Source organism: Pleurodeles waltl, chromosome 12, assembly GCF_031143425.1.
Source record: "Pleurodeles waltl isolate 20211129_DDA chromosome 12, aPleWal1.hap1.20221129, whole genome shotgun sequence".
In the NCBI taxonomy this organism is placed as follows: Eukaryota; Metazoa; Chordata; class Amphibia; order Caudata; family Salamandridae; genus Pleurodeles; species Pleurodeles waltl.
In genome coordinates, this window is record NC_090451.1 from 97,726,942 (window position 1) to 97,799,030 (window position 72,089).

The window sequence follows — 72,089 nt, forward strand, 5'->3', positions numbered from 1 at the left end:
GGGGGCACTTTGGGAAGTAGCATGCCGAAAGCGGTCACTACTAATAAAGTGGTAAAGCAGACACCATGAATGCAGTGTAATCAATCAGAACCAAAACAGTCACATTCACTATTAGAGGTCAGTTGGTTAAATTGATTATGAACATCAAGCACATTATTAGTCCAAGTCACTTGGAAATTCATACACAGACTCGTCACTAGCATTTATGACATTTGTTGAAGGAAAACTGGGAGGAATAAAACAGTTTTACAACAGAAAATATTTCTAAAAAGGCTTGGTGAGTACTGTAGCAGAGTGTAATAGTCTGCGTGGTGATTTACAAAGGCAAAAACACACTGGCAAAGCGTGGTTATCCGTAGAATATTAAGGGATTACCCCGACCTAAGTCTGTTAATACTTTGAGAGATGTCATTAGTTGAGCTCAATATACGTCCCCAGAGTAAATAAGTAACCGAAAAAAGCGATAAACACACAAACGCGAGGTCACTTACTTTGTGGATGACGGCAGTCTGCAGGGGAACCTACCCTGACGTGCTCTCCCGAAAAGACATCTTCCCGACTCAGTGCGAGTCTTTTAAAGATAAGTTTTCCCGGCAAAAATGGGAGAGGGTGGTCAAAACTGTAGAAGGGCTACACTCCGCGAACAGGTCTCAGAAATAAAAGAAGGACTCAAGCAAAATTACGGCGGCCATCTTTGTGAACAGAGATATAATAGACTAGAACGAGCATTACTCCAATAGCCTCGTGGGTGGTAGTCAAAACAAACAATGGACTAAAAACATCGTCGGCCATCTTGGAATGGCTGGAACTGGATAGTGAGTTATGTCAGTTAATACAATGAGTGGTTTGGAGTGGGAAGCCGGAAATAACCGCCCTAGTAGACAAAAGAAAGGTATGGGCCACAGAGTAGTACATAAAATGGGGCTCCCTCAAACCATAGTCTTTCACAGTCAGTCCAATTAGGAAGGAAATAAAAAGTGAAAAACAGAACAAATATAGATTGAAGATACTGAATACTCGGTGGTAAATCCTTAAAAGGGGTTGATTAGGCGGACAATGTAGTCCAGGGAATGGCATCATTCAACCCATCTGTATCAGTATGAAGCTTGAAAACCCACCGTTGTTCCAGTCTGAACAAGGAGTGTGGAGAGTCAGTAGTGATTCTAGGGGCGTCAAGTACGACCCAACTTAAATCATCGGGACTGTGGGGGGCATCTAGGAAGTGTGCGCATAATTTTGTTGTAATGCGTCCACACCTGATGTTGCTCCTATGCTCGTTAATTCGTATTTTAACTGGTCTAGAAGTCATGCCCACATAACGTAGCCCGCATGGACACATAATCATGTAAATGCAGTTTTTAGTGTTGCAATTCGTGTGTTTTGTTAGGTGCCATTGGCCTATAGGTGCCAAATCTAAAGTTTTGTTGGGGCTAGTCAATTGACAGACATTACAGTGTCCACAGGGATAATGTCCAGTTACAGGTGGAAGGTTCCAGAGTGTAGTTTGTGTCTGTGTTCGCAATGTGTCTTTTGGACGGGTATGGACTATCAGATCTTTAATATTTTTAGATTGTTTAAATGCAAATAGGGGCCTAGGAATGGTATTGCCCCCACTGTTGAGGATAGGCCACCTTTGATTAATCAGTTTTTTTATCTGGTTAGATAGTGGGGTGAAAGTAGACACACAAGTCAACCGTCTATTCGTGACTCTAGTATTAGTTTGAAGTTTCAGGAGACCCAGCGCCTGCAGGAGGACCAGTATTTGGGGTTCAGGGAGGAGCTCAGGACCATCAGCTCCACCTTGGGCACCACTGTAGGGGTGCTGAAGGACATACAGCAGACCATGAGGGACACCGTGGCACTCCAAGGGGCCCGACACTAGCCAGGTTGATGAACTGCCCACCACCTATGCCGGCGCTAGTGGACAGGACGCCCCGCCACAGGACCATCACACCAGCACCCCACCCTCTGCAGACGGACAACCACCACCCAAGCGGTCCCTGAGATCCAGGAACAGGACAGAGCAAGATGGCAAGACCCCGCCAGGAAATGAGACCACCCTGATTGTCACCCCACTGTCCCACTTTGTTACCCTGTCCATACTTAACCTGCCCCAGCTCCACTTCCTATGCCCATATGGGCAGTGCACCTGTGAGACTAATAGACTGGACTCTGCCATGGACATTCCTCCACCATCACCCATCACCATTTTGCCACCCCCTCCATTTTTGAGCACTTAAATAAACACCCTTGAACCACAAAACTATGTTGAGTCAGTCTATGATTTGGTAAAATGTATTATCAATGACAGTGTCAAAATGCGTTTCTAGTTGTAAAGGCAACATACCTATGTCACACATCACAAGTCCTTGAAGGATGCATGCAGATGACACACGTTGGTAAGCACACCTGTGAAACCGTAATGTAAAGGAACAACTCAATTACCAAATAATGCTATGAAATTACACACAGGAGAGAGGAAGATGTGTGAGAGTGAATGTAATGGTAAAAAGGAAAATGTTCTCACCTGTGTGTCACTGGAAATATTGCTGTATGACTGACTCCCTGTTGTCGTTGTCTTCTTCATCAGCTTCCTCCTCATCACTGTCCACAGGCTCCACAGGCTCCACAGGTGCCATAACACCGTCATCTGGACCATCCTCCTGCAGAAAAGGCACCTGGCGTCGCAAAGCAAGATTGTGAAGCATCGAGCAGGCGATGATGATCTGGCACACCTTCTTCGGTGAGTAGAATAGGGAACCACCTGTCATATGGAGGCACCTGAACCTGGCCTTCAGGAGGCCGAAGGTGCGTTCGATCACCCTCCTTCTCCGCCCATGGGCCTCATTGTAGCGTTCCTCTGCCCTGGTCCTCGGATTCCTCACTGGGGTCAATAGCCAGGACAGATTGGGGTAACCAGAGTCTCCTAATAGCCACACACGGTGCCTCTGGAGTTGTCCCATCATATCAGGGATGCTACTATTCCGCAGGATGTAGGCGTCATGCACTGAGCCAGGGAACATAGCATTAACCTGGGAGATGTACTGGTCTGCCAAACAGATCATCTGTACATTCATGGAATGACAACTCTTCCGGTTCCTGTACACCTGTTCACCCCTGTGGGGGGGGGGACCAGAGCTACATGGGTGCCATCAATAGCACCTATGATGTTGGGGATATGTCCAAGGGCATAGAAGTCACCTTTCACTGTAGCCAAATCTTCCACCTCAGGAAAAATTATGTATCTCCTTACGTGTTTCAGCAGGACAGACAACACTCTGGACAGCACGTTGGAAAACATGGGCTGGGACATCCCTTTTGCCATGGCTACTGTTGTCTGAAAAGATCCACTTGCAAGGAAATGGAGCACTGACAGCACCTGCACGTCAGGGGGGATTCCAGTGGGATGGGGGATTGGTGACATCAAGTAAGGCTCCAACTGGGTACATAGTTCCTGGATATTGGCACGGTCAAACCTGTAGGTGACGATTACATGTCGTTCCTCCATTGTCAACAGGTCCACCAGCGGTCGGTACACCGGAGGATTCCGCCATCTTCTCAATTGTCCCAAATGACGGTGCCTAGGAAGGACAACAGCGACCACAGAGTCAACTTTTTTCCTGGTATGTACCCACAGTTACACAGAACACGACACCAAACACAAAAACCTTCCTGTATGTGTGTTGAGTGTAGGCCTAGCTATGTGTGACGCAGAAGTAAATGAAGCCATGTGGGCCCCTGAAATGGCGGCTGCCTGACCTCTAAACTGGGACAATGGGATTGTGGGGTAACTGCGTTACCGTTGCACACTGCCGCGGTAGGCGGTCGTAGACCGCAGCGCAATGCTGCATTGGTTAACATTGGACCCTATGGGTCCCAGGAGCCAATGAGGAAGTGCGCCGGCGGTGATGATACGCACCGCCACGGACGTCACCGCCATTTTCTATCAGTTCAATCACTAGATACCTGATCTTCGACAGGAGAGGACCTACACTGCAAGTGCTGCTGTGACCTCGGTCTGGAAGCGACAATGGCTGCTGCGTCTGGGGAAAGGGCCCCTGCCTTCACTGCTCAGGAGTTGGAGAAACTAGTAGACGGGGTCCTCCCCCAGTACACGCTACTCTACGGTCCTCCAGACCAACAGGTTAGTACACAGGGAGCAAGTTGTATGGGCTAGGCCTGGGTGGAGAGGGCTGGTTGTAAGAGGGAAGGGGGCAGAGTTCCGGGAACATTAATGCTTGTGAATGAATGTGCCACATGGCTAGGTTAGGGAGGGGGGACACTCACATAGACGGTGCAGTTGGTAATGACTCCTCTTCTTCCCTTGTGCATGTCATGTAGGTCAGCGCCCACCAGAAGAAGGACATTTGGCGTGCCATCGCCAAGGACGTCCGGACCCTGGGGGTCCAACCAGAGACGGGGCACCCACTGCTGTAAAAGATGGGACGACATTCGCCGCTGGAGCAAGAAGACGGCAGAGGCTCAGCTGGGGATGGCCTCCCAACGTGGGAGGGGTGCCCATCGCACCATGACCCCCCTGATGTTCCGGATCCTGGCGGTGGCCTACCCTGAGTTGGATGGGCACTTGAGGGCATCACAGCAGACACAAGGGGGTGAGTACAACATCATTCTGCGGACTTTGCGCGCAGTGGAGGGGTCTGGGTGGGGGAGGAGGCCTGTGGGTGTACCTAGGCCAGGCAGAAATACGTAGGCTAGGCCCCTCCGTAATGCAGGCCATGTGGCATTCTACCCCACCGCAGTAGAGTGCCAAGTACAGGTATACATGCCCCTTTGGCATCCATGTGTGCAGAAGTCCATCATAGCCATGTAGGCCAGATCCCAGGAATTGCATCTGTAGAGGCCAGGAGCACGGCGAAGTGCAGGGGGCTGCTGTGTCTGTATTGTCCGCCAACGGTAGCGGTATGCCATGCACTCAACCTGTCTTTCTTCTGTCTTCCCCCCACCCCCTTTTTTGTGCTCCTCCTGTTCTTTTGTGCATCAGCATCATCAGGCGGAGGTACAGTGGCACCGGAGCACGAGGGAGCTGCATCCCACATGGCCATGGAGGGCCACACCACGGACTCAGAATGCACCAGTGGGACGGAGGGCGAGGGGAGCTTCACGTCGGCCACTGGATCACCAACCAGCGACACGGACTCGTCTGCCGTTGGGAGCTCCATTGTGGTGGCGGCACCATCTGTGCGCCCCACTTCTACAGGTACAGCCGCCACCTCCCCTACCAGCACTGACCTCCCAGCAGCCCCTCAGCGTTCGCCCCGCGCCCGCTCACCCAGGAGGGTGGGCATCACCTTCCCCCCAGGCACCTCAGGCCCTGCCCCAGTCACCCCTGCTGCCCTCAGTGAGGAGGCCATTGACCTCCTCAGGTCACTCACTGTTGGGCAGTCTACCATTGTGAATGCCATCCAGGGTGTAGAAAGGGAGTTGCAACACGGTAATGCATTCCTGGAGAGCATTAATTCTGGTCAGGCTGGCCTTCAGCGAACCCTGCAATCTCTGGCCTCAGCACTGATGGCAGCCATTGTACCTGTCTCTAGCCTCCCCCCTCCAACCTCCTCCACCCAGACCCAATCCCATGTACCCCAGCCTATCCCAAGCACACCATCAGACCAGCATGCACACACCTCAACACACAAAAGTAGCTCAGGCAAACATAGGCACCACACAACCCACAGGCACACACACAAGCATCACCCACGTGCAGACACAGCAACATCCACTGCCTCCACTGTGTCCCCCTCGTCGTTGTCTCCCTCCTCCCTCCCAGTCTCGTCTACACTCTCACCTGCATGCACTACATCTACAGGCACCAGGACTAGCACCAGAACACCCAGCACCACACCCCGCTCACCTGCACTCACCACCTCCACTCCCATTTACACTTCCCCTGTGTCCTCTCCCAGTGTGTCTGTGACGCCCCCTCCCAAAGTACACAAACGCGGGCACCCACACACCCAACATCCACCCACCTCACGACACCCTCCAGTACCTGCACCTGCACCCCAAACACCTAAAGTGACACCTCCTACAACCACCTCCTCTTCCTCCACTCCCAGACCTCCTCCAACTACCCATCCCAGTGTTCGTCAGAAACTGTCCCTCTGCAAAGTTGACCTTTTTGCCCCCCCCCTCCAATTCAACAGTCCCGTCGTAGCGCCTCAGCCAAAAAGCCTCCAGTACCAGTGGTGCCTGTTCAAGGTATGTGGAGTGCACAGGCCACCAGGGCAGGCAGTGTGACACGGAGCCAAGGCACTGCCAGTCCACCCCCTGTAAAGGCTCTGAAGTTGGAAAGTGGCCGACGGGACCGTGTGAAGAGTCCTGGAGGCAAAACAACTCACAAGGGTCCCAGGGGGATTGCAGAGTCAGCTGTGACTCCTCCAAAGGTGGGGAAGGGCCAGAAGAAATCTGCACAGCCTGGTGTGAGCATCACGGCGGAGAAGGGTGGCATCCTTCCCGGCGGCCGGGACGCCACCGCCAGCACCGTCGTCACTGGTCAGGAGACCACCGCCAGAGTCATTGCCCAGGAGGGCCCAAGTATCGTCACTGGTCAGGAGACCACCGCCACTGCCGGAGTCAGTGCCCAGTAGGGCCCAAGTATCGTCACTGGTCAGGAGGCCACCGCCGGAGTCAGTGCCCAGGAGGGCCCAAGTATCATCACTGGTCAGGAGACCACCGCCAGAGTCATTGCCCAGGAGGGCCCCGGCAGCCACAGTCCCGCTGGGCAATGAGGGACCGTCATGCCACACACCAGTGCCCAGTCCAGAGACTGCCATGGCAAAGCACTGCTGAACAGTCCAGAGACCGCCATGGCAAAGCACCGCTGAACAGTCCAGAGACCGCCATGGCAAAGCACCGCTGAATAGTACAGAGCCCGCCATGGCAAAGCACCGCTGAACAGTCCAGAGACCGCCATGGCAAAGCACCGCTGAACAGTCCAGAGACCGCCATGGCAAAGCACCGCTGAACAGTTCAGAGCCCGCCATTGCAAAGCACCGCTGAACAGTCCAGAGACCGCCATGGCAAAGCACCGCTGAACAGTCCAGAGACCGCCACGGCAAAGCACCGCTGAACAGTCCAGAGACCGCCATGGCAAAGCACCGCTGAACAGGACATGCACCGCTGAACAGGGCAAGCACCGCTGAACAGGGCATGCACCGCTGAAGAAGGAAAAGACCGCCACATCAAGCATCGTTATCCCATGTGCAGCTGGGACAGTGACGGGACAGGAACTGTCACGGGGAGACTAATCCAGTCGGGGCACCAGTCCCCATCCAGAACCAGTGGTGGCTGTTATCTACTTGAGAGACTGTGTCTTTGCACTCCCCAGGATGGTACAGTGGGCAAACCACCCACTGTAAAGACTTGAGAGACTGTGGCTTTGCACTCCCCAGGATGGTACAGTGGGCAAACCACCCACTGTAAAGACTTGAGAGACTGTGGCTTTGGACTCCCCTGGATGGTACAGTGGGCAACCCACCCACTGTAGAGACTTGAGAGACTGTGGCTTTGCACTCCCCAGGATAATGCAGTGGGCAAACCACCCACTGTAGAGACTTGAGAGACTGTGGCTTTGCACTCCCCAGGATATTGCAGTGGCCAAACCACCCACTGTAGAGACTTGAGAGACTGTGGCTTTGCACTCCCCAGGATAATGCAGTGGGCAAACCAACCACTGTAGAGACTTGAGAGACTGTGGCTTTGCACTCCCCAGGATACATCAATGGGCATGGAGCCCCGTCGTGGATCTGGCTTTGCACTCATCCGGCTGAGGTGCCCCCCCTTCCCTTCCCCCTGAGGTGCCTGTTGTATTTCTCTCTGATGCCCGGCAGTGTTCTCTCCGTTTGTGGACAGGTATCTTGTGTGGGCCTCGCCCATGAATTTTTGGACTAGTGGTGCACGGACATTGATATGTGCTTATCTGCAATACTTCTCGTAATGTATATACTTTTGAATGATTTTATAATATATCTGTATATATTTGAGACATATATATTGAAACATTACAATGTTTGAACTGATTTTGTTTTGTCTTTGTATTCTTCCGGGGTGGTTGTGGGTTGTTACTGTGATGTTTGTGAATGCATTGGGGTGTGTGTTGTAATATGCGAGGGTGGGGGTGGGGGTGTTGCGTGTGTGTCCCCCTGACTTTTGCCTCCCCCTCCCCTATGTCGTAGGTGCAGTACTCACTGCTGTCTTCGCCGGCGCCGGCGTTGCTCTTCGTAGATGAGTAGGAATACAAGGGCCGGTAGGATTTGTAATTCCGGATCCATGGAGTCCTCCTTCCTCGTGGGATGTGTTCAGGTGAGCGTTTTCCCATTGCAGAAACTGTTTCCGCCGTGTTTTTATTCACGGTGAATCCGCTCCGGAAAAGGTGGCGGATTGGTGGGTTGTGATACTATGGGCGGTACATTGTCTCCTGCCTGTCTGTTGGCGGTGACCGCTGCGCTGCTTGTCTGTACCGCCGTGGCGGGCGGTGTGTTAAAGTGGCTGTCTTTGTTGGCAGTTTCCGCCACAGTCATAATTCCCTTTTTTTGTCCGCCGGCCTGTTTGCGGTATTACCGCAGCTTTAACACCGTCCGCCAGGGTTGTAATGACCCCCTATGTCTAGCATTGGGCATATTGCAACATTATCTTTATATGAGTAAAGTTGGGTGCAGGGGGTGCCCAAGGTAGGTATCTTAGGGGTAGATGGACCCCTGTACGAAAGCCCCCGGGAGCAGGAAGGTGGGATCTCCCATATGGAGGCTCCTACCCTCTGGCCTGGGGGTTGGAAAGGAAGGGTCACTGAGACAGTCATTATTTCACTCAGGTACTGTTTTTCCTCTTCAATTTCACAGGAACAAAGTAGTTATGGTTAAGAGACTCCAATGTATGAGAGCAGTGGTTCCCAACCTTTTAACTTCTGTGGACCCCCACTTTATTATTATTAGAACCCAGGGACCCCACTGAATCATTATTGGAATACAGGGACCCCCCACTAAGTCAACACTGAAAGCTGGGGACCTAATCTATTATTATCATTTAATTTTCTAAGCAGTCGCAGACCCCCCAAGGAATTTTTCAGCAGGTGCTTTTAAATCACAAGTTTCTAAGTTATTGCTAAACACACCGACCCCCTGAGGTCAGCCCCCCCCCAATTCAGGTCAGCACCCGGTGCGGCCGCACCGCTCGCACTGCCCTAAAGCCGGGCCTGCTCAGCACCTCCCTGGCCATATATCAGGAAACTGTCTGGATCATCTGGAGCCTCAATCTTGGATTTTTTGTAAGACCTAGACAGATTGAATTCCCTTAGTCCAGATAACATGTCATTGCCCTTGCACCAACATGTGTTTCCGACAATAAGGAAGAAAAAAGGTAAATCTTCTTCAAGCCTCCTAGCATCAGAATATAGTCCTTTGCCAGTTTGTGCCTGTGGGAAACCGAGGCCAGGAAAACGTTGAATGCAGCACCAGGCTGATGCTAAATTAAAAGGTGGACTACATAGGACAAGAACTTCAGTTTTGCAGCAGTTTATTTCTTCAGTGTTAACTGCCATCAAAGAGGCAACTGAGACAATACATCTATGAAAAGTAGACATGTTATGGGTTATATCTCCATCAGGACAGTTGTGCAGTTCTGTGTCATGTGCATAAATTAAATAAATTAATCCCTATGATCTGGTGACTGCTGGTAATAACATACAATATGAAAAAAATCAGTTCAAACGAGAGCCCAGGAAATCTGCATTCTAAAAAATGGAAGATGATTCAAATCAGTAGAAGGATCTACCTTCATCCAGCCAGACAGGAATAACAAAAAGCAGTCATGACCTTAAGCGCATTCTAGGGAGCCTGTGCATTAGTGAGGGCCAAAGGAAGGTGACAAAGCCTCCAGGAAGATCTTGAAATGTTGAGGCTGCAACACCACTGCCATCTGTGGTAATCTGTAAATTCATCAAGGGTAGTCATGAGAAGGGCTTCTACATGCTATGGATTAGACAAAAGCCTAATTGGGATGGTAAATGCTAACATAGACTTCAGAATAACAGCTAATTGGCAGCGAATCTGTCTTTCCTGAATTTTTATTATGGAGAGTAGTGAAAAAACTTGGCTGAGAAGTGGGCAAGTCCTCAGCATCCATGGTTGGATTTAGGCAAGGTAAGTAAAATGATGGTTGGATAGTAGATATAACTAATGCAGAGATAATGTTATAAGATCACTGTCATGCCTGAGAGACTATCTAGAGATGGGACTGAGGCATTGGAACCCATGTCATTAAATATTTCCTCCACAGATGACAGACTGAAGCTACTTAATAGAGTCAAAGGGGCAGAGGAGAGCTTGTCCTGGAACAGTGGAGTCAAAAAAGTAAGAGTGGCCATAGCCAAGGATAGTCTCAATTGTACTGTGGAAAAAAGAAATTTGACTTGAGGTTTTGACAGATCAATTCACAACAATTTAAGCTGCAAATCTGAAAGAAAATCTTATAAATTTGCAGATGAGAAAAGTTTTTTATTTCAAGTTCAGGGTCTATGTGTTGTTGCCAGTGTTGTTCTGCCCGCATTTGTATTGTTTTAAATTCAACAAGAGAGACTGAAAACCATAACACTGAAGCCCAATATCTGTTAAATGTAGAACATTTTCACAGCAACAGAGCAGTGACTGCTATTAGATAATTTGATTTCATCAATTGAATCTGGAGGAGGCGGCATATAAGTGTTCAGAGGTTTCACTTGGTACCAGGAAAATTCTTAGATCAGGGATTGGTTCCTGTCTTTGTGGCATACTTGAAATTGTAGTGTTTCAAAGAGATATTTCATCTAATACTTACTTGAAATAACTCTAACTATAACAGCTGAATTTCTGTGGTTTTGTGCGTGTAAGATCCGAACCTAAATATAACGTCTCTGTACCTTTGGTTTTTAGTGAATTTCTAAGGTTTTTTAATTCTATACCCTAACTATAATGTCCCTGTAACCTTTCTTTTTTTTCAGGGAATTTCTATGGATTTTTTACTTTAAGTAAAATGTCCATTGCAATGCAGAATGAGGGGAAGTTGGACCCAGGGCCTGGCATTGTGCTGCCCCCACACAAGCTTGCTCCTCCTGTCCCCCTCCTTGCCATCCATTGTCCAAGTCCATGCCCCTGTCTCTCATTACAGCCACGTGTGGCCATTGCTCATCCACTGCCCTTTTCACCTGCCCTGACCAGTTACCATGCTGCCCCATCCGCTTCCTCCGTACTCTCTGTTATCTGAGTCCATGCACCAGCCCCCCCCTTCTGCCCTGCCCAGTGTGCTGCCACTGCCCCCTCCCTCCTGCCCTTCATGGTCTGTTATGCTGCAGTTGTCACTCCTGTGTGGCCGGTGTGGCCAGCTTGCTGTCCTTGCCTCTTTCCCCTCTGCTCTCTGTTGTCCATGCACATGGCCCTGTCCCCTCCCTATTGCTTTCCCTGGTCCAGTGTGCTGCACTGCCGTCCTGCTTGCTCTGTGTGGTGTATGGTGCTGCTGCAGCCCTTAAGCTTGGCCTGTAAGGTCAGTCTGTTGCCCCAGTCTATCTCTCTCCTGCATTCTGTTATTTGAATCCATGTCCCTACCCCCATTCCTCCTGTCCTCCGTAATCCAATGTACAATACTCGCAAACATTTTGAACTTGGTAAGAGGGGGATTTTGAAAAAAAACCTGGGTAATTGATTTTCCCCATTGCATACACTGAAAAAGAAGAGATTTTAGGCAGGCGGCAGCTAAAATAAAGCCCTTTTGGGCTTAAAAACTTCAGGAATCTCCTGCCTGAATCGAGTCTTCATCTGTGTGTGGTGGAGGTTGACCGCAGGGCCTGCCCTGCGGCAGACCCTGAAACCATCCCTCGCCCCACATGCACACAATCCCACACACATCCTTTGGCCATGTGCAGCAGGGGTATGATGTGTGAGCTTTTTTTCCCATTGGACTTCGGATCCATGTGCGTCCCTTGATATCTATATTTTATTCCCCTTAATTACCCCGAAGCTACTGAACAGATTTACACCAAATATCAAAAAGAGATCTTTCAGGATCAACATCTAGCTTTCTGGCAAACGTGGTGTAAATCCATTCATAGGTTTGGACTGTAGTTGTGTTAAAAAATTGGAAAATCCCCAGTGACTTCACATTGAGAAAATGTGTTTTGGGTCCCCCCTTTTTCTCGGCCCCTGCTTGATGAATCACTCTGAAACTTTCCAGACAGTAGCTAAACTAATTACTGTAGGAGTTTTGTACATTTCATAAAGATTTCTCCAACACCCCCAAAGTTATTAGCAAAACAAAAAACGCTTTGTCTATGGGAAAAGTATATGTATATATATATATATATATATATATATATATATATATATATATATATATGCAAACAGTTCCTACAAAGTAATAGACGAATGCCCGGACAACAAGTTGAAGTCATATACACATTTAATACCAAAATGTTTCCTCTCAAAACAACGCGTTTCAGCCGTTGCCTTGCTCAGGTATAGAGTGGGAACTGACTGCACACATTAAATAACCTTATCTTCCATAAACATAAATAAAGGACTAACATCAACTTATATTTACAAATAGCAAAACATGTAGGCGACATATTCGAATGACCAAATATGCAACAACAAACAAATTGAGTTTTACAGTAATATTTATGTCTTATTGCTTTATTCTATTTTATTAAGTGTTTTATTTCAATGAAAAATTAAATCAACATTAATTAAAGAAACATAATATCATAAGTATTTATTAAAACTAACATAAACATATTTATGATATATTTATGAGGAATAGCTATATGGCATATGAACTGTGTGTGTTTGAAGATTTGTTTCATGCATATTTAGTCATTCCAATATGGCGCCTACATGTTTTGCTATTTGTAAATTGTTAGAAATGGGGTTTTTGGTTGGCAGTCAGGTTACCCTCTGTCCAAGCAAGAACCCTCACTCTATTCAGGGTAAGTCACACACAATCCAAAAGTAGCCTGTGCCCACCCTCTGGTAGCTTGGCACGAGCAGTCAGGCTTAACTTAGAAGGCAATGTGTAAAGTATTTGTGCAATAAATCATACAATACCACCATATAGCACCACAAAAATACACCACACAGTGTTTAGAAAAATATATATTTATCAGGATAATTGTAGGTCAAAACGAATAAAGTTGCAATGTGAATTTGTAGAGATATCACTGAAAAGTGATATAAAGTGTCTTAAGTCTTTAAAAAGCAAACAAAGTCTCTTTCAAGCACAAAGTACCTGGTTTGGAGTGGAAAATCTCCTCAGAGGGCCACAGAAGAAGAGATACGTGGAAAAAGGGTGTGTGTGTCGATTTCTCCCCAGCACACACGGACTTGCGTCGTTATTTTTCACGCGGGGAAGTCGTGTGTCCTTTTCCGGCGTGTGGACAGTCTCTTTCTGTGGATCGCGGGGATTACCAGATGTCCCGGGTCTGTGCATGGATTTTCCTGCTTGCTTTCCGGCTGCGTGTCGTTCTGCGGGGCTGCGCGTCGAAGTTTCGCTCTCACGGCAGGCGTCGCGTCGATTTCTCCTCTGGAGGTCGGGCGGTGTTGTCCTTGCGAGGCCGTGCGTCGAAGTTCCGGTCGTCCCGAAGGCATCGCGTCGATCAGCGTCGGTGTGCAGCGTTTTTCTCGCCGCGGAACAAGCTGTGCGTCGAAAATTTCGGCACACGGAGCGTCCAAGTGAAAAAGAGAAGTCTTTTTGGTCCTGAGACTTCAGGGAACAGGAGGCAAGCTCTATCCAAGCCCTTGGAGAGCACTTTCACAGCCAGACAAGAGTTCAGCAAGGCAGCAGGCCAACAGCACGGCAGCAGTCCTTTGTAGAAAGCAGACAGGTGAGTCCTTTGAGCAGCCAGGCAGTTCTTCTTGGCAGGATGTAGTTTCTGGTTCAGGTTTCTTCTCCAGCAAGTGTCTGATGAGGTAGGGCAGAGGCCCTGTTTTATACCCAAATGTGCCTTTGAAGTGGGGGAGACTTCAAAGAGTGGCTAAGAAGTGCACCAGGTCCCCTTTCAGTTCAATCCTGTCTGCCAGGGTCCCAGTAGGGGGTGTGGCAGTCCTTTGTGTGAGAGCAGGCCCTCCACCCTCCCAGCCCAGGAAGACCCATTCAAAATGCAGATGTATGCAAGTGAGGCTGAGTACCCTGTGTTTGGGGTGTGTCTGAGTGAATGCACAAGGAGCTGTCAACTAAGCCTAGCCAGACGTGGATTGTAAGGCACAGAAAGATTTAAGTGCAAAGAAATGCTCACTTTCTAAAAGTGGCATTTCTAGAATAGTAATATTAAATCCAACTTCACCAGTCAGCAGGATTTGATATTACCATTCTGGCCATACTAAATATGACCTTCCTACTCCTTTCAGATCAGCTGCTACCACTCCAATACTGTATGAGGACAGCCCCAATGTTAGCCTATGAAGGCAGCAGGCCTCAAAGTAGTGCAAAAACGAATTTAGGAGTTTTACACTACCAGGACATGTAAACTACACAGGTACATGTCCTGCCTTTCCCCCACACAGCACCCTGCTCTAGGGGTTACCTAGAGCACACATTAGAGGTGACTTATATGTGGAGAAAGGGGAGGTTTAGGCTTGGCAAGTACTTTTAAATGGCAAGTCGAGGTGACAGTGAAACTGCACCCACAGGCCTTGCAATGGCAGGCCTGAGACAAGGTAAAGGGGCTACTTAGGTGGGTGGCACAACCAGTGCTGCAGGCCCACTAGTAGCATTTAATCTACAGGCCCTAGGCACATATAGTGCACATTACTAGGGACTTATAAGTAAATTAAATAGTCCAATCAGGTATGATCCAAGGTTACCATGTTTAAAGGGGAGAGCATATGCACTTTAGCACCGGTTAGCAGTGATAAAGTGCGCAGAGTCTAAAAGCCAGCAAAAACAGTGTCCAAAAAGTGGAGGGAGGCAGGCAAAAAGTTAGGGGTGACCACCCTAAGGCTGTCAGGTCTAACATAAATATAAGTTGATGTTAGTCCTTTATTTATGCTTATGGAAGATAAGGTTATTTAATGTGTGCAGTCAATTCCCACTCTATACACTTAAGCAAGGCTACGGCTGAAACGCGTTGTTTTGAGAGGAAACATTTTGGTATTAAATGTGTATATGACTTCAACTTGTTGTCCGGGCATTCGTCTATTACTTTGGAGGAACTGTTTGCATATGGGTGGAGAGCTGGATCCACGCCTGGACCGTCATTGTGAAAGTAGCCTCGGGTTTCGGGAAAATTATAGTTTGGCTTAATTTTAAACGTACAAAACCATAGAAATTCACCTGTTATAATTCTATTTCCTAACTATTACGTCCATGTAACCTTTGTTTTTTCAATTAATGTCTATATTTTTTTAACATGAAGTAATTTCCATTACTATACGTTAATCCAACTGCCTAACCACCCAACCAACTGTACAACAACCCAACCATGTGCCACGCATGACCTTCAGCTATGTGCAGCGGGGTTGGGCGTAGGGGCACTCATGTGGTGCTTCTTTGTTGGAGATGTGATCATATTCCTGTTCATCAAAAACCTGTCTCCAAAATCGGTGGGGAACATGCTCGTGGGGGTCCTGTTAGTAACTGTCCATCTTCTTTGGAAAAGGGATAACACAATATCTGGTCTCAGAAGCAGATGACAAGAGAGAACCTACTCATCATAATCACCACATGAGATATTGTGCTAAAAAAAGTGAGGATGAAAACACTTCCTTCAAAGTTTACTGATAACTTTACACAGTGGAAATGCAGAGAAAACACACTTGTTTTGCCTTGGCCATGCACACGAAGATAGGATGATTAGTTCTTTACAGAAGTGGAGTTTCAACTTGGGCATCTGCTTTGTTTATATCTGTAAATGCTTCCAGTTGAGGTTTATTTTTTGTGAAATGAACATTGTGCCAGAATGAATCCTGCCCTGCAGATTTATCCAAGACAAGGCCAGCATTTTCTGCAGAATGTGTAGCTAACTGGAGTACTTTCTACTGGCTACTTAGTAAGTGCTATCTTGTTGGGTAAATGTATATTTGTTGGGTAAATGTATATTGCATCTCCTAAACTACAGCTACATAAAGGATGCCAAGGTAATGTCCCCAGTTTCCTTGTATTTGTCTATACCCTTGCCAATATGATTGTTCCTTGAGCATCTCCATCAGATAACTGAGCAAGGTGGAACTACAAATAACACAGACTTGGACAATCTGTAATTTACAGAAGTGAGCTCTTCTTTGTGGTGGTGATGGAAGGGACCGTGGGGGGGCCTCAAGGCCTCCACGGTCCCAGCAAGCTACCCGCCTCCTGCAGGAGCTGGCATTGCTTATGCATGCAGGGAGTGGCTGAAAATGCAGCTCCCTACGTGCAGGAGCAATCTTTTCAAAGATGAAAACTCAGGAGCAGTTTTAACGCTCCCAATTGCTGCTCCCACCAAGCAAAAGCAAACAGCTACCTCCTGAGTGTGCGCACCTCAGGAGGTAGCAGGAGCCCGCCATGGGAGGTGGTGGTCCCCAGGGCCATCATTGGCCAGGGCCATATATGACTCTTGGAGGGGGTCCGCATGGCCCCCCTCCTTGTTTCTGCATGGCTTGCCCCGGAGAGGTGGTGGTACCCAGAGCCGTATATGGCCCAGGAGAGGGGCTGTCAGCCCCCTTCATATTATTAAAAATGTCTATGGCCCCCGGAGAGGTGGTGATCCCTGGACCACCTCTTTAAATGTGATTAATACCCCAGGGAGGTAGTGGTCCCTGGGGCCTGAGGGGATCTGCGTGGCCCACCCAACAATAATTAGAATGTAGCCACAGGGAGGAGCCTGCGACTTCCCCGTATACTTAAAAAAAATTGCCCTGGGAAGGTGCTGGTCCCCAGGGCCTGGGGTAGTCCACAGGGGCCCCCACTGTTGTTTTTCATAATGTGGCCCCAAAGATGTGGTGGTCCCGGGGCTGGGGAGTCTAGGTGGACCCCCTCTTTAAATATGATTATAGCTCTAAGGAGGTGGCGGTCCCCGGGGCCTTTGGGGGGATCCATGCACCCCCCCAACAATAAATTGAAGGTAGCACCAGGGAGGTGGCGGCCCCCGGTATACTTCTAAAATGTAGCCCTTGGAAGGTGGTAGTCCACAGGGCCCCTCCGATTGTTTTTCATTATGTGGCGAGGTGGTGGTCCCCAGGGCCTTGGGGGAGTCTGCACGCCCTTGCATATTTATAAAATATTGGCCCAGGAGACGGCAGTCCGCACGGCCCCCACTATTCATTTTAATATGTAGCCTCGGGGAGGTGGTGGTGCTCAGGGCCCAGGGGCGCCACAGGCCCCCATATATTTAGCAAACATTTTAGCTCTTGGTCCAGAAAGAGTGCTTTTTTGTTAACTGGTGTAAATCCTTTCAGTAGTTTTTGAGATATTAAACGAAAAAGAAAGATAGATATCTAGAGGTGCAAAGATTTGTGAATAATAATGCGCTTGTGCAAGAAAATGCAGAGCTCTGATTGGTTGAGGTGTTGGCAGCCTCTTGGAACTTGGCTTCAGCCGAGTCCCACTAAAAATGTGAAAAAGAAGAAAAGGGCCAAGGGTAGGGATGGTCTGACCCCTTACCTCAGGTGCTTGGGTCCCAGAGAATCATTTAAAAAAAAAAAGTTTGGCTGTGATTGACATTGGATTTGCCAAAAATTCTAAAGAAAAAAAGCCAAGCACGTCTCTTGTGCTTGTTTTTATGAAGCCTCCAGGTGGTCCCGGTCCCGGAGGCATATGAAAATGAATGCCCTTCCAGGGGCTTTATTCATAATGAGTGCAGGGGGGCCACATGCCCCCCCTTCCCACACCACCTCCTGAGGGGCTTTGACCAAATAGAATCGAAGGGGGGTGCACCCGGCAGCCCAGGGGACCACCACCTCCTCAAAGGCTGTGCACAGCATTAGTTGGATTAACGTATAGTAATGAAAATTACTTTATGTTACAAAAACATAGAAATTCTTTTTTTTTAAAACAAAGGTTACAGGGACGTTATAGTTAGCTTTTGAATTTACTTGTACAAAACCTTAGAAATTCACCAGTTATAGTTATAGTTATTTCAAGTAACTATAACTCGTGCCCTAAGGTAACTATAACTCGCGCCCTCACCATGCACTGCTAATTACCCAAGATATTACAGCAATCATGACATCTTTTATAACATCATTGATAATATCACTGTAACATTTGTTGTAAAATTATTCATTAGAAAATGCATGGCAAGGGCGCAAGTTCTACCTATCTTAGGGAAGAAGTTCTAGTTACTTGAAATAACTATAGCTGGTGGATTTTTAATTCTATTTCCTAACTATAACATCCATGTAACCTTTGTTTTGTTCAGTGGCGTATAATATAGATTTAATTATTTATTTTTGACTGGAAAACCAAATGTTACAGGGACATTATAGTTAAGAAATCGAATTAATTCACAAAAACCTTAGAAATTAACAAAAAAAAAAAGGTTAAGGGACGTCATAGTTAGGTTTGGATTTTACACACATAAAAATATAGAAATTCAGCAGGTATAGTTATATCAACATACTATAACTAGTGCCCTAAGGTAACTATAACCCGCACCCCCGCCATGCACAGTTTTCTCATCAATAATTTTAGAGCAAATGTTGCAGTGATATTATCAGTGATGTCATAGAAGATGTCATTACAGATGCAATATGTGGGGTAATTAGCAGTGCGTGGTGAGGGCACAACTCATAGTTTCTTGGGATAACTATAACTATATTACTGCTGAATTTCTATGGTTACATGCAGGAGCGGCTCATGGAGCTTGGAGGGATGGGACGGCACTCAGGGGGGGTGCGAGAAATAAACATTAAAATAAATTAAACAAATAAAACACTTATTGCGTGCCCGCGCCGCCCCTCTCTCATCTTGCTGCAGGCACAAGCTCCCAGCCTGCCCTGCAGCCAATCCTGATGCTGCTCAGAGCAGCTTCAGGACTGTCTGGGAGCGCCCACCCAGGGCGCTCCCAGGCAGAGTGGGAGCTTGTGCAGGCTCTGGCTGGAGACTGCGCATGTATGTCCGAGACGGCCAGCCAAACATACATGCGCTGTGAGGGGGAGCACTCCTCCTCTCTGCTCAACACCCCCGTGGCCCCGCTCCTTCAAAAGAAAAGGATAATAAACAAAGTTTATTATCCTTTTCTGTCAAAGGTTTGCAACTGCCTCTGCTGGTGGGGAAGGCGACGCTCCTCCGCCCTAATGGAGTGGCCACACCTGGTTATATGTGTGTCAAATATGGGGCCAGACCCTGCGACAAATCCCCCTCATGCAGCCGACCCCACAGTTTTCAGGGTCTCTAAATGGGTATGCAAATGGATGTGTCAGTGTCTTGTGGGTTGGTGTATGAGTGGATATGTAAGTGGCTGTGTGGATCTCAGTTGTGTGTCAGTGGCTGTATGGGTGTGTGAGTGGCATGTCAGTGGTTTTTCTGTATGTGTGTGAGTGGGTGTGTAAGTGGTGGATGATTCTGTGAGTAGATGTGTAAATGGCTGTAAGGGTGTGTATATGTCTGTGTGAGTGGCTGTGTGGGTCTGTGAGTGGCTATATAGGTGTGTGAGTATGTGGTGTGTGTGTGTGTGTGAGTGGCTGTGTGGGTCTGTAAGTGGGTGTGTGAGTGACTGTGTGGGTCTGTAAGTGAGTGGCTATGTGGGTGTGAGTGGCTATAAGAGTGTGTATATGGGTGTGTTAGTGGTTTTCTGGGTCTCTGACTAGGTGTGTGAGTGGTTTTATGGATATGTTAGTGGTTGTGTGGGTGTGTAACTGGGTGTGTAAGTAGGTGTGAGGAAGAGTCTCTGAGTGGGTCTGTGAGTGCGTTATTTGTCTTTAAATTGGGGTCTTGATCTGCAAATCCTCAGTGGATTCATACGAGTGCTGCACTATGTGCCGTGGTGGGTCCACTGATCTTTGTGCACCCCCAGAAATTTTTTTTGGCAACTTCTTGCCCATGAAGGTTCCCTCACAGACCCCTCCATCAGTCCCATGGGGTCAGGGTAGCTCTACCCTGGCTCCTTCTATCACTTTTGAGTTTTTTTTTCCATCTGGGACAGAGTCCCGAGACACAAAATGGCAGCCGCAACTTTCCTCTCAGGTTTGGGCAGCTGATCACGCCATTGCTGTTGGTGTGTGGATCCACTGCGGTGGATCTGTGTCTCTAGATATACATAAATCCTTTTTGCTTAATGACTCCAAAACTACTGAACAGATTTCACCAAAATAATAAAAACTCTCTTTCTTGTCTAAGATCTAGCTTTCTGTCAAATTTGGTGCAATTCGGTCCAGCAGTTTGTCTTTAGTCCTGTCTAAAATCCTTATGGAAATTGCATGGGGAAAACACATTTTAGGACTCCCCTTTTTCTCATCCCCCGCTTGACGAATCAACCCGAAACTTTCCAGACACCAACTGAACTGAGTAGCAAACTAGGTTTGAAAAATTTGTGAACATTTGTCAAACAGCGCTAGAGTTCTTGGCACAACAATTTTTTTTTTTAAACTAGGTCCTAACTATAACTACTTTCAGTAGGTATAGGTATACTTTTAGTTATACGTATCTGAAGAAACTATAACTCATGCGGGAAAGTAACTTTGGCCAATGAGTTATAGTTTCTTCAGATAAGTATAAGTATAACTATACCTGCTGAATTTCTATGGTTTTGCGTGGGTGAAACATCAACCTAACTATAACGTCCCTGTAACTTTTTTTCCAGCAAATATCTATCTATCTAAATATACAGATATATACACTTATATAGGCATACACTCACACTGTGGTTCTTCAGTTGATAAGACTGAAAATCTTGGCCATGCATAAAGAGAACCAGACACCCTCCATTGTTCACGTGCCTGAGCAGGCTACTGATCTGATATGCTGTTTGACACATAATCTGTGAGTTATTTGTGCTGCATTACGCTTCTACGTGTTGATGTGAATGTCCTCCGCACAGTACAAGTGAACTGGCCACTCTTCACTGTGTATTAAGTAAAAGCATAATGCGTCTTCGTTATGGATTGGTCATATCAGGCCTGTCACCTCAGTTCTTTATTTATGACTTTGAGGGTCACTGAAGTGGATCAATTGTGTACGTTCTGCAAATCTGCGCCCAGTACATCCGGCAAGACAGACTAACCGCCCGCGATCAACTATTCATTGGTAAACACGATATGAAGATTATAAATGACCGCTTGGATTCCGTGATGTTTTTCTTTTTAGTGTTGGAATTCATTCTGGTTATCAGTCCTTCCTTAAAAATACAGAGCCCAAAGCTGTTCGATGCTGGCACTTTCGAATGCTGAGCGTGACGAATGCTAAGGGTGCCTAGTTTTGAGCCCACCTTATACCTCATTCTGTGACCACCGCCACACTTTTCATGCCTCTCTAGCTCTCTTTTGTAGGTTCTTTTTCATCCCTACTTTTTCCCTTAATCATTATTTCATTTCTCTCCTTCCTTCTGACTCCTTTTTGTCCCTGTCTTCCTCTGGGTTAAGTCTGATGATGAGATGTGAGTCCAGGTCTTCAAAAGATCAGTGCTGGTGCCCCCCACCTGCAACCACCAGCACAAATTACGCATTGGGGTTAAATAGAAAATGTAAATCTACTACCTTAGTTTCTAAGCATTAGTAAACCTGCATAATGGCATATTATTGAATCGTAAAAAGCAGAAAAGTGTCAGACTTGTCATTGTTGCGCATTTAGCATCACATCCAACCACAGACGCTATCCCTTATTTAGAGAGGGTTGGAGTTGTGATAGTTACTGTAGAGTGTGTAGTAATGTGAGAAGTGCACAGTTACCAGGTTTTGCTACATAAAGGGACTCGGTTTTGAACCATTATAATGTGGAAAATCCACATCTGTAAGTGGTAATACCACTTTGCTGGAAAAAGCTGGTGGTAATTTAACCACTGTAACTAGAGAAAAACGTGCTAAAACACTGGTTATTAAAGTTATTTCCTATTTAAAAATACATTGGCAATAGCATGATCAATGGTTTCACTAATTCAGTTACCGATTTATTTGCAGTGTTAGTTCAAATTTACCGGAAGTTACCAAATCAGAACCACCTATGGAGCTTCTCTGCGAAAGATTATCAGTCACATGCATTCTTGAATTACTGATTGACCACTGGAAGTATGTAGGAGAATTGGACTAAGACACAGAAGAATGTCTGGGCAAATGTTTACTTCAGTAGTACCGGTTTAAGCGTGAATACCTTAAAGAGCAACTTACACAGCTGACCAGTTACTCTTTGCAATGGCTCCCACTGCACATCACCGCTATGGCACTTTTTTAAAATAACTTTTGACCTGTTTGAGCTAGAAATGATTTTTTCTCTCGAAATCTACACGTTATGCATCAGGTGCTGGATTGTGTTGAAAATGTGGTAAATCAATACTCTTGAGGAAATCGCCACAGCTACAGAATCGCATAATTCCAGTGGCCATGATTATTGATTGCATAGTCAATCAATCAATCAATCAATCAAAGAGACTTATAGAGCGCGCTACTCACCCGTGAGGGTCTCAAGGCGCTGGGTGGTGGGGGGAGGGGACGGGAGATCACAGTTCGAAAAGCCAGTTTTTAAGGCCCTTCCTGAAGAGTAGGAGGTCCTGGGTCTTGCGGAGGTGGGTGGGGAGGGAGTTCCAGACTTTGGGGGCCAGATAGGAGAAAGATCTGCCTCCAGTGGTGGTGTGTTTGATGCGGGGAACTGTGGCGAGAGAGAGGTCGGCGGAGCGGAGGTGGCGTGTGGGAGTGTGGAAGGTCACTCTTTCGTTAAGGTAGGTTGGGCCGGTGTTGTGGAGGGATTTGTGTGCGTGGATGAGGATCTTAAAGGTGATCCTTTTGTCTATGGGGAGCCAGTGGAGGGATTTGAGGTGTGGTGAGGTGTGTTCATGGCGGGGGACGTCGAGGATGAGGCGTGCTGCTGAGTTCTGGATTCGCTGTAATTTGCGCTTGAGTTTGGTGCCGGCGTAGAGGGCGTTGCCGTAGTCTAGCCTGCTGCTGATGAGTGCGTGAGTGACTGTCTTTCTGGTCTCTGTGGGGATCCATATGAATGTTTTTTTCAGTGTGCGGAGTGTGTTAAAACATGAGGAGGTGACGGCGTTGATTTGTTGGGCCATTGAGAGGGAGAGATCCAGGATGATGCTGAGGTTGCGTGCGTGGTTTGCGGGGGTGGGTGCGGGGCCTAACGTGGTGGGCCACCAGGAGGAGTTCCAAGTGTTTTTGTGTGGCCAAAAATGATTATCTCGGTTTTGTTGGAGTTGAGTTTGAGGTGGCTGGCTGTCATCCAGGCAGCGGTGTCAAGGAGTGCAGCGTGTAGGTTGGTTTTTGCGGTGGTGGGGTTGCGGGTGAGGGAGAAGATGAGTTGTGTGTCGTCAGCGTATGAGAGGATGGTGATACCGTGAGGTTTTTGAGGATGTTGGCTAATGGGGTCATGTAAATGTTGAAGAGTGTGGGTCTGAGGGAGGAGTCTTGTGGGTCTCCGCAGGTGATTTTGGTGGCGGAGGATTGGAAGGGTGGGAGACGGACTTTTTGGGTTCTGTCGGTGAGGAAGGAGGTGAGCCCGTCTAGGGCTTTGTGGCGGATCCCAGCGTTGTGAAGGCGTGTGCGGAGTGTATGGTGGCAGACAGTGTCAAAGGCTGCTGAGAGGTCCAGGAGTATGAGTGCAACGGTCTCGCTCATGTCGACTCTGGATCTGATTTCGTCGGTGCATTCGACGAGAGCGGTTTCTGTGCTGTGGTTCTTGCGGAACCCAGATTGGGAGGGGTCGAGTGTGTGGTTTGCCTCGAGGAAGTGGGATAGGCGGGAGTTGACTAGTTTCTCCGTGACCTTGGCTGGGAAAGGGAGGAGGGAGATGGGACGGTAGTTGGAGAGGTCGTCTGGGTCGGCTTTGGGCTTTTTTAGGAGAGCAGTGACTTCCACGTGTTTCCAGGGGTCTGGGAAGGTGGCGGTTTCGAAAGAGCTGTTGATTATGGCTCGGAGTTTGGGGGCGATGGTGGGGCTGGCCTTGTTATATATTCGATGGGGGCAGGGGGCAGAGGGGGAGCCAGAGTGAATGGAGTTCATTGTCTTTTCAGTTTCTTCGTCGGTGGTGGGGGCCCAGGTGGTGAGTAGGTTGGGGGGTGTGTGTGGTGGGTTTGTGTTGGGCGGGTGGAGGTTGCATGTGGAGAGCGTGTGTGGTATGAAGCAGTTGTGTATGTCCTGGATTTTGCGGTGAAAATGATTTGAGAGGGAGTTGCAGAGGGTTTGTGTGCGTGTGGGGTCTAGGTTGCTGGCTTTGGGTTTGGAGAGCTCTTGGATGATGGTAAAGAGTTCTTTGCTGTTTTGGGAGTTGTTGTCAATACGTTCCTTGTAGTGTGCTCTTTTGGTGGTGCGTATGGGTTGGTGGTGGTTGCGTGTGGTGGTTTTGAGGGCGGAGAAGTTTGTGGTGGAGGGTTCTTGTCTCCAAGTTTTCTCTGCTTTGCGGCATTTGCGTTTGTACTCTTGGAGTTCAGTGGTGAACCATGGGGCGTTCTTGATGTTGCGGGTGGTGATGTTTTTTCTGAGGGGCGTGAGAGAGTCTGCACAGGTGGTGATCCATTTGTTGAGGTTGTGTGCGGCGGTGTTGGGGTCGGTAGTGTTGGGGGGTTTTGTGTCAGTTGGGAGTTCAGGCGCTCTGTGGGGATCTTGTCCCACATGCGGTAGGGGGTGGTGTGTTGGCGGTGGTGTGTGGGTAGTTTGTTGTAGGAGAAGTGGACGCAATGGTGGTCCGTCCATTGGAGTTTGGTGGTGTGGGTGTAGGTGACGTGTTGGCTTGAGGTGAAAATTGCGTTGAGTGTGTATCCAGCCGAGTGGGTGGGGGCTGTGACCAGTTGTTTGAGTCCAAGGTTGGTGAGGTTGTCTAGGAGGGAGGAGGAGTTGTGGTCGTGAGGGTTTTCCAGGTGAAAGTTGAAGTCGCCAAGGAGTATGTAGTCTGTGGAGATGAGAGCGTGCGTGCTGATGGTGTCAGCGATGGTGTCACAGAAGGGGGGGCGTGGTCCTGGGGGTCTGTATACGAGTGTGCCTCTGAGGGTGGTGGTGTTGTTGATGTGGATAAGGAAGTGCATGTATTCTGCGTTGTTGAGGGTGTCGAGGGTGTTGGGGGTGACCTTGATAGTGTCTCTGTGAAGGATGGCGATGCCGCCTCCTGGTTTGTTAAGGCGGTCTTTGCGTTGGAGTTTGTAGCCCTCCGGGGTGGCTGTGCTATATCTGGCTCGGATGAGAGGTTTGTCCAGGTTTCTGTGAGGAAGACGATGTCAGGTGAGTGTGGTGTGATGAGGTCCCAGACTTCTATGGCATGTTTGTGTAGGGACCGGGTGTTTAGTAGCAGGCAACTGAGATGGTTGCGAGTGGCATAGTTGTTGTGATGTGTGATTGTGTTGGCGGGGGTGCTTGTGGTGTTGCTGTGGGTTGAGGTGGTATTGGCGTGGGGCGTGTGCAGGTTGTGGGGTTTTTTGGTGGGTGCGGATGTTGTAGTATGGAGGCTGTTGCGTTTGGTGTTGGTGTGGGGTGCGTGGGAGGTGGAGCAGGAACATGGGCAGGTGCGGCAAGAGAAGGGGCCTTGTGTGTGTGTGTGGGCTGGTTTGAATGCAGGTGGGGCGAGCTCCGGGGTTGAGGAAGTGGAGGGAGTGGGGGTAGTAGTGTTGTCTGGGGGAAGTTTGGCTAGGTGGGCCAGGGGGACTGGAGCTGGGCGCGGTCCAGGAGCGGACGGGCGCAGACGGGCTTGCCTCTGGCGCGCCAGCGGCGCGGCTGCACAGCGACCGCCATTAAGAGGGGGAGGTGGGAGGGAGGAGCAGCTGGGAGATGGGCTGGAACGGGAGAGCGAATGGGGGCGGGAGGGGGGCGGGCCGCAGGGACGCAGTGGCGGGGAAAAGCAAAAGCCGGGGGAGCGCACAAGGGTCAAAATGGCTCAAAAAACGGCAAACAAATGGGAATAGCTACGGTGAAAAAAACAGTGGAAGACGTACAGATACAATAGAATGCACAGTCTAGTTACGCTTTCGGTAAACATATGGGAATAGCTACGGGGCAAAATAGTGGAAGATGCACAGATACAATACAATGCACAGTCTAGTTACGCTTACGGTAAACAGATGGGAATAGCTACGGGGCAAAACAGTGGAAGACGCACAGATACAATACAATGCACAGTCTAGTAACGCTTACCAGCGCCCACTAGACACCAGAGATGAGGCGCAGGTGGGTGTCTGCGGGTGGAGGAGGGCCTCGAACAAGCGATCGGTCGCGTGGGCGGGGGTCGGGGGAAACGGCACAGCAAGGTGGTGCTGCCGGCGCAGGGGGGCGAGCTCCGGCCAAAAAGGTCAGGGGTCTCTCACCTGCGTCGCACAGCGACCCCCATTAAGGGGGGGAGGTGGGAGGGAGGAGCAGCTGGAAGGCGGGAGGTGAGCGCGAATGGGGGCAGGAGGGGGGCGTGGCCGCAGGGACGCAGCGGTGGGGAAAAGCAAAAGCCGGGGGAGCGCACAAAATGGCCCAAAAAACGACAAACAAATGGGAATAGCTACGGTGAAAAAAACAGTGGAAGACGCACAGATACAATACAATACACAGTCTAGTTAAGCTTTCAGTAAACAGATGGGAATAGCTACGGGGCAAAACAGTGGAAGACGCACAGATACAATACAATGCACAGTCTAGTAACGCTTACCAGCGCCCACTAGACACCAGGGATGAGGCGCAGGCGGGTGCCTGTGGGTGGAGGAGGGCCTCGAACACGCGATCGGTCACGTGGGCGGGGGTCGGGGGAAATGGCACAGCAAGGTGGTGCTGCCGGCACAGGGGAGCGACCTCCGGCCAAAAAGGTCAGGGGTCTTAGAGAAGGTTACAATGAGCCTGTATCTCTGTTGTAACACAAATGTACAATCTAGCAGATGATGAGTTTTGAAAAGCCACAGGGAGCTGTCGAGATATCCCTTGAAAACTACTGCAATTCTTGCAAGAACACTGCATCCTCATTAGGCATGTCCTCCATAATTCCCTCTTTGCTCTTTGCTCCCCTGCAAGGCCCTTCCTCCTCTGAAAACCTGGCAGAGTTATACGTTTCACAACAAAGATATCTCATGACAGCAATTCCTCAGGAAAAGTCTCAGGTACTCCAACCTAATGATCACAGTTTCCTGAGCTCATGGTGACATGAGCGCTCTTATATAGCAAAGCATTATCCACTGCACTTAGGGCCACTATTCGTCACAGGCAGAAACTGCCCAATTTGGGTTGGATGGTGTAAAAACTATTTTTCCAGTCCATCACTACCAGGAAAAAACTAGTGGTATGGGAAAGGGTAAAAAAAACAATAATGAGCCACATGCTCTTGGAGACAACTCTCAGGATGTGGGATCCATTAGCTTTTTTGATTTTTCAGAAACAAACTCTTGCTTTGAGAATTTGTTCTTGAAATACGAAAAACAGTTGAAAAGTTTGATGCCTGGCCTTCTTGGCTGATGGTACCATAAATCAAAGTTTTCCTACATTGACAAATCTAAATTTAGTGGGCAGAGATCCCCTAGGGTTGTCCTCAGTGTCAGGGACATTGAGGTCCAGGGCAGCAAATATTTTGGGGACCCCTGTTGAGAACAACTTTGAATTTTGTTTACCTACCTTCTGATGATTCAAGCTCCATGATGCTAAATAATATTGAATTATATGGTCAAGGATGAGCTAGAGAAACAGAGATAAGTATGAAAATCCAAAACTTTACTTTCCCAATGGCCCGTTGAAGGTAGTGGCCCTGGACAATGGCCCAATGTGCCGGCTTTGCCCTTGTTTTAAAACGTCCCTTTGTCCTTTGCCATCTGTACGGACTAAACTCAATCTACCAAACCCTAAATCGGGCCCACAGTTACTTAAATCCTGAGTCAGCATTTTTCACTTGCTGAAATCTTTTCACAGCATGCAGGGAGCTGGGAGACAATGAGCTGTGACTTGAGGTAGAGACCTGCTCTTTCATGAGCGAATGACTGGGTGCCTGGCAGGAATCAGAAGCCAGGGAAGCAGCCAGGACACTTGTGCTGCATGCAGGCTCCGCTCTCAATGTTATCCTACTGCGGCAGAGCGCATCCACCATTCCTGGACCTTGTATCCTATCCTGCCCATTTAGTGTCTGTGCTACATGTGAGCGGTGAGTTCAGGGCTGTCTCGAGTGATGTGGAGGGGGTGGCAGTTGGAGGCGGCCTGAGGTTGGGGTTGAAGAGCTGTTGGCCTCAGTGGTTGTGCCCAATAGAAGGGGGCATAAGGAAGAGACGAGGCAAGCCAAGTTAGGTCCCGTGTCCGCTGACTCCAGGCCCAGCCTTGGTGCAGCTTGTATCTATCCCAGCTTAGGTACTAGCTCGGGCAACTCCCAACCTCAGCCACTGTCACCAGTACGCAGGCAAAACAAGTAACAATCCTGACCTTCATTATCAACGAAGTTAAAATCTCAAAAATTTCAAAATTAATTAAACCTATCAATCCATACCATTCCACATTTATGGTGTTACCCTATGGGGTGCCCATCCACCATTAGGATTTCTCAGAGATTTTTTTATGGCATAATGCCTTGACAGCAAAAACAGGAAACATTGAATTAAGAAGCAAACAGGATGCCTAAAATTTAACTCTAAATTTAATCTTAAAGCAGCATCTTTTAAGAGTTTTGGGAAACCAAACAAAAGTGAATTCTCAGATGAACTTCTTGATACACTCTCCTCTCTAGTATCCTTCGTCAACATTTAAGGCCTTTTTAGGCCATACCTAGCCATGCTTACTGATCTCAATAATGGTAGCTCCAACTACTTGGGGCCACTCTACACATTTTTTAAACCACCAGCACTTCAGTAGACCATGAGAACCCGCAGCTCGCTAATGCTCCAGGCTCACACGCGGGTACACAACCAAGTAAGAAAGCAGAGTGGAAGCAGTAAGCCCACCAGCCAGCCACAAAAAGAGGAGCAAATAGTAAGGCAAACAGCAAAACACTGTGCTGCAGATCGAAGGACACACCAAATGATTCGGCCCTGCAAGGCAACCCCTTTTTATCCAAAATCACGAGCAAAAAAGCAAATAAAGGGATCTGTCAATACTTCATGTCCACGATGTCTACAATGCCAATGAAGTCTGAGAGACTAATGGCCTCTGCTCAAGGTGGCTGCCCTGCAGGATCACTGAACAACAGCACAATAAGAATCACTGAGGATCACCCAAATGGCACAGCCCTGGTCCATCAATCCAGACAGGACAAAACTCACAAAGCCTCCAGCAAATATGCAACAAAAATACAAGATGCAAATAATGTTCAAAAGAAACCATTGAAGACCAAAATATTTATCTCTGGACAGAAGCTAATCAAAAAGGGCTCTGTATTTCTAAAGAAATAAAAATTGGAGAAGGCTTTATTATACAAATATCTGGAGGCTTGGCTGGATGAAAGAGGTTGAAAGTCCACCCACACTAGGGCCTTAACCAGCTTAGCACAACCTTTAACGGGGACCTATCAAAGACTGTCTAAAGATTTGTCTTGCTCATACATAAGCGCCCTAATGAAGGTAGTCAATAGTGAATGAATGCCCTCATTGTCCCATGGTGCCATTGCGTTTCCAGATACATTCAATGTTTGGCTTGACAAGGAGCAGTGCAAATGTCATTGCCACATTTGTTGCCTTCCCAAGTGTACCAGCGTGACACAAATCTGCTTAGAATTTAAATTCCTGAAGCAACAACTAATATCACAGAGTATATTCCATTCATACTGTGGCAAGGCTAAGGGGCACCTTTTGGCTCTCTCAAGCATTACATATGGCAGGTAATAATGCTGGAGGGCTCAGTCTGGCATTATCGTTTTAAGCAGACTATAAGATCTTAGAGGCCGAGGGGTGTGGGGGGGGCACCCTTTCACCTAAACAGTTTGCAGCACTACTGTTAAACCAAGTAAAACTTATTTCTGCTCATCTGGATGTAGGTGACTTGGCAAAAAAGTGCACGGTAACCGGGCTGCTAATCTTTATGATTTCTTAAAATTGCCATTTTACCTAACTCAACCACTCCACAAGGCTAAAAAATGAGGCTGAAATTTGGACTGATGCCCCTTAAGGACTGCGGTACATTAGGCTGAATGACCCCCTGAAACGCACCTGTTGACTCTGCAGTGATGCCGCAGTGTGTTGCTCAACCATGGCGTCTGCCTGAAGTTAACTTCTAGTAGTATATTTTTGATGTGTCCAGTATTGTAAGAAATTGGGTTACTAGTTGATGGGAGTGAAATCCTACTCAAGCGGCAACCACAATCCTTGCCCGGGCAAAGTCACCAGCAAACCCCAAATTAACCTGAGCTTCACCCTCAAGTAGCTTGGCACAGGCAGTCAGGCTTAACATAGAGGCAATGTGTAAAGTATTTATGGAGCAAGAAAGTGAAAACACAGCACCACAAAAATCCCAGACCAATTTAGAAAAATAGAGCAAAATTTAATAAAGAAACCAAGTACAAAAGATCAAGAATCCAATGAATAGAACTAAAGATATGCAATTTTAAATGTTTAAGTGAAAATAGCTTCAAGTAACCCAAAGTACCATTCGCGGCTATCTGGTTGTACGAGAGCAGGATGAAGTTGAAAGTTCAGGTCGACTGCAACGGAGTGCAGTCGGATGCAAGGCCCAGGTTAGTCCTGCTAAAAAGTTACCTTCTGAGTCCAGGGCAAAGAGACCCATTGGTGGTGATAAAGGCTTCAAGGAGCAGGGAAACTTTGTGGACGGTTGTCACTGTAGCACAAAAATCCTGTTGTCGCAAATGGTTGGGCCAGAGCTTTACGGTGGTGCTTCCGGTGAGCGACCGATACTGTAGTGTGAAGGATCAGGTTACCGGAACTTCACATTGGTGGGCAGCCCAAGTGACAAGGTTTTGGTGCCAACTGGCCCGTTCGCAGTCACGAAGAGCCCAAAAATTTCAATTCAGTTCTATAGAGGCCACATCAATGGTCCAGGACCCAAGGGGCATCACTTTCGAGGCAGGGGCTTATTCTAGCTGGATCTGGTTCAAGTGGTTGGGAGCCTGTTATATCCCGTGGCTCTGAACAGGAGCCCAGCAGACTAGCCCTTGGAATCACTCAGGGAGTCCTGGGTTCAGGTGCAGGTTTAAACCTTCTGACTAAGGCCGGAGGGCGGCAGAGCAGCAGTCCAGCGGGGCAGCAGTCCAGCGGGGCAGCAGGCCATCACAGTGGCAGTCCTGCCAGCAGCAGAGCAGTCCTTGTTCCTGACAGAGTCTCCACAGGACCAGAAGTTTATTGAAGAGTTGGTGTCTGAGTTCCAATATTTATAACAGGTACCTCCTTTGAAGTGGGAGAAGCTTCTAGAGGTTTCCCTTTGAAGTGCATAGGTTTCCTGTCTCCCGCCCTGCCCTGGCTCCAGACTAATTATAGGGTGTGTGCAGCCCTTTGTGTCGAGGCAGGATATAGCCTATTCAAGTGTAAGCAATGAAGTGGCCAGCATCGTCCTTCCATCCAGCCAGTGATGGCCGATCCAGGCACACCTAAGCATTCTGTTGTTTGGGGCTGTCTAAAAGGAATACACAAAGTTCAACGGTCAGCTGCACCCAGTCATGTGACCCAGAGTCCAGCTGTAGGCATTAAATGGCTAGGGGAGGAAAATGCCAACTTTCTAAAAGTAGCATTTTCAAAATTGTAATGTAAAATCCAGCTTTTCCCCAAGAGAGGATTTGTCATTACAATTCTAAAGACACCAAACATGAACAGGTACCTGTTTCCATCTGGAGGTTTTAGCTTATTAATTGTAATATAGTGTGTCCAATGTTATCCTATGGGATAGGTAGACCTTGGAGCATTATCAAATAGAGGAAATCAAACACTTCTGCTTCATCTAACCTTCCACATAAATGGTCATATGAAAAATAAACAATCTAACAATTTTGTGAATCTAATCCAAAATATTAATGGTTTGATTTGCAATATCAATTTTATCCAAGGTGGGGAGTACTCCCAGTTAGTTATGCACTAGTGTGAAGTAACGCCCAGGTGAACGCCACCTGGGTCACTAATTACTTTGGAGTTTCCAAACCACTATGATACTATTGCTTAATGCTTGTTTGCAATATTGAAATCTCAATTAAAGATAATGGAGTTACTGAAAGCCAACAACGGATGGTACAGAACTTTTGCTCCAACATTCAACTGTTTCTCGATTTTTTAACTCTGCTTCAGCCATAATGGTTGTTAAATGCCCTAATCCTGAGTTATAGGATTTTTAAAATGACTTGCAGTGAACTGGTTCTATTATCTTTTTGAAACAAATTACTGACTGCTTTGTGGTGTGTTTAACTTCGCACTACAGATTCTACATTCTTCATGTCCTTAAAAATATTGGGCCTCATTACGATTTCGGCAGGTGGAAAAGCCCGTCTGCTGAAATTCCGAGGAGGAGGTTGCCGCCATTGTGGCTACCTCTCCGCCGGGCCCATTACGAGTTTCCTGCTGGGTCAACGGATGGAACCTCAGTTTCCGCCTGCTGGCCTAGCAGGAAAAGGCCAACAGCATTGCCTCTGGGTTGTAATAGAGCCGGCGGCAATGCTGTAGTGCGTAGGGTGCACCGGCAGACAGTAAACATTGCGACGGTGCTGGCCCGGAGGCCCCTGCACTGCCCATGCCATGCACCCTGCACCCCTTCTTCACCAGCCTTTTCATGGCGGTGTTACCACCATGAAATCGCTGGCAGAGAAGGGGGTTGTGATCCCCAGGGCAGAGCTGCTTGACCACCAGACCCCCAGGACGACTAATCCTCGTGGTGCTGGCGGTCCGACCACCGCGGTCATAATGTGGTGCTTGGACCGCCGCATTGGAGGTGGTCTGACCGCCACCACGAGTCTGCAGTCATTAGACCGCTAGATTAGTAGCGAGGCCTATTAACTTTTTCATATAAATGAGCAAACAACAAGGATTTACGTGATTTGTGGAAAGGATGTTGATGTTACCATGAATTGTAAGGAATAAAATACCTTCAGTGATCGATTCACAGACCTTTTAAAATGACAGCATCCCCTAACCCAAATCAGTTTGAATCAATTAAGTAATCTTAGATATCCACCTCAATTTGCAAAAAATTGTCTTTGAAAACTACATGACTCAGTTGGTCTGAAAGTGAATGCGATTTTGACCAATATATATTACCCAGTTTACCTGATATATGAAACAAAGCAGCCACTCTGCTTTTGATAGACTGAAAGTAGGTGGGCGTATATACAGACCATCTTTTAAGGTGGTGTTAACATGGTTATTAAGGTTGGTGGTCCTCACATATTTTATACTAGTTCTCACTGATCTTGGAGCTTGTCATATCTAGAATTCTAAATTCACCCAGGAAGGTTGCTTAATAGATTTGAGCACATTATGTAGCACTAATTTGTGCTCTATAGGGAAAATTCACTTTTTTGACAATTGGTAACCCACAAAAATTGATATGTGTATCTCTCAAGGAATGATGGAAGGCTTCAACCACCTTTACGTGGATAAGAACTGCCATCCCTCAGAATTACAGTCGATCGATAACCGGTTAATGCCTCTTGATCATCATCATCACAGATCCTTCTCACTCCATAAAGAGCGACCTGTCTCTGCCAGAAATGTGCTGCTGACATAGCCGCTTGCCGATGCATTATTTAGTTGTTTTGAACCTGAAAGCTGTTGTTTCAATTGCCCATGGCATGGATCCCCAGCTGCAAGAGCTTCTGACTGACAGCTCAAGCTAAGCATAGATGCCGCTCCTTTGGCCAAGCCTTCCAGTTCCTTATAAGGCAGAAGCTGGCCCTGGAGCACCTTCACAAGCGGCCAAGGTTCTGAGTGTATCTGAAGTGTGTGCGCTCCACTGGTCGGACAACAGATCATAAGGCACACAGTCTCTAGTCCTCACCTGTAGGAGTCAGGACCTGCCCCAGCAGTGGACAAGAGGTAGGAAAAAGCTTCAGTTTCTGGTGCTCCCCAATTGAATGGTTTCTGGTGCTATCTGAAATCCTGGGAATGGAAGTAGGCGCTCGGTTGATGTAATTTAATTATATTTTTGCTTCACATTGTAATTGCTTTGTTCTGTAAAGCAGGTTGTTAATTCACCTCCCGTGTCTACAGAATTTAAATTTATTGTTGATTAATTAATTATGATGATGTATAAATATGGTACAAATCTCCTACGTTGACTATCACTCCATACACATCCCTGGGCAGATTGCAAACAGCAGGTTTCTTTATTCATTTAATTTCACATTGTCTCGCAGGCAGCGATTTAACTGTTCCAGCTGTTGCAAGTTTTCCTTACTGAGGAACATATTTCGAGTGCACTCATCGAAGATACAATAGGGGCTGCAGCCTTAAATTTTTGATTTTTCAGAAAGTTTTATAAATAAGGGAGGCTTATAGGAACAGAGTCCGTAAAAGGAAAATCTGAGCTGTTTGAGAAAAACTAAAAGCAAAATAAATTTAAAGCCAATAGCAACTCTTGCCAACAGGATCTAAATCCGTGAAACTATTCACAGTTCTATGAAACATTACTTTGATAATGAAGGAAAAATTGGCAAGTGTATGAGCCACACAATGGCTTCTCCCAGCCTGACATGCACCACTGAGCCCCTGGCGCGATGCCGCGCGCGCCCGCGCCTTCAGGTTCCGCACACGTAAGATCTGAATATTATCCAGATTCTAAGATCACCCTTTTCAAATTACCCTAAATCTGGTATTCTGTTCCTAGACATGTAGGCTAACAGTACTATATATTATATAAAAGGAGCAGGCATGAATCTATGCAAATGCATATTGGCACTAATGTACAGTTGTTGTGTTACACAAGGAACAACGCTGAGGTATGGTCTGCGACTGAATGAGGGATGTAGCACCCCAACGTCGGACAATTCCTGTGTTCAGTCGTGCATGTGAATGGATGAGTACATATCCTTGTCAGAGCTCATACACAGGTGGGGTGAAAAGCCAGGGGAAGCTCCCCCACATTAGCAATGTCCACGCGCAGTGACATGTAAATGGAGGGAAACCAAACCACCACGGGCGGTGTGCTTACTCGGAGTAGGATTTAAAAGGATTTAAGGCACCGTGCAATGTCCATGTGCTGTAGCAAACATACATGGAGGAAAGCACGGCACCAGACTCAGTTGCGTATGTAAGCAGGGGCAGAGCCTCCACTGTGGACAGGGTCCATCCTCTTTCGCCATTGTCAGGTGTAAATCAAGGGAAGTTACCACACAATCAACAGCGTCCACATAAACCAGCAGATGTGACTCGAGCAAGCCACCACACTATGGGCAAGAACCATATTCAGAGGCAGAATGTAAACAGGTGGAAGGTAACCCTACTCTGAAGGTCCCATGTTCGCTGTGAAAGGACCACCATGAGCAGCGCCATGTGTGGAAAATGTGAACAGGGAGAATGTAGAAGAGCAGCAATGCTTCAAACTCAGGAACTGTAGTCTGTGACTGCCGAAGATAGAGCCAGTGGGCTGAAATGTAACCCCTTCGCTGCCAGGCCTTTCCCCCTCAGGTGCCAGGCCTTTTTTTGGCTATTTGGAGCAGTTTGCGCTTAGGCCCCCATAACTTTTTGTCCACATAAGCTACCCATGCCAAAGTTGCGTCCTTTTTTTCCAACCTCCTAGGGATTCTACAGGTACCCAGCGTTTGTGGGTTCCCCTGAAGGAGACCAAGAAATTTGCCAAAATCCCAAACAAAGTAGCTTTTTTTGAAAAAAATGGGGAAAAAGGGCTGCAGAAGAAGGCTTGTGGTTTTTCCCCTGAAAATGGCATCAACAAAGTGTTTGTGGTGCTAAAGTCACCATCTTCCCAGCTTTCAGGAACAGGGAGACTTGAATCAGAAGACCCAATTTTTCACCACAATTTTGGCATTTTACTGGGACATACCCCATTTTTCCTATTTTTTGTGCTTTCAGCCTCCTTCTAGTTAGTGACAGATATGGGTGTGAAACCAATGCTGGATCCCAGAAAGCTAAACATTTCTGAAAAGTAGATAACATTCTGAATTCAGCAAGGGGTAATTTGTGTAGATCCTACAAGGTTTTCCTGCAGAAATAACAGCTGAAATAAAAAAGAAAATTGAAATTGAGGTGAACAAAACAGCCATTTTTCTCCACGTTTTACTCTGTAATTTTTTCCTGCGATGTCAGATTTTTGAAAGCAATATATCGTTACGTCTGCTGGACTCTTCTGGTTGTGGGGATATATAGGGCTTGTAGGTTCATCAAGAACCCAGGTACTCAGAGCCAATAAATGAGCTGCACCTTGCAATGGGTTTTCATTCTCTACCGGGTATACAGCAATTCATTTGCTGAAATATAAATTGTAAAAAATAGGTATCAAGAAAACCTTTGTATTTCCAAAATGGGCACATGATAAGGTGTTGAGAAGCAGTGGTTATTTGCACATCTCTGAATTCCGGGGTGCCCATACTAGCATGTGAATTACAGGGCATTTCTCAAATATATGACTTTTTTATACACTGTCTTACATTTGGAAGGAAAAAATGTAGATAAAGATAAGGGCAATAACAATAGTTTTGCTATTCTGTGCTCCCCCAAGCCTCCCGATTGAAAAATGGTACCTCACTTATGTGGGTAGGCCTAATGCCCGTGACAGGAAATGCAACATGGACACATCACATTTTTACATTGAAATCTGACGTGTTTTTTGCAAAGTGCTTAGCTGTAGATTTTGACCTCTAGCTCAGCCGGCACATAGGGAAACTTACTAAACCTGTGCATTTTTTAAAACTAGACACCTAGGGGAATCCAAGATGGGGTGACTTGTGGGGCTCTCACCAGGTTATGTTACCCAGAATCCTTTGCAAACCTCAAAGTTTGGCCAAAAAAACACTTTTTCCTCACATTTCGGTGACAGAAAGTTCTGGAATCTGAGAGGATCCACAAATTTCCTTTTACCCAGCGTTCCTCAAAGTCTCCCCATAAAAATGGTACCTCACTTGTGTGGGTAGGCCTTGTGCCTGTGAATGGAAATGCCCCAAAACACTATGTGGACACATCAAAATGATCAAATATTAAACTACCTGTTTTTGCGGGGGCACCTGCGTTTTTGGTCCTGGACTCAGCAGCCATATAGGGAAACCTACCAAACCCAAACATTTCTGAAACCTAGACACCTGAGAGAATCCAGGGAGGTGTGACTGGCGTGGATCGCCCAATGTTTTCTTACTCAGAATCCTCAGCAAACCTCAAATTTTTCCCACATTCCTGGGTGTGATCACCGCACCGGGAAACATTTGCTACTACCCAAAGTTCCCCTCAGTCTCCCGGTAAAAATGGTACCTCACTTGTGTAGGTGGGCCATTTGCCTGTGACAGGGAAGAGCCAAAAACATGTCGAAATTGAGGGGAAACCAAAGGGGGTCACAAAGGGCAGTTTGAAAAAAAAACATTTTTAGGCTGACAAGTGCGGCAGAATTTTTATTGGAATAGATAAGACAATGCTGGGTGGTAGGAATTTTGTGGATTCCTGCAGATTCCGGAAGGTTCAATCACAAAAATGTGGGAAAAATGTGTTATTTCCAGCACAGTTGGAAGTTTTCAGGACATTGTGGGTAAGAAAATGGTGCAGGGTGAATGTGAAGCACACCACCCTGGCCTCACCCAGATGTTTAGTTTTGAGATGTGTCTAGGTCTTGTGGATTTTTCTACATGGCAGCATCCCAAAGTCCAAAAAGTGCAACCCTCACCATTCCAAGTGGGACGATTTTGAGAGTTAGCCAAGCTTTCATGGCCCAAATGTAAAACCAAAACCCAAAATAATCAAATGTCCTCCTGCTTGCCATGGGATAAGATATTTTAGTGTGCGGGGAGAGTGCTGAAAGACTGTTACCCCCTTCAGTTGGGGTGGGGGGCATAACCATGCCCATACTGGTTGATAGCCAACACCACACTATTTTCTTTTTTTAAATTCCCTGGCATTTAGTAGACTTTCTGCACCTCGGGATGTGGATCGGGGGTAATTGCCCCATCTGCCCATTGGTGGGCAGAACAACTTTGGCCATTTTTATTTGGGGTGGGGGTTTGGCCATACCCCACCCTGTTATTCTGAAAAAAAATCTTCCCTGGTCTCTGGTGGGCTTTCTGCCCCCCCCCTTAGGGGCAGATGGGCCTTCAAAAAATAGGCCGGTCTGCCCCCACGGGGGCAGATATGGTCAACAGTAATGTGCCCCCATGGGGAGCGACCCTTGCCCAAGAGGATGCCCCCGCAAGCAAAATACACACACACACCAATCCCTGGTGTCTAAGTGGTTCCTCCCCCCCCCCCCCCGGGAGCAGATCGGCTTAATACAAATAGGCCGATCTGCCCCCAAGGGGGGAAGAAATAGCCTAACTGCTATTTGCCCCCCAGGGGAGCGACCCTTGCCTAAGTGGTCGCTCCCCATACATAAAAAAAATATATATTCCTAGTGTCCAGGGTTTCTGCCCCCATGGGGGCAGATCGGGCTAATTATAATAGGCCGATCTACCCCCACGTGGGGCAGAAAAGGCCTATGAATATTTTGCCCCCTTGGGGAGCTGCCCTTGCCCAAGGGGTCGCTGCCCTAATAGGTAAGTATAAAAATAAAAAAATTCCCTGGTGTCTAGTGGGCATTTCTCGGGCAGCAGAAATGCTTGTAGAGACATGAAAGGCCTTTCCTTTCATGCCTCTCCCTACCCCTCCTCCCGAGCGGAAGAGAAATGCAGAGCATTTCTCTTCCGCATCGCGCTGGAAGCATGCTTCCAGTGCGAGGGGAGGTGACCTCTGATGAGCTCAGCACGCGATTGCGTGCTGACGTCATCAGACGTCACTACGGGGGATCGGGGGTGGAAGGGAAAGTGATTTCCTTTCCTTCCCTGACTGGGGGTGTGGGAGGGAGGCCCACAGCGCTCCCCCTGTGGTCCCGGTGCCGGACGAACTGGTCTCATCCCCGGCACATAGTAACCATGTACAAGGACGAGATCAGCTCGCCCCAGGCACCCGAGGGGTTAAAAAAGGAAACTTTTTGCAAAACAGTTCTGATTTTTAATAAAGTTAACTAATTGATACTTTTTTGTTTATTTTTTTATAGGAAGAGTTTACAAAAAAAACTTGCGATTCATCTTATAACGTCACAGCATATTTATCAACAACAGATTTTCTTTTATAGCATTCCACTCCATAATTTGAAATGTTACAACCATATTCAGTTCATCTTATGATTTAGCAGCTAGTTTGAGGCCACACGTCCTTCAAAAGCATTGCAAAGCATAAATTAAAGCGCCCCCATAAGCAAGTTCGCCACTCCCCTCCAATACTGTGGGAATTTGTTACCTAATCCAGAGTGGTCCACAATTTACGCAGTGGAACAAATTACAAGTGTAATTGTATTGCTTAACATTCATCTCATTTGCTCCTCTTACTAATACCCTAAACCCTAATTCAGATACAGCCACATTTAAGCTTCTATACATTGCAGTGTTTCAGTCCTTCTAGACTGAGTGAGGAAACACAAACTTTACATTATTGCCTTTGACCCCTACTGCGGCTCCTATTCGATACCTTCCCCCAGCTTCAGAAATGTACTATCTGAGCCTAACTTTAGCACATAGCATCATTCTAATTCATTTATTCTGAGCATTTTAGACCTCCAGTGTTCAAATGTAGTTACTAGTTCTGTGCTCCAGTTTGGAGAATTATGGACCTTGTAATACGGGTAATCAGAAAAAGTTTTTTCTTATTCTCATTGTTAAAACTGATGCATGTTGGCCAACCCAGTAGAATTAATTGTGGATCATTTGGAAATTCAATATCTACTGTGTGCCTACAGTAGTCCTGTATGGAAGTCCAAAGCTCCCCTATCTTGGAGCAGTTCCCAGTATTATGAGTCAAATTGCCAACCAATTCTTCAGAGCACCTAAAGCACTTAATCAGGGTCTGAGAGTTAAATGTATTCACTAGGGCCGGCGTCCTATATAGCAGCCACTTGGTATAGAATTGCATATGGCAGAGATTTGCCCCCCTGAATAGGGAGAAATTGTATAAGTTTTTCTTTTTCCAGGTCTCTCTTATGATACACATATCCTACCTTGACTGTGCTATATTAAAAACCTAAACTTCTTTACAGTATAATTCTAAAGCATAGCCTTCCAATACTTTATGGATCCATGTGCACTGGCCTCTATTAAATCCTCCAATATCCTCAGACGTTTCCAGATTATTATGGGATCCAGCTCTTCTAAATAATATGAGATTTGGAAAAAAAAGACCATGGGATTGATGCTTTCGCATATCTGATGTTTGGTTTTATATCCGTCCATACTTTCCAAGTATCATGTTTCAAAAAGTCACCAATAGCATAGTATCCATGTATCTCCCATCTATGGTCAGGTGTTTTGTCTAGAAGTGGATAAGATCCTGTAACAATATCCGCTAGTTTGATTGAGGCATTAATAATAGGAATCACATAGGCCCTCATTCTGACCCTGGCGGTCTTTGACCGCCAGGGCGGAGGACCGCGGAAGCACCGCCGACAAGCCGGCGGTGCTTCAATGGGGATTCCGACCGCGGCGGTAAAGCCGCGGTCGGACCGGCACCACTGGCGGGGTCCCGCCAGTGTACCGCGGCCCCATTGAATCCTCCGCGGCGGCGCAGCTTGCTGCACCGCCGCGGGGATTCTGACCCCCCCTACCGCCATCCAGATCCCGGCGGTCGGACCGCCGAGATCCGGATGGCGGTAGGGGGGGTCGCGGGGCCCCTGGGGGCCCCTGCAGTGCCCATGCCACTGGCATGGGCATTGCAGGGGCCCCCGTAAGAGGTCCCCTAAATGTATTTCACTGTCTGCTGCGCAGACAGTGAAATACGCGACGGGTGCAACTGCACCCGTCGCACAGCTTCCACTCCGCCGGCTCGATTCCGAGCCGGCTTCATCGTGGAAGCCTCTTTCCCGCTGGGCTGGCTGGCGGTCTGAAGGAGACCGCCCGCCAGCCCAGCGGGAAAGTCAGAATTACCGCCGCGGTCTTTCGACCGCGGAACGGTAACCTGACGGCGGGACTTTGGCGGGCGGCCTCCGCCGCCCGCCAAGGTCAGAATGAGGGCCATAGTATTTAAACATCTGTTCTTTTTTACAGCCCCTGCAGATGCTCATAGCAGACCCTTTTCGGTGATTTGGTTCAGAGTAGGACATTATTTATCTTATCTTCCTGCAGTATTAAATCCCCCCAAAAAATCTCTATTGGTCTCTTGGAGCCAGGGTAGTTTAATATCAGTAGGAGAAATGTTCAAAACTTGTAAAATAATATTCTCTCAAATTGGGCAATGCTATAACCCCCCTCTTTTACTGACTTATAGAGAATTCTTATTGCCATTCTAGGTGTTCTACTGGCAAAAGTGCCTGGAGAGGAGACATTAATGTGGCCTTTGTAACTGGACCAAGGAAGTTACAGAAATGTACTCCCCGAGGTTTTGTGTTTTGTTATTTATAGAGCTCACGACCAATGAAGTATCTTGGCGCTGGTAGGAATATTATTGATGAAGGCGGAGAATATGAACTAATTACATAAGAAGGGTGCCTTAGCTCTTAAAATAAAAAAAGTTTGTGGTGCATCTCTGAATTGTAACAAGGAAGACAGAGTGAGCACATTTTCCCAATTTATGCTCCCATGGTGGAGGATATGTCACTATTTGTAACTGGGGGTACTAAGATGTTTGTGTTCTGAGCGAAAGGACCTCTCTGGTTTCTAACAGGTGAATTTATTTTTAGAGGAAATTATCTAGATTATTTGCAAAAATCACTTTGCGCTCTATTCATGGGTAAAATACAGTGGGGGCTGGCAATTTTAGGAGGCAGGGGGGCGGACGGGAAGCACACTCACACTCATTCATTCACGCACACATGCACGCACATCCATGCACAACACTCATGAACATTCAAACATACATGCATGCACTAAACATTCATTAAATAAAATCACACAAACACACTTACCTTCAGCTCGGAGGTCCCAGGAGGGTGGGGACTGCTGCCTTCCCTCTCTGGCTGACCTTAGATCAGCCAATGATGGAAGGCAGCAGTTCCAACTTTGTCACAGAGTGGGTTGGGGTCAGTGAGAGTGCCGACCCCACCCCACTCTGTGATGAGGTGTCACTGATTGACACTCGCCCTGGGTGCTTCAGGGCTTGAACCTGAAGCGCCCAGGTCGGAGTCAATGGGTGACGCTTCCCTCGTCACCGAGGGGAAGGTCCTTGAGGCACCTTTGCTGAGCTAAGGAGGTCACACCCATCGGAGCTGTGACCTCTCCGCCCAGAAAAGTTCAGCTCAGCCAGCCAGGAGTCTGCGTAAATCGCACATATCTCACTCCTGGCTGCCTGAGCTGAACATGAAGAGTGTCTGTCAGGCTGACCTTTGTTCAGCCTGACAGCCACTCTTCATGGAGGGGCAAAAGGTGGAGGGGCGTGGCCCCTCCGCCCTAAAGGATGGGCCGCGCCTGGTAAAATATTGGTCTTTTATGGACGGGTAGCCAGTGTAGTTTCCCCATGATAGAACCTTAAGTGCACTTAAACAGGGCCAGTGAAAATCAAAATAAACATTTATAGGGTGCACAGTTCCTAGGTCATGATATATCATTTGGTCTCTATATCTCATTCAGTTTTCTACATATCATATTAGTTGATGTTAAGAAGACACTAACAAATGTGTACTGTTTCTATGCTATTGGTTATGTTATAAATTTCAAGATTACACATAGCTCACACTGACTATTAAAAGGCCTCAAAACACATGTACAGTAGACCAGTATTCTGAAAAAGGGGCTTCCATTCCACCAGTGTCCTCATATATGTGATTGAAGCATTCATGTGCAGGCAGGAGGGGGCAAGGTCATGTCATCTTTGACGAGGGTCACACATCGCCTTTTGGATTTCTTTTAGGATCTTCTATAAATCGAGGGGAGAACCATGGCACTTGGTACCCAGACGTTTGGCCAGGATTGAAATAAAGTGCTTCTACCTTGCTACAATAATTAATACTAGGCAGCTAGGATGTTTACTCCTTTCAAATAAATACACAATTAGGTGGGCGTCATTCCATGGGAAATCACCCAACTGTTAGAAACATGTTGCCTTATTACAAGGTTCTTATGAACCCCAATTTTCACACTATTAACAGGGATTACAAAAAAAAACTGAAGACCTAATGAGGAATTACATGGGGAATCGGTAAATCCACCCCAAACCCCCTCATTGCTTTGTCATTTTCCTTGCATTTCAGCAGATGGAGTTTCCAGGTAAAACATCAGGAGTGAGTTTGGATGCATTTGCTTTGTGAGTTATGGTTTCTATTCCTACTGTAGATTGTGCTTCCAACCATAACTTATGATTTTTTGTTTTAATTTGTCACCATAACTGCACTTTATCTGAGGTTTTTTAAGTATATTTGTGAGATTTTTTTTAAACATGTGTTGAAATGCTTTGTTTTTTTAATCTTACACCACGTTCAAAGGTTTCTGGCACCCAACCCTAAATGGACGATCAACCCCAGCTGTGCATGGCCTTCATCTGTGTGCAGCACTGTAACCTTCTGTGGGTGGCCAACGCCGGCAGCGCACAACCCGTTTATCGTCTTAGGGGGTCTCTGCATGACCTGGCATTTAACCAGGGCCTGTGTCCAACACTCCATGGACTAGGTGGGCTTAGGCTGTGCACTGTGGGGTTTGGCTCAAATTGCTTCCACCCTGCTGAATCTGGCCGACCCCTTTTGTGACGAATGAAGAAGACCAGCAGTAGTGCACTTAACACTTTTTAATTTTTTTGCAGGATTTGCAAATTCCACGCTGGATTCCTGATTCCCTGGAGGCCTCAGGATTCAACAATCCAGCATCAGATTTGTAAATCACTCAATAAAAATATATTTGTATTATTTTATTTTATTGGTTGTTTATTAGTCATTTACAGGCCGTTGCCAGCTTCCTTTGCTGCAAGTCTAAGTCAGGCTCTCTGTGCCCAGGCTTCCTCTGCTTTGGGAGGGCCTCCAGGGGCCCAGGGAATCTTCTCTCACCTCCTCGTCGTTTTCCCCTGCCTTTTCCCGTTCCCTTCCCTAGCCAACCGCTTTCTGTCTCCCAAGCGCCCCTCCCTCCGACCTATTTATTGAAGGTCGCAGTACGACCCTAGATAAGCAGGTCATTGCCAGCTCCCATGGCTGCCAGTCTAAGCCAGGCTCCCTGTGCCCAGGCTTACCCTGCTTTTTGCCCATTGCCAAAGCCTCCAGTGGCCCAGGGCATCTTCTCTCACTTCTGCACTGTTTTCTCCCCGTCTTTTCTGGCTCCCTCCTGTGCCGACTGCTTCCCGCCTCCCAAGCGCACCTCTCTCAGACCTATTTAATGGAGGCCACAGCGCAGCTCACAGCGGGCATGCTGCTGGTGCCCCAAAGGTAAACCCGTCTGCACCTATCTATGCCTGGACCGCACCCAGCACCAAGAACCCTGGCCCTCTGCACTTCCATGGATACTCTGCCACGGATCTCCATGCCTTGAACCCCGGACAAAACAACAACTACTGCCTCACATCATCTCACTCCACAGTGGGAACCTTCACCTTCACCCACTGCTGGTTTACCTCCACACCAGGACCGACCGCCACCGCAGCAACCAACACCACTCAATCCCTGTCGGCCGAGATCTACCCACAACAACTCAGCTGTCTACTGATCAATGCCAGATCATTCTGCAAACACGCCACTGAAATCTGGGACACCATCTCCACCTTTGCATCCAAAGTGACCTTCATCACAGAGACCTGGCGTACCTCTGCTTCCTTACATACATCGTCACTGCTACACTCATTGGCTACAAGATGAAACACTGCAACTGCACCAATAGACACGGAGGTGGCATCACTACCATTCACAAAGAAACTATTGCCTGCTCCACCATAGATGTCGAGACCATGACGATCATGGGACACATGAACTTCCAGCTTCATCCCGATGATAAAAAAACAAACATCAAAGGCACCTTTGCCTACAGACCACCTGGACCCTGAACCACTTCAGTGACACCATTGTTGAATGCATCACCCCACTCATCATTGAATCCGAACACTACATCTTCCTGGGAGATCTCAACTTTCACCTGGATGACCCCACAGACACCAACTCTACAGACCTCCTCGAACGAATGGACAACACAAGCCTCAAGCAAATGGTCACAAAGCAGGTCACACGCTGGATCCCATCTTTACACCCAGTAACAGAATCAGGTACAGCCATACCGCAAAATTCACCTGGTCAGACCACTCCATCATACATTTCACCATCACCGGACCACCCTGCACCACCTCCAGCATCCACAGCACCTCCTCCCACAGCTGGAACAAAGCCACTCAGCACCAATGGAAACACACCCTTAAAACCACCTAACCCAAAGCCACCACAGACCTGAACCAGGCAGTAGAGAACTTCAACTCCTGGATCACCAGCATTGCTGACCTAGTTGCACCCACCAAACCGTCCAGACGCAAAGAAAGAAGAATGCAAACAACTCGAAAGAAAGTGGTGGACCAGCAGAAACAACATGGACTGAGCCACCTTCAAAGAGCGTCTCAACAACTACTACCGCCATCTGGAAGCCATGAAGAAGGAGGTCCTGACATGCAAATCGAGACCAGTGCCAACCAAACCAAGGAACTCTTTAACATCGTCAAAGAGTTCACCTGCCCGCCAGCCACCGAAAATTAGATCCCCACCTCACAGGAGCTCTGTAACGCCCTTGCCGACCACTTCCACAATAAGATAGCAACCATCCACAGAAACTTTGACCCCCCAACCAACCAACCTTACCTGCATCCCGTCCACCATGGCTGCCAACCACCCTCTCACTGTATGGTAACAGCTCAGCACACCAAACACAAATATTCTCATGAACTCCATCATCTCAGGAGCACCCACCAACCCTTGACCCTGGCGGCTCTTTACCTCGGAAGAGACAAGATCAGCCTCCAGTTTACCACCATCCTAAACTCCTCCATCACCACAGCCATCATTCCTGATGCTTGGAAACACGCAGATGTCAGATCCCTCCTCAAGAATCCATCGTCTGACCTGAGCGAACTCCAGAACTACCGTTCCATCACCCTGCTCCCACTTCCCGCCAAAATTCTGAAGAGGGACAACAACCTTCAACTTACCAAACACTTAGAAAGAAACAACCTACTGGACCTCTCAAAATTTCTCAAAATCAGGATTCAGAGCCACCACAACACTGAGACTGCCCTTATCTCTGCAACTGATGACATTCGGTCCCTGCTCGACAGAGGAGAATCAGCCGCCCTGATCCTGCCTGACCTCTTCCCAGCCTTTGACACCATCTCCCACTGAACACTCATACACTGTCTGAGACAGATCGGAATCACAGACAACATGCTCAAATGAATAGCATCCTTTCTCCCGGTTCACACGCAAAGAATATGGTTCCATCCCTTCACCTCGCAACCCAAGCACACCACCTGCAGCGTCCCTCAAGGTTCCTCCCTTCGTCCTACCCTCTTCAACCGCTACATGACACCACTCGCTGACATCACCAGAACCCAACCATGAACATAGGTTCCTTTGGTGTCTCTTTTTTCACTAGGATTCGCGAATCCTTGGAAGATTCAGAAACCTGGACACTACTGAAGGGATTACATCAATCAATTCAAATTCACTTCCTTGTGTAATGTTCTACCTTCCTGCCAAACGTGATGAAATAGGAAATGACAGTTTTGGAACTCTCCCTTTTCCTTGGCCCGGTTATAATTTTTTGTCACACAGCAGAAGACAGTTTCAGATTAAAGGTGAGACGCATCACCGAGAACACAACCAATGCAAGGGTAGGTAATATCAAATTCAAGTGTAAATATGTTTTGCACTCGATTTTACAATTCGCGTGGATAACAATTTTCAAGCAAGTTTTCGTTCGGCCCCGAGTTTTGCACGCTCGAACCCTCTTTGTGTTACCTAATGGAAAGTCAATTAGTGCCTAATTAACACTGTGCAAAAAACAACTACATAAAGTACAAAAGAAGCCGTCACACTATGACTAATGAATTGAAATTAACGCGAAAATGACACAGGCAGAGATGATGTACATTTCAGTTTAAATGTGGGCAAGAAAAGATGGTTATGCATTCACCCACATATAAATGTGCCCAGGGTAAGAAATGAATCCCAGAAGCACAATTTGTACTGTTTGAAATTGGAATGGATAAATCCGAACTTGAAACCAAGCGGTGAATTAACATAAGTTTTAAATTCTGCCTCACACTGTCCCTGAAAACGAGTTGCAAAGTATTGACGTGATTGTACCATTGCCACCCAGTAAAAGCGCCACCATGGGCAGTTCTGACAAGAACCCCATGGAAAGGAGAGTCCATGCATTTTTTCAGACATGAAACCATGAAAGTTTAACATTATTTTTCCATGTGGAAGTTATCAGCTGGAAAAGTCTACATCAGGTTCTCGCACACCCGATAAAACCGAGATTGGAAAAACCTAACAACTCATAATCAGTTATCTCAGTCTAGTGAACCCAGTTCTGTGAGGCCAGGCACCTGACAGATTAATTCAAGTGAACCAGGATCTGCAGCACTGAAAAATGTACTCCACTGGACGCAAGAGACAAGGAAGCTGGCAGGCGTGGACCTGAAGCAAAAGACTATAGAGCTCCCTAAAACTTTATTGATATAGAAAAATCCTTCTGTTACCATCTGAGGCAAGTGTGGGATAATCGGTGTTGCACTCCCTAGCTGGTTCTCAAGTGCCTGGTGTATTTATTTTTTTCTGTGTGCCTTAGTTTAAGTTTGTATTCTGATGAAAACTAGATCCATAACCATGGATTTTTGTCCAATGATTCACAGTTTTATTCAGTCAAAGGTCCAGCTTGGAAAGAATGAGAGAGCACTTTTGAGAAAATACCCTATTTGTCGTCTACAGCCTTGATAAAATATATACTAAGCTATATTCAATAGTTTGTGGCTCAAGCTCTTTCCACTTCGTTAAAGAAAAATATAGAAATAATTCCCATTAGGAATTCCCATTCTTAACCACTGGCACAGGTTGTACTTTGCTTGTAAATTCTTGTATGTTCCCAAATGAGAATCTTTTCAGTGTGTCCAATTCAGAAGACTTGAACTCGCTCTTTATAACAATTTCCACTGTTGTTACACATACAGGGGGTCATTCTGACCCTGGCGGTCTTTGACCGCCAGGGCGGAGGACCGCGGGAGCACCGCCGACAGGCCGGCGGTGCTCCAATGGGGATTCCGACCGCGGCGGTAAAGCCGCGGTCAGACCGGCACCACTGGCGGGGTCCCGCCAGTGTACCGCGGCCCCATTGAATCCTCCGCGGCGGCGCAGCTTGCTGTACTGCCGCGGGGATTCCGACCCCCCCTACCGCCATCCAGATCCCGGCGGTCGGACCGCCGAGATCCGGATGGCGGTAGGGGGGGTCGCGGGGCCCCTGGGGGCCCCTGCAGTGCCCATGCCACTGGCATGGGCATTGCAGGGGCCCCCGTAAGAGGGCCCCTACATGTATTTCACTGTCTGCTGCGCAGACAGTGAAATACGCGACGGGTGCAACTGCACCCGTCGCACGGCTTCCACTCCGCCGGCTCGATTCCGAGCCGGCTTCATCGTGGAAGCCTCTTTCCCGCTGGGCTGGCTGGCGGTCTGAAGGCGACCGCCCGCCAGCCCAGCGGGAAAGTCAGAATTACCGCCGCGGTCTTTCGACCGCGGAACGGTAACCTGACGGCGGGACTTTGGCGGGCGGCCTCCGCCGCCCGCCAAGGTCAGAATGAGGGCCACAGTGTTTGAAATTAAGCTTGTATTTTTCCAAATGACTTCTGAATGAATCAGACATCTCGCTTCAAGAAAATAAGTGCATTTTTTTTTAACAAAAAAATAAAACTATTGAATGATTTTCTTTAGTGCCCTCTGTTCAATTTTGAACTTCAAACTTTTAGATGTTCCAAATAGCTTTAGATTAATAATTCATCCATGTCATGGAAACATGGCCTAATGTCAGAGTTTTCAAAGTTGAATTTCCTTATATATGTCAAACATGCCCAGTTCGTTTGTTTCAAGCATTTCTAAAAACACACAAATGTCACATATGGTCCTTTTCTGTTCTCAGAAGCACCCAGCATTACCGCCATTTTGCATAGTATAACAAGCTATGCATGATCTTTGCACTATATATATATATATATATATATATATATATATATATACCGCACCACTAACTTAAATACTGCCCATGAGTGCTACTAATATAACAAACAATACTAAAAATACAGATACATCAATCTAACTAAGCTGTATTTTTAGTATTGTTTGTTATATTAGTAAAACTACATATCCCAGAATGCCACATAAAGGCATGGCTTAGAGGAAGAGTATAAGTAGTGCATGTAATGGATTAATGAGTTACAGTGATCAAGACCGGGAAGGTCGAAACGCGTTGGTGTTAGTTGGTGGGGGTTTTCTCTTACTAAATAAAAGAAGATTGATGGAATCCTGTGAGTGCGGCATCTTTAACTTTAGTGTTAAACTGGCATAAAGATTAATGGGAATAGGTCCTTCCCTGATGCTGGCACCGATGTGTAACAGAGTGCGCCTCTTTCTTGGACCTGGTGGAGTTGAAATATATATATATATACACATATATATATATATATATATATATACATTCACTGGGAAAAAACAGTGGTTAGAGTGACATTATATTTAGGTATGGTAATAATATCTTTGCATTTCAAAAAAACTTAGAAATTCACTAAAAAACTAAGATTAAGGGGGCGTTATAGTTTGTAGAAAATAGCAGTTCAAACATACTATTTTAAACAAACAAAACCATTAAAGGTCACCAATCATAGTTATCTCAAGTAACTATAACTCATGCTGTAAAGTAACTATAACTTGTGCCCTCATCATGCAGTGCTGCCATCAATTACATCATTTCAGATTTTGCAGTGATGTTATCATTGATGTCATAGAACGTCCCTAGTGATGCAATATGTGAGGTAATTAGCAGTGTCTGGATTGCCTTAAAATCTCTTCGATTTCTACAGTTGTTTCCTTTTGATTTCCTCATGTGTCTACAAACAGGGCTAGGCTGATCTTTTATCCCACTGGGCATTTTCACAAGTGGCCAGGGCCACCAGAGGATGGTTTTGAAAAGCCTAGTGCGTTTCTGGTGCCTCCGTTACCCCTAAAAGATAGAGAACGGAGAGAGTGGGATGGAGAGATAGAGAAGGATTGGAGAGGAAGATCAGAGAGAGAGAAGAGATGGAGAACGAGAGAATGGGTGGATGGAAAGAGAAACATGAGTAGAGAAAGCTAGCACGGTTGGTTTGAGATAGTTTTGCAGGGCTGCTTTTGGGTACCCAGTCTGACCCTGTCAACACACCACAAGTACAACGGTGGGGGAAATGCATCCTGAAATGTTGTTGGGCACAGTTGCAGCGTAATGTTTACCTTTCCCACAAACAATTAATATGGAACTGCCCTTCTTTTTCAGACTGAAAGAAGAGAGCAACACACATCACATTCTGCTCTCATCATGACAGAACCTGAGAACTTGATCACCAACACTACAACCCCAAAACTTAGGAACTCAACTGGCAGCGTGCTTCCTTTTGGTGCCCAGTTGACCTTAAACATTCTAGCGGTCATCATCATCTTCATTGGATTGGTAGGAAATGCTGTTGTCTTCTGGTTTCTGTTCGTCAAAATAAAAAGGAATCAGTGCACGGTGTACATACTCAACTTAGCTGTTGCTGACTTCACCTTTCTTGTAGGCTGTGCTATATACCTGATGTTTTTTCTTTTTTATCTATGTGGTGTTAAGGTGACAGAATCAGACAATGAGAAAGTCTTCTTTGCTGGCAATTTACTATATGACATCGGATTCAACACCAGCACTTTTGTACTGACGGCCATCAGCGTGGAGAGGTTTGTGTCTGTCCTCCTTCCCATCTGGCACCGATGCCACAGACCAAAGTGGCAGTCCACCGCTATCTCAGCTGTTCTCTGGGCATTGTCAGTTCTGGTTACGGGTCTAGAAACCTTCCTCTGTCAGAACAGCGACAAATACCAAGAACCTGGCTCTGGAAAATGCACTGCTGTTTACTTGTTTACCTCTGGGCTCTTCCTACTGACAGTCAGTCTCATGGTCTTGTCTAGCTTGACCCTGCTCCTCGAGATCCGGAAAACCTCCAAACAGTGCCGTCCGCTCAGACTTTATATAGTCATTATAGTCACCGTCATGGTCTTTCTCTTGAACGTGGTGCCCGCAAGAGTGATTGGACTCCTGCTGTACTTCAAAGTTCTACCTGCTGAAGTATACTCACTGCTTTTCTTCTACCTAACCGAAATCTTCACCTCCATCCACTGCAGTATGAACCCCTACCTTTATATACTTGTGGGGCGATGGAGGAAGCAGGGGCCGGGGGTAACAGTGAAGCAGGCATTTGAGAAGGTCTTCAAAGAAGACACCGAATCAACTTGGCAAACAGAGGCCACCAGCATGTCAAGCATCACTGGGAGCAAGCACAGATAGATCCAACGGGTTTTAGAAAGTTTTGTGCAAACTTTTGTGGAAGCAGATTTTACAATAGGAGTCTGACAATTTAAAGATACAGGTCTAATATCTTTCCAACATCATCTTTTTAGGCAATACCACCATGAGAAATCAGTTATTGTGACAAGTATTTCTTAGATTCAATTCATGAAGGTGTTTTATGGTTGAAACACTGTTGGGTCTCTGTAGTTTGTTTCCATTGTGAATTTTTGAAATAAGTATATCTTTTTTATTTTAAGTATGTTACATTTTGTGTTCAAGTTACTTTTCTTGGAAAAAAAATATTAATTTACCAAAAAACACATTTATTTTTACATCAGTATTGTTTTCTAGTCGTTAGGGAGTGATGATGTTGCTTTTATATTTAGTATTTTCAATGAGGTAGACATTCCCAACTATCCCATTCCTCACTCTCAACCTCTTTCTTCTTTTGCCACCCTCCCACCTGTCTGAAAGTGTAACTCAGCGTGACAAACAAATGTAGTTGATCTCCAAGTTTTTAAATGAAAATACATTCATAGAGATTATTGAGGTTTTCAGTTAATAACTTTCTACTATGTCCTTTTGCCTATAGTTATCTACTCAGTATTCATCTATGAAGATGAGAAGCTTGCCACAATCATATTCAGTCAATGTTCAAATGCGTAATAAAATACTGATAAAAGTATTTTCTACTTTAGATTGAGTCTTCAGTTATCCTGATAATATCCAACAGTTTTGTTTTCATAATTTTGTCATGTTTTTTGGCTTTTTTCTGTTAATATCTATGGTCATCCTCCTCACACTGGGGGGGGGGGGGGGGCTATTACGAACCTGGCGGTCTCATGACTGCCATATTTTAAGTGTGGCAGTCGGGCCGTGGTGAAACAGCTAGCACCGCCAGGATCAGAGATCCTGGTGGTCTGGCGGTTGCGGAGGTCCTAATCCACCAGGGCAGCGCTGCCCTGGGGATTACGCCCTCGTTCTTCACCAGCCCTTTCATGGCAGTAGCTCAGTCATTGTAAGGCTGGTGGAGAATGGGTGCAGGGGGTCCCACGGGGGCCCCTGCACTGCCCAGACACTGGGCTTGGGCTGAGCAGGGGTCTCCCTGGCCAGCACCATTGCAAGGTTCACTGTCTGCTTTGCAGAAATTGAACATTGCGAGGGTGCTGGGGCACCCTGCATCCTACAGCATTGCCGCAGGTGCATTACGAGCCAGAGACAATACTATCGGCTGTTTCCCTCTAAGCCAGTGGGTGGAAACTCAGGTTTCTGCCCACTGACCTAGCGAGAAACTCTTAATGGGCCCGGCAGAGAGGCAGCCACTATGGCAGCAACTTCCCTGACAGAAGTTCAGCGGACAGGCAAAACTGTCCGCCAAATTCGTAACAAGGCCCCTAGGTGTCTTGAAATCCCTCATATATGTCCTGCTTTACTGATAAGGTGGCCACACTTTTCTCTTACCCTTCATGTTAAAAGTATATTTTCATTATAAAGCCATTCACGCTACCCATGCAACCTAGGCAATATTTTTTTTTTACTTTTCAGTCAAAATGACCTCGCTTGTACCATGTTGAATACACAAGTGGTCTTCCTCCATCATGAGCACCTATCTTCAGATTGGAACATGTTAAGTGTTGTTTTGAGTGCTTCATTACATTAATTGAAAAATACCATTCCCAAATTTAAGAGATGTTAATGGCATATCCTTTTTTACACATTGTTGTTTTGTAAAGTTTGAGTTTTATTTATCACAAGTTAGCATTTGTAACTCAGTGTAACCTAAATTATCACATTTCTTGAAATTTGTGTCAATCAGTTATTACCTTGTACGTTCATGATGCTAACTCCGTTCAAAGTTCCACGAACGTCCCGACTGACTGAATGTCTGAACATTTAAAGCAAGTCAGCCACATCAACTTATTTATTTTAGAAACAGTTCATAAAATTACATATTAATAATAGTACAGTAATAAATGAACTGCATTGGAAATTGCAAGATATAAAAAAAAGTTTGCATGACAAAGCTCTTTTTGGGTGCGACTTGCGCTAGTAACAAAGACATAAATTAAACATTTCTGAAATATTCTTGCAGTTCAAGCTACATTAATAAAACAGTGTGTAATTAAAGTATAATGCATTCAAATCATACACACTTTGCCCAATCCACATCATTGTAAAAATGTGGGCATTTCCATGTCACTGTAAGAGGAGTGGCCAGAGACTTGCAATGCAAATTAGGTGAACATTCACATAGCATTGACTATTTTGGTATTCAGAAAACTACAGGCATTCATTTTCGACACCAACCTGAATATCCAACTTTCTCCCTACTTAAAAGGTTGGATTTTGTGCAGCTCTTTGTGCAAAAAGTGCACGAATCTATTCACATTTTGAGGGACCTCCAGAAAGGGTTGGCATAATTTGGAATATAATTTACTTTTGTGAAAAAATGTGAATGGGAAATCAATGGTGCCATTTGCTTTAATGTAGTATTACGTAACATATACCACGTTCATACCTGCTTGTTCACCCTGCTGTTGAAACTGATAAATCATATTGTAGAGTGCAAGATGTCTAGGATGGACAGCTCCACTTGGTGAGTATAGCTGACGGCATGGGGTGAGCAGACAGTAGTTCCGGGAGCAACCGGAAAAAGACAAACAAATGCCTCCTTGACTATGCGGATTGCCCTATGAGGCACCTACAGTTGTCTTTGCCATAATTATAAGCACAACAGGGATTTGGCAGTGTAGGATGAGAGGAAACCGGAAATTCTCAATCAGTGTTCTATAAAAATGCAGCTGAATCAGCAAGTAGCAGCAAAAAGATGATACAAAACACTTATATTGCTATAAATATATAACTAACACATGGGGCGGGTTCTTCTGTCCTCTTCTTAATTTGCAACCAGTGTATAGAAATAATTCAAAGAAAAGCTTAAAAATAGTATGTATTTAGGACATACCACACGCTACATTTCATCTTGGTTGCCAAATTGTAGGTGTTCTTATTCAACTCATCCATGTAAACATGGATGTAGTGTACCGTAATGGCTTGTCTTTAATGGAGCGCCCCACATTCCAATGTTCTAATGACATTTGTTATGTAATGTGGCTTTGTAGAGCACGGCTAATCACCCGTGAGGGTATCCAGGCGCTGATTAGGGCGGCCTGAGGGGAGAGGAGGAGATCATACCTGTTTCTCTGGAAGAACAATGTTCTTCCAGAGTCCATGAGGGAGGGAGTGGTTCTGAGGTGTTGCAGAAAGTAGTTCCAAGTCCTGACTGTGTGGTCTGAGAAGGAGAATCCTCCACTTCTGGCCATCTTGATGCGAGGGAGGTGTGCTCTTGCCTGGTATGCAGATCGAAGATGTCTGTTGGGTTGGTAGAAGTTGAGGCAGTGGCTTAGCTATGCTGGACCGGTGTTGTTAAGAGCTTTATAGGAGTGGGTGAGTAGATTGAACTTACATCTTTCCTGACCTGGGAGCCAGTGGACATTGTTTAGTTGTGGAGATATGTAGTTATTTCAAGGGATGTTCAGGATGATTCTTGCGGCGGTGTTCTGGGCTAAATGGGGCACGTCAACATACCCAGAAATAAATTTACTCCCCACGAGGAGGCATGGTAATGCATGCACATATGAGCCCTTTTACAGATACTCTGGTTGAAACCAACCCAAAACTAATGTGTCCTCTGTGGCCATTACTTTTTTGTAGGCAATTATATGGCACATAGAAAGTCCCATCACAGAGTACACATTGAAGAGACTTGTCCTTCAAAACCTCAACTTACACCCAAGGCACCCACCACTATGACGAAACACAAAATTAAAAACAAACTCCAGCTTTATTTAACTTTAAAAAAATAAAAAAAATCCCCACACAAATACAATCCAGTTACTACAAAATGATCAGAATAATAAAAGTAAATGTCATCATTCATCATGCAAAATTGCACTAAAGGTTGTGTGAGAAAGTGGGTACGTGATTGCTCCTCAAGCAACAGATGCAAACCTTGTCATCGTGAACAACAAAAGTCACGAAATGAACCTGTCCTTAACCCTCTGGTATCTTGGCACAAAAGCAGTCAGCTTAACTTAGAGGCAATGTGTAAAGAATCATACAGCTCTTAAACAGTAAAGAAGGGTCAACACCACACAGGAAAAATCCCACACCAATTTAGAAACATAGAGTAAAATGTAATACATTATTTGACACCAAAACCACAATTATCCAATTAGTAGAACCGGAGATACGCCACTTTAAAGTTTAGGTACAAATAGTGCCTAAAAGCACAAAGCGCTAATTGCCGTCATTTGTATGCGTTGGACCTGGTCCAAGCCACCAATTCAGGCTGACTGCATGGGCTGGACACAGGACTGAGTTCAGTCCCCTGTTAGAAGTACCTTGTGTCCTGGTGCTTTGAGATGCAAAGACTTTGCATTGGCCTACAGGGCGTTGAGGGTCTGTTGATGGGAGCTGCGATGCAAGGTCCTGCATCGAGATGCATATATGCTACACTAAGGTCCTTAGACCTGGGTCAGTTGTCAGCATTGAGAAACATCATGCTGGGTCAATGATTGTGAGGCTGCCGAAACTGAGCTGCTATGAGCCGTCCTCCATAATGTTGCATTAGCATAGAGGAGCCTGTTATGTCCCTGTAGGTCAGAACAGGAGACCAGCTAACTAACCCTTAGAGATACTCTGGTGGTCCTGGACTCAGGTTTGTAGATTCAATCCTTCTTCCTCAGACAGTTGGGAAGCAGAGCTGTCCTTCTTGTAGCAGTGCAGTTGGGCAGTCCTAACAGCAGAGGAGCAAGGCAGCAGAGCAGTCCTTCTTCTGAGTCTTCCACAGGTGGTCCAGAAGTGATCTGAAGAGTTGGGTTTTAATGTCAAATATATATACCTGGTGTCGGCTTTGAAATGGACGAAGCTTCTGTAGACACCCCTACAGAGAGGTTTTGAATTTCCTTTCTCCGTGCCTTGGTCTCAGATTGAATGTGGTCACAATAGACTAATGTGAAATCCTTTGTGAGTGTGCTGGAGTAGTCCCTTTGAGGTACAAGTGTGGTAGGTGACAGCTGCGCCCCCCCGCTCCATCAAGTCAGAGATGGCCCATCCTGAAAACACCCAGATTCTCTTGTGACGCTGTCTTTGGTGAATTCACAAAGGCCAACTGCCAACTACACCAAGTCATGTGACTCATGAACAGGCTGCCGGCACCAAACTGTTAGGACAACAAAAGACCAACTTTCTAAAAAATGGCATTTTCAGGATTGGGACTTAAAATCTGACTATATCATTAAAGAGAGTTTTACATTGCAATTCTTTAGAGACCAAACTTGACATACCCACTTATTCCCAATCAAAAGTTATCACTTACAAAATATAATAAGATAGCTCAATGTTATCCTACTGGAGAGGTAGGCCTTGCAGTACTGAAAAACAAATTTAGGAGTTTTTCACTTCCAGACCATGTAAAACTTAAAAGTACATGTCCAACTTTTTAAATACAATGCACCCTCCACTGTGAGCTGCATAGGGCGTACCCTAGGGTGGCTCAAAAGTATTTAAAAGGAAGGTGTAGGCTTGCAAAAGGTTTATTTGACATCAAAATGGCAGTATAAAATTGCACACACAGGCTGCAATGGCAAACCTGAGACTTGTTCTACAGGGCTACTTTATTTGTTAACTTCTTTTAAACTGAAGCACTTCTGCGTTAAATAAACATCATACAAAGGAGCTTACGTGCACCAGTTAGTCAGTGAACAGATATCTGCATGGTTTTCTTTCAAGCAAATCCCTACACATCAAATAAGGCATAGCACAATAAAATAAAGTATCATAGGCAGTTGTTTCAAAACAACACTTGACAGTGGAATTCTATGGAGATACAGTTAACAAATGAGGCAAAACATTTGTTAATACAGCTGCAAACAAATAAAGTATTAACCATCTGTGTCTCAATCTACATCACTTGGTACACACTCTGGAGCCAGGAAATGATCACACAATCCCACCACACTTCTGTATCCTCTTGTAACTTCTCATTGGTTTTATTACTCCTCAGATGGATCTCTTCTGCCAGAGACGATTCAGTAACATCCCTTTCCCAGCGAGCCACCAAGGGCGCCCTCTGCCCCAACCATGTAATAGCCACACATCGTCTAGCCAATACTAGCACCAGTTGCAGGTATTTGTAAGACATCCTTCTCCCCTTGGGCCTCACCATATTGCCCAACAGGCAAAACTGAGGAGTGAGAGTTCCCACCAGTGCCCTGGTGTGTGTAATTCTATTCACTACCTGGATCTAAAAATCATGCACTAGTGGGTAGTCCCAGGCCAAATGCTGAAAAGCCACTCCAGCAATGTTACAATGAGGGCAGCAAGAGGGTCGATCAGGATATGAGCGCCTCAGTCTCAATGGAGTCATATATATGCAGTAAAGGAAACTGAAGTGGACCAGCTTAAACTGTGCATTGTCAGAGACTTTACGTGTCAATGCACAACCCCTGGCCCAGTCTTCCTCCATCAGTAGGTCTCCAAGGTCTGTATCCCAGGCTCCCGCGCCTGCAGTGTCCCATTAACCACATCCACCCCCATTGATTTATACAATAGAGACACTATAGCACTCATTATGACTGAGGAGGTCATTTTCAAAGACATTCACTACGGCGGTCGGCGGCACTTAGGTGGTTCCACTGCTGGCACTGCCACGCCAGAAAAAGACCACCCACAGAATTACAATCAGTAATTCTCTGTGGCAGTCTTTTTCTGGTGTGGCGGTGCTGGCTGTGGGAGCGTTGGGTCCCATCCCTCACGGAGGAGTACCTCTTCAGATGAGGTAAGTGTCGTCCACAAGGGAAGGGGGGGTGGGGTTGTGAATGTGTGTGTGTGTGTATGTGTCATTAATGTGGGGGGGCGGGAGGGGGAGTGATTGTGTGTGTGTGAGTGTGTGTCTGTGTGTAAATGTGGTGATGCGTGTGTGTATGCATGTGGACGGGGATGGGGGTGTGTGCATGGGTGAATGAGTAAGGAGTAAGGGCGGTGTGAGTGAGTGCATGCATGCAGCTGCGTGTATGTTTGTATGTGCATACGGTGTGTGCGTGCGGTGAGGCAAGATTTTGGGGTGGTGGTGTGCTTGTGTGAAATGAGTGAGGGGGTGTGGGTTGTGTATGTAGGCATGTAGTTAAATGGAGGGGGTGGGGGATGGGGAGTGTATGTGTGCGTGTGTGATGTGTATGGGTATGTATGCGTGTCTATGGGGTGAATTCTGTGAGTGCGTGTGTGAGTGTGCATGTGTTTGTATGTGTTAGGGGGCATGCATGCGTGTTTACGGAGGTGTTTGGGGGTATCCCGGTGACAGTAACGCAAGCAACCTTTACACCAGCATTTTTGTGGTGGTGAGACCGCCAGAAATATTTGCCGGTGTCCCGCGGTAAAGCAGCAGGACGGGAGGGGCGCCGTGGTTTTGCAGTGGCCAACCCACCGTGGTCATAATATGGCGGTCTCCACCACCGGTCCCGGGTCGGTGAGACCCCCCTGCGGTCCTGGATGTCCACGGACCACCAGGGTCATAATGAGGGCTTAAGTGTCTTCCCATCCCACCGGTCAATATCTCCCTTAGGGTGCGATAAAAATCTTGTTTGGGTACAAGTCACCCAGGTACCACAACCACCTTCCTGCCACTCCTGATATGTGATATTGGCCTCCATGCGGCGAAGCAGGGCAAATATCCATAATGGTAACTCCCTATGGAAGGGGGGCCTACGAAGCACCACATGTACAATTTGTTGCAACTCTCGGGCCGTTTGTCTGATCGCATACAGTTGGTCTGTTGAAACTCCGGCGCCCTCCATTAAAAACAATGTAAGGTCCTCTGCTCCCACACATCCCACCAGTAAGCATTTCTCCCAATTGTCTCCCTCTGCTAACTGTCACGCCGCATGCTGCAACATTGCAGGAAAGTAATAAAATCCCAATTGTGGTGCTTCCAGCCTGCCATCCTCATAACTCCACATCATGAAGTCCTGGCTACTCTACTGCGCTCACCTGCCCATACCAAGGAAGTGAGCCTAGATACCCAGGCAGGGAGAGGACAAAGGGAATGTTGTATAGTAAAGCGATAGCACGGGAGTAGCAGCATCTTTGAAATGGCAATCCTGCCCATGAGTGAGAGCGGCAGGGTGTTCCAAAAGAAAACAGATGATTTCAGAGAGTCCAAATCTCTAGTTATGTTACATTGCATCTGAGCCTTTCTCCAGTGAACAACCATAATCCCCAGGTAACGGAATCTATCCAGCAACCAGCGAAGGCCCATATCAAGGAGTCATTCCACTGGGATCCCGACCAGGGCCGTGAGAAGGAACGACAACTTTCTCTGATTTAATTGCAGACCGGAAACTGCTCAAAATCCATTGAGGATACTCAGCAGCCCACCCATGGATTCCCACTGGTCCCTAACGTAAAACAGGGAGTCATCCGCACATAGCAACACTAGATGTTTTGTCTCCCCCACAGGTATGCCCCACTGAGTCATGTCTTGGTGTATTTTGATTGCCAGAGGCTCCAGTACCAAGGCAAACAGCAAGGGTGACAGCAGGCAACCCTGCCGTGTGCCCCTCCTTAACTCCCAAATAAGAGTGGGCCCAACCTAATCCATGCATTTGGGCTTGTGTATCGCAATCAGATGCAATCATGAAATTTCGAACCGAAGCCAAAATTCTTTAGCACTTCCATAAGGTATCCCTCAACCACTGTGTCAAATGCCTTTTTAATATCTGCCATGACCAAGACCATCTCCTCACTCTGTCCCTCTACTTCATGCAATAAATGCGTAAGCCGTCTCAAGTTCAAACCCGTATTGTGGCCCGGGATAAACCTGCATTGGTTTCATGGTCCAGATCACCCACCAAGAGGCCTAGTTGGAGGGCTATCATCTTACAGAGGGTCTTCACATCAGTATTTAACATGGTGAGTGGCCGGTAGGCAGCAGAGTCTGTTACATCCCCCTCGGGCTTAGGTATCAAGCATATCTCTCCCTTCCTCATGGTCGGGGGCAGTAGCCCCTTGTCACAAGCCTCAAGAAACACTGCCAAGAGCCCTGCCATGGGAGCAGTGGAGTAAACCTGTTAAAACTCCGGTGGGAACCTGTCCCTTCCATGAGCCTTATCGTGAGGAAGTAGCTTGAGGGCCGCCCCCAACTCCTCTAGCGTAAAGCAAGGGAGTAGTCAGAAAATAAAAAAATACCCCCCACTTGAAAACAAAGCTCTTATGGCACCAAGCAAACAAACCAAGTCATCATGAACCTCCCAAGAAGAGCTGTCTTGTCTCTTCTCTCCAAGTATCTATACATTCATCCTTCCATCCACCTGCTGATATCCACAATTTCACGTTTATATTCTGTTATCCATTCAGTCTTTCATCTATCATTCAGTCTTTCACCATTGTGTCCATCCACACCCCACATCCAAACCTATGCATCCATCTCCAAGTGTATCCATCCATCTATCTATTCATCAACGCTTTCACTCATTCATCTCTCCATGCACCCTTTCACTCATCCTCCCATTAATCTAACTATCCTTTCTGGTATGATCAATCCTTCCTTGCTCTCAGTTCATCTATTCTCCCTTTAACTCATCCATACATCCACCCTTTCACTCAGCCATGCAATCACCCACTGTTTCACTCATCCTTACACTCAACCACTCATCCATCCAGTTACCCTTTCATTCATTCATCCACCCATCCATGCTTTCACTCATCTGTCCATCCATCCACCCTTCCTTCCACTTATCCATCCATTTGTTCACTCATCCATCCATCCACCCGTCATCCATCCACGCTCTTTTTCACCCAACCATTGTTTCACTCATCATTCATCTCCCCTTCCATTCTTTCATACATCCTCCCTTTTCTCATCCATCCACCCTTTCATTCAGACATTCTTTCACTAATCCATCTATCCTTTCACTCATCCATCAAACCTTTCACTCATTCATCCAACCTTTCACTCTTTCCTCTCTTTTGCGCATCCCATCCATCAACCTTGTCTTTCACTCAGCCATACATTCCTTCACTCACTCATCCATCCACCCTTTCACTCATCCATTCATCCATCCATCCATCCACCCTCCCTACCACTCATCCATCCATTCTTTCACTCATCCATCCATCCTTTCATACACCCATTCACTCTTTCACTAATTCATCGATTATTTTACTCATATATCCTTTCATTCATCCTTCTACCCATCAACCATCTTTTCACTCATACACCCATGCACCCTTTCACTCACAGATCCATCCTTTCACTCACTCACTCACTCACTCACTCACTCACTCCCCTTTGTCTTCCAAGTTCCATGATGGATGATGAATTGTACTTTTATTATTCTGACCATTTTATATTAACTGTTGTGTATTTAAATACAAAGTATTAACATTTGAAGTAACATGGATAGACCAGTAGATACTCATTTAGTGGCTGATTTTGTACAAAGTGATTCAAGAAACCTGGGATTATTCGTGACTCTCCTGCTTAAGCAATTTGTGTGATCTCAGGCAAATATATTTTTTGAACCTGTTCTACTTTTTCTTCACTATGGCATCTGAAAATCCCTGCAAATAGCTCAATTCGGAACACAAACTGATCAAAATCATTGTGTTTTATTCAATAGACTACAATGTTGCTCTAGCTATAAAAATCTGGCCCCATACACGGTTCAGATGACAACTGTCTTGCCTGTTACTCACTGAGGGCACTGCTGCCAGGCTGGGGCGGGGGCAGGAATGGTTGTAAGTTCATATTTAAAGCTATCGCTTTAAATAAGTACTGCTTAGTGCAATGCTGTGTGATTAATTTCAAAGCTTTCACATATTAAAGAAATACACGTCTTTGCATTTTGAAGAGACTTTGTCATAGTTTACGTGTTTGTTCTATGATTTACATGGAAAACCTTTTCGGGGCTCTGCTCGTGCACTCTAAGAGCCAAGCTAGATCCTGTCAATTTGTTGGCTGTTCCACCTCTGTAGACCACAGTAGGAGAGCCAGGGTGGCTACGTTTTCCAGCTGCCCCTGTTTCCCTTTGACTACAGACCTACAGTTTAGCCCAAGACTACCCGCTAACTGAGGCGCTGTGGATTGTATTGCAATGTTGAATACATTAACCACCCACTCTGCTTATCACAAATAAACTCCCTTTATAGGCGTGTAGTTGTGAAAGATGCTGATCAAAAAGTAGCGCCCACTCGACATTCGGCTTTTCCAAAAGCACATCCGCCGATCCCGTAGATGGAGGGGCCCGCGGGAAGCAAGAGCAACGCTCTAGTCTTCCCGCGGGTCAATTCGGGAAAGGAAGTGACGGCGAGGGACAGGGATTGGGAAGAAGGTAAGTGAGGGCGGGTCTAGGGGGAGTAAATAAAAGGGGTTGGGGGTGGAGGGACCGGCCTCTTTGCCGCGATTCCCTCGCGCTTTTTAATTTGGAGAGGCCGGTCCCTGGGGCTCTTCTCGGCGGGTTTTCTTTTGAGGTGCAGGTAGGGTGGGGCCCCGGGCGGGGAAGGGGTATGCGGGCATCGCTACTTGGCAGTATTTATGTAGGCTGGGGCGCGCGTTCAGCCCGCGCGCCCCCCCCCCCCCCTCTCATCCTTCACAACTACGGGGGGCGGCCATGCGCTCCTTTTCGAGCGGCCGCCCCCCCCCTCCCCCGCCATTCACAGGAATCAGGGCACGGGTTGCTGGCCTGCCGGCCGCAGTAACAGGTGGCTGGGTTTTAAGCCACTGTCGGCCCCTGGGGGCCCCTCAGCAGGCCTTTTTGTTTTATAGGCCCAACATACTCCTGAATTAGCAGCGGTCCAGATTGTGCTGGCCCCGACCGCGTGGGGGCCTAATATAAGTTTTAAAAAAAAGGGAAATAGGAAGGGATAAATAGAAATAAAAAAAAAAAATGTGTGTGTATATATATATATATATATATATATATATATATATATATATATGTATATATATATATATATATATATATATATATATAAGACTAGGCGAGAGAACCGGGTTTGGCTACTACAATTATCGAGGGGGGGTGCCCCACATCATTCTGTGGGGGGCCCCCGCCGCCGGCCCTCAGGCACAATTAAGTGATTTAGGGACAATACAGCACCCCCCCCCCCCCCCCCCCAAAAATAAAAATAAAAAAATAAATAAATAAATAATTAGTACAATTTCGTACAAGGAGGTTATCACACAAGGCAAAACCAACGCACTATAGGGATCCCCCCCCTTGCCAGGCCCCCCGCAGGACCCCACGGGAGGCGCCAGGTTACGCAGGGCCCACGTATCCTTCCTCAGCACGCCCTTTGCGGCCTGCAGCAGGGGGGTACAGGCAGTTTAGGAATTACGCCCTGGGGTTTTTGTCTTTACTTAAGGGCGGAGCGGCAGCTGGGTATGGGTTCCGGAGCCAAAGGGGATGGAAGGCGGGGAGGACGGTGGTTTAGGCAGCGCGATGGGAGCCGGTGGCGCATACGGCCATGCGGCGCGCGGAAGGTCAATGCCAACGCAAGAGGTTGGCAGAAGGAAGGCGATACCAACGGGGCGCAATACGGCCCCGGCACGTTGGTCGGAAGCGCTAGAGGGGTCTCCGGCGGCCTTCTCTACTCCGTAGGATCGGGGACAACACAGTGATGGCAGACGCCATGTGGGTCACAATGACATGTCTAATAACTACATGATGAGGAGCGGGAGTGTTGGAAAACGGATGGATGTGTGTGAAGAGGATGTGTGGGAACTTGACTATGAAGAGGATCTGGAAGAATGGGAAGTGGGGGAGATCAAGGCAGCACAAGGGGGAGGGGAAGAGGACGCAGGAGCGGCGCAACCCCTCTCTCCGTTTTCTATTTTCAGGAGCGGGACAACAGCAGTGGTCCACAGGAAAGAAGGCAAGAACAAGCACGGGGCCGAAAGGTTTCGCGGCCGGGGGGCTGCACATTACAGAGGTAAAGGGCAATGGTGGTCGGTTTGGGGGACGGTGCAAAAGGGGACGACACTCCAATTTACAAGTCGGCGGGAGTAGGAGAAGTTTCGGGTAAAGATAAGAAAGGCGGGGAAAAAGGCACAGAGCTGCAAGCCAGAGGTACAACTTATGGGGGACAAGGCAGCGGAGAGAAGTCAGGCACAGAAGAAAAGGAAGGGGGAGAACACAAGAGAAGGCTACCCTAGATGGGTCTGGCGATGCCATTGGGCCCACACATAGTGGTGAAAACAAGGCCAGAATATGGAGACACGAGTACGTAGAAGTTATAAAAAAATAAATAAAAAAAACTGTTACATAGGGACATTCAAGCCACAGAAGGGTCTACGGAAGAGGAATGGAAGTCGGCCCCTTGGCCGAGGGTGCCAATTAATATGGACAATTGGACATCAGTTTTTAATCTTCGCAAGCATTTATTGCAAGAGATACCTTGACAGGGCTATAGCGCTATTTAAATACATGGACATCATTAGGAAAACGCAGATGCATTTTGGGGGTTCAGAGCTGGAATGAGCATTAACCCAGATGAGCCATGGGGGGACGTAGACCCAGAATTATGGAGGCAGTGGACGGCATCATCACAATCTGCAGCAGCGGCACATACGGCCAGGGGGTTACCAGTGGGATATAAGCCGTTTCAGGTACGTCCAGCCCCGGGGTGGGGGGGGGGGGACAAAGAACAACATTTAACACGACAAGAGTGTGCGGGAATTTCAACAAGGGTTTCTGCTCCAGACATCCTGGTAAAAATGAAACATGACTGCTCCAAGTGCGGGGGTTGTCACCAGGTTACTCAATGTTTTGCACTCTCCAGTCCCTCCGTACAACGGAGGGCGGCAAAAGGGGAGGGACACAGGGCGCTACTGATCCAAAGGGGGCCTACGCCAGTTAGGTTAGTTTTTATCTTACCGGGGCTGCGTATATACAAGGATAGGGCAGCTGCCTTGAGTTAGCAGAAGGGTTTCAAGAAGGTTTCAGGGTCAGCGACCACGGCCCCACGGGTGAGACACTGGGCAGACAACTGGCGGTTGGCAAGGAATTACCACAGGTGGTAAGGAAAAAGCTGGACAAGGAACGTTCATTGGGCACAATTGCGGGCCCGTTTTTATGAGTGGCCAAGTCAGATTTTGATGATATCCCCGTGGGGAGTCGTGCCGAAGAAGGCCCCGGGTGAAATCAGGTTGATGCATCACCTCTCATGGCCGGAGGGCACATCTGTGGACGATTTCATGGCAGCGGAAGACACCAGACTGGTGTATGCATATGTGGATGATGAAAAAGCAAAAAAAAAAAAAAAAAAACCTGGTCAGGGCGTGCGGCCATGGGGCAGAAATGGAAAATGCGATATGCAATCAGCTTTCAGGTGATTGCCGATACACTCAAGGGATATTTGAATTGTTGGGGATGCAGCTTGAAGGGGCAGTCTATGTGGACAAGGTCCTGCCCAGGGGGTCGCGCGACCTCATGCGCGTTGTTCGAAGCTTTTAGCACCTAAATGCAGTGGGTCTCTGTCAAGAGTAGTGGGCATTATGCGGTGACCCATTATTTGAATGACTTCCTTTGCGGGAAGGAAGGGTTCGTGGGGAGTGCCGGACGGCTCTGGAAGACTTTCAGGATATGGCACAGCAGATGGGACTGCCGTTGGCACCCAGAAAGACCAAAGGCCCCTTATAGGTTCTCACCTTTCTGGGTAGGGTTTTAAGACTCCAGTATAATGAGGGCCAGATTACCGGCACAGACAGTAACGGAGATGCTGTTTTTCTTGGTCACATGGATAGGAAGTACGGAAAACCGATTTGAGACAGCCCAGAAAGGGTTGGGGTATTTTAACTTTGCTTGTAGGACAATTAAAGGGGGGGGAGGACGTTTTGCAGGTAATTAGGGTTGTACATGTCAGGTGCAGTTTTGCCACACCACAGAATAAGTGGGTCAAGGGGACTCGAAGATGTTAAAGTGGGAAATATTTCTGAAACAATTAATTGGGGTATCCAGGTGGTTCTGGGAAGAAGAGACCGTATGGCAGGTGCAGATATTTTCAGATGCGGCAGGAGCGCATGGTTTTAGTGATTGTAGGGGATGGCAGATGGTGCCCGGAGGCGTGGCCAGCTTTTTAGTGACAACTAAGGAGGAGCATTGCTTTGCTGGAAATTACTTTTTCCTTTCTGGTGGCCATGGCAGTATGGGGGGCGCGAGTTAGCAAATAGGGCAGTTTTCTTTAGAACCAACAACATGGCTGTCGCGGATTTGGGAACGGACAGAAAGCGAGGGATGTGAAGGTTTTGCGCTGTTTGCGCTGATTCAGGTTGCAGGGCTTATCTCTGAATTGTGATCTTTAAAGCTGTCCCTATACCAGGAGTTGTCAACGAGATTGCGGTTTCCCTGTCCCGTTCACAGTGGCAGCGTTTCTGCAACCTGGCGACAGGAACGGAGCAGACCAAGACAGGGGTCCTCGGCAGACAATTGGGAATGGGGGGTATGATGATCACGGGTGGGCGGAGATGTGTTAGCGGAGTCCGCTCGGCGAAGTTACCGGCTGGCCTGGTTGGGGTTTTTTCAAGTTTTTTGAGCAGCTACATGAAGTTTTTGTCGGAATTAGAGCAGTGGGGGGTAGAACGGCCAGGGAACCCTTTGATTTTGAGTCGTTACTAGAGTTGTTACACGAATTGCTGGTATGTTGCGCAGATGAATACGAGCTAGCACTTTTTCCGCGTAGGCAGGGTAGATGTTTTGGAGCTTTTAATCAACCCTCACGGTTGTCAAATAAGACAGCCGGGGGTTTTTTGTGCACAGATCAAGGTCCAAGCTCACTAGTTTTCAGCTCTTACGAGTGTTGAGGATGGCTTTGGGACGTGTGGGCTGCCGGGCCATGGTTTTTCGGCACGCATTCATTTAGGATTGGGGCAGCTACGGCGGCAGCGCATTTAGGTTGGGACTGGGCAAAAGATCAAGGTGAGACTCCGCTAGCGATCAAGGTGTTGTGAATTTTAAGTTAAGATCCGAAAGGTGGGGCGTGTACAGTTGGAAGGGTTTTTAGAAGGGGGGGGGGGGGTGGTTTTGTTCTGTTAAAAAAAAAACAAAAAAAAAAAAAAAAACACAGGTTACAGTTATTTTTCCATTGCAGGAGATGCGTTTGGTCCATCACAGAGCAAGATGGTTACATGGCTGGTCGGCCATTCATTGGTCCACTGGGCAGCGAGGTTCACGGAGAAAACAGATATATGATCGGGTCCTGGGACTATCCAGCAGGCGGCACAAGGTGCTATGGTGGGAAAAGAGCAGAAGGCGGTGGGGTAACCTGTTTCCTTTCATCACTGCTAATTTATTGAACTGGGGATGTTGCGGAATTGTTAATCATACCTTTGGGAGGGGATGGCTTTGTGAAATTGTCAGAATTCACGTTACTGCAACACAGGCAGAGGGATTTTTGAGATTCTCAAGCAAAAAATGGCATGGTACATACTTGGGTGGACAGAATTTGTTCCACGAAGAGGGTGGAAAGGGGCAGTTAAGTATGGAGCCATGGAGCGGGCCCAAAGGAGGAAAGGTTTTTTGCTGGGCGCAAAAAAAAAAAAAAATTACTGAAACACCAGAACATTACAGAGCAGGAGGTTGCACTTTTCAGAAACGATGGTTTTCACCTGTCCACAATGGGAAACACATAATATTTGACAGATCTGAGATTGATGGTGGAAGATTTGGGGAGAGAAAATTTGTGGATTACAAACAAGAAATGAGAAGCACTGGGTCGCAGTAGCGTGGCCTTTGGGGGTGGGGCAGCAAAACGCCAAATGGGTTTGTGCTGGTTGGCAGTAGATGGGGGAGGGTGGTGAGTCAGATGCGGGCTTGGCCACCCTTCCAGGGAATAAACAAGCAGGTGAAGGCTCTGAGTGGGGGTACGCACGAACTAAATGGGGCATGAAAGGAAAAGGGGAGTGCGTAGGGGAATGGAAACGAGATAAAGGTTTTGAAGGAGAAGGATGAGCGAGGAGAGGTTAATAGGAGGGCGTTATTAAAGTTACGGTTACGTTTGAAAGTTAATGGTTATGTTACTTATGCAATCCTGTCCTAATAAATGACCTTTTACACTAAAACAGCTGTCACTGAATTATTTCCCGATGGAGGGGCCCGCGGGAAGCAAGAGCAACGCTCTAGTCTTCCCGCGGGTCAATTCGGGAAAGGAAGTGACGGCGAGGGACAGGGATTGGGAAGAAGGTAAGTGAGGGCGGGTCTAGGGGGAGTAAATAAAAGGGGTTGGGGGTGGAGGGACCGGCCTCTTTGCCGCGATTCCCTCGCGCTTTTTAATTTGGCCTCCCACCCACCCGGCAATTGGAAGAGCGATTTGGAAGGACGGAAGTTAGAGTCGAATAGCAAGGAGGGGGGGAAATTGTCAGTTAGGGCAGGTTGCAGGGCTGAGCGAGCAGTAGATGGGGGAGGGTGGTGAGTCAGATGCGGGCTTGGCCACCCTTCCAGGGAATAAACAAGCAGGTGAAGGCTCTGAGTGGGGGTACGCACGAACTAAATGGGGCATGAAAGGAAAAGGGGAGTGCGTAGGGGAATGGAAACGAGATAAAGGTTTTGAAGGAGAAGGATGAGCGAGGAGAGGTTAATAGGAGGGCGTTATTAAAGTTACGGTTACGTTTGAAAGTTAATGGTTATGTTACTTATGCAATCCTGTCCTAATAAATGACCTTTTACACTAAAACAGCTGTCACTGAATTATTTCCCGATGAATCTTTGGCCTAGGGACCCCATCTAGGTACATGGGCATCTCTAAACATGGCGGACGGGCCTCTGCTGCTGGAGGTGGAGGCGGGGCCGGCGCTGACCTGGCAGTCAGCCACAGAAATATCAAAGGGTGCGGTTGCTTAGGGAGTGACGCTGAGCTCTTGTCGACATTTAAATTATTAGCAAACTAAAGCACAAACTCGTGATTAGTGCCTAACTGTGCCAAAAACTCGAGCAGCGGGTGAATGCAAGGTAAAAACCGGAGCTCAGTAACAATTTTAGAAACTATTTTTAAGTCCTATTAAATTGTTACTGTAAGGGGCCACCCAGCCCCGCCACTTTATTCTGACAAAACGCAACTGTAAATAATTTTTATTAATGACTATATTGAAATCTGCGTGACTGGACGCTGGCAGGGGCTCTCTGTCAACAGTGGCTCGGTGGAAGGAACGCCTGCGCCGCCCATGTTCAAATATAGGTTAACCATTGGTGTGGAGGCTTTGCCGGGCTACCTCGCCGTCCTTACAAGTCAATAAAAGAGACAAACACACAGAGACAGGACAGTACTATAGAGACAACAACTAGACACACAGAGCCAACTGTAAACAATCTTACAATCTACGTCCAGATACTGTCTGGACGCCCATAATCAGAATATATACACAGCCATAGAGAGGGGCGTTGTGAACTCCCAACCCCCCGCTTTAGCAGCTAAAGCAGAGGTAGAGTTCTTGTAGTGCCTCTTCTGTCTAAAGTTCGGAAGAAGAGGCTCCAAGTAAAAGGGTGGGTAGTTGCTTCATTCACTGAAAGGACTGATGGACAAGCGTCTGAGTGAAAAGGTGGATGGGTGAGTGAAAGGGTCGAATAGTGGGTGGATGGATGAATGAATGAGTGAAAAGATTGATGAGTGAAAGAATACATGGGTGAGTGAAAGGGGATAGTTGGATGGATAGATACAAGTGTTGATGGATGTCTAAGTGAAATAATTAATGAATGAATGAAAGAGAGGGTGGATGATGAGACAAAGGGCGGATGGGTGATCAGAAAGGATGGATAGATTAGTGAAAAGGTGGGGTGAAAGGATGGATAGACTGACAGAATGAAAGGGTGGATAGATTAATGAGCAGATGGATGGACAGATGAATGAATGAGGAAAAGATTGGATGTTTGGATGTTGTGAACCCCAGCTTTATAAGCTACAGCGGGGTGGAGCTCTTGAGGGACCACTTTTGTCTGGAACTTGGCAGACAAAGTGGAGTGAGTGAGTGAAAAGATGGATGTGTGAGTGAAAGCATGGTTGATGGGTAGATGGATGGATGAATGACTTAAAGGATGGATGAACGGATTTATGAGTGAAAGAATTGATGCATTAGTGAAAGGGTGGGTGGCTGGATGAAAGGATGGATGGATAAGTGAAAGAATGGATGGGTGATTGATAGTGAGGGTGGATAGATGGATCTATGAGTGAAAGGGTGGATGGATGAGTGAGTAAAATGAAGTATGACTGAGTGAAAGAGACGGTCGGTGGAATTATGAACGGGATGAGTGAAAGAGAGGATGACAAATGGATGGAGTGAAAGGTTGGATGAGTAAAAGGATGGATGAGTGAAAGGGTGGATGGACGAGGAAATGGGAGGGTGAATGAGTGAAAGAATGGGTAGATGGATGGATGAGTGAAAGAATGGGTGGGTGAGAGGGAAGACTGGGTAGAAGAAAGGGTGGATGGATGGATCAGTGAAAGAATGGACATATGAGTGAAAGGGAGAGTGGATGGATGAAGAGATGAGTGAAAGCATGAATGGAGGCGTCAGTGGATAGATGGATGAAAGGGCAACTGGATGGATGGATGAGTGGTTGGGTGTAAGGAAGAGTGAAAGGATCAGTGATTGTGTGACTGTTTGAAAGGGTGGATGTTTGGATGAGTGAAAGGGAGAAAAGATAGACTGAGCGCAAGGATAGATGAGAGAAAGGATAGTTGGATTGATGGATGGATGAGTGAAACAGTGGAGGGAGAGATGGAGTTCATTGTGGGACCCAGACATTTTTTACAGTATGCAGGACTGGCTGAAATTTCCAGGGAGACTCGAAGGACCTTCCCTGTGGCTCCTCCTGTACCTGGCACCCTAAGGGTGATGTTGACTGGTGGGACGGGAAGACATTATCTCTACTGTATGAATCCCTGGGGGTGGATGTGGTTAATGGGCCAATGCGAGCACCTGGGATGCGGACCTGGGAGACCCAACGACGTATGAAGACTGGGCCAGGGTTTGTGCGTTGACTCGTAAAGTCTCTGGCAAGGCACAGTTTAAGCTGGCTCCCTTTAATTTCCTTTATCACACACATGACTCCATTGAGACTGAGCCGCTTATATCATGACCAAGCCTCTTCCTGCCCTCCTTGTAACATTGCTGGAGTGGATTTTTTGCATTTGGCCTGGGGCTGCCCATTAGTGCATGATCTTTGGATCAGGGTAGTGGATAAAATTACACACACCAGGGCACTGCAGAGAACCCTCACATCTCAGTTTTGCCTGTTGGGCAATATGGCGAGGCCCACGGGGAGAAAGATGTCCTACAAATACCTGTCACTGGTACTGGATTGGCTGTGGTTGTTACGTGGATGGGGAAGAGGGCGCCCTTGCTGGCCCACTGGGAAAGGGATGTTACTGAATGGTCTCTGGCAGAAGTGATC

The 72,089-nt window shown here is 47.0% G+C and overlaps 1 protein-coding gene across 1 annotated transcript; it reads left to right on the forward strand.

The window, feature by feature from the left end:
* The first annotated feature begins 33,886 nt into the window (after window positions 1–33,886).
* On the forward strand, window positions 33,887–52,320 carry LOC138268090 (mas-related G-protein coupled receptor member H-like). Its single transcript, XM_069217464.1, has 2 exons — window positions 33,887–34,000; window positions 50,605–52,320. The coding sequence occupies exon 2, from the start codon at window positions 50,647–50,649 to the stop codon at window positions 51,643–51,645; it is 999 nt and encodes a 332-aa protein (XP_069073565.1). The 5' UTR covers window positions 33,887–34,000; window positions 50,605–50,646; the 3' UTR covers window positions 51,646–52,320.
* Window positions 52,321–72,089: the final 19,769 nt, after the last annotated feature.

What these genes read in the sequence shown, in the direction of transcription:
- LOC138268090 (XM_069217464.1), top strand. Translation starts at nt 50,647, where the DNA reads ATGACAGAACCTGAGAACTTGATCACCAACACTACAACCCCAAAACTT.